We start from the raw sequence: 72,089 nt of genomic DNA, 5'->3' as shown, positions 1-72,089 counted from the left end.
TTTTCTTTTCTTTAAGGAAGTTGTAAGAATTCATGGTTTGCCATCCAGTATTGTATCTGATAGGGATGCTAAGTTTTTGGGTCATTTTCGGAAAACTTTATGGAAGAAATTCGGTACTAACATGTCTTTTGGCTCAGCTTATCATCCACAGACAGATGGCCAAACAAAAGTGGTGAACAGAACATTGGGTAATCTACTCAGATGTCTTACCAAAGAATATGGGCAAAGTTGGGATCAACTCATCCATCAAGTAGAGTTTGCATACAATGACAATGTAAACAGATCCACTGGTAAGAGTCCATTTCAGATTGTTTATGGAATGCATCCTAGAGGTGTTTTGGAGTTAAATGATGTAACTAATTTGCAACATGTGAGTGGTACAGCAAAAGATATGGCACAGTCTATGAAAGAAATTAATGAGCAGGTACAGAAGTCTTTACAGGAAACTACTCAAAAAGTTAAGGAGAGAGTTGATGCTTCAAAAAGAGATGTTCAATTTTCAGTGGGTGATTATGTGATGGTCCATCTCAACAAGTCACAGTTACAGAAAGGAGTGCCTACTAAGTTGCAAATGAGAAGAGTAGGACCATGCAAAATCTTGGCTAAATATGGCCATAATGCTTACAAAGTTGATTTGCCTAATGAAGTTTCTATGTCTCCTATTTTCAATGTTGTAGATTTGGTGCCATTCAAAGGGGAGCTACCATCAGATTCATAAAGAGTTTAAGATCTTTCTCATTCCCTTTTTGATCTTTCTCTCCCCTCTTCTTCTACTCCCATTCCTCAGCAGGTACTAGATTCAAGAATCATCAAAAAGACCAGACACCATACCTATATGGAGCATCTTGTCAGGTGGAAGGATAAACCAGTTTCTGAAGCCACTTGGATACCTGAAAGTGACTTTCTCAAAGCTGGAATTCCTTTTTCTTTACTACCCAAAGGAGTCACATGACTTCTTTGTCCTTAGGGGAGTATGGTGCAGGAGCACCTGAGCACCTGAATGCTCAAATCCTAGCAGGTATAGCATTTTGTTGCAAATTAAGCATGTGTGTTTATTTTATGCTTCTAATAAGTTTAATAGGTTTTTTTAATGGTGTAATAAGGTTTGGAACTCATTGTTGTTTAAGAGTTTCCAAGATTTTTGTTTTCTTGCTCAGTGGGCCAAAAATTGTCAATTTTGGGTCCAAATGAGCATTTTTGAATTTTTTATGTTGTAAAGCCTTGAAAGGAATTGGAGCATGTTTATTTAGTGTTTCTAATGATTTTGAGTCATTGGTTTGAGTGCCAAGTCACCGGGAGTCAAAATGCAACTTTTTGAGCAACAAAAGTTGTCAAAAAGTGCAAAAAAGTGACTTTTGGTGGTTTTGGTTAGTTCCAGCCTGTACCTGTCCATACAAAGGCTTCAATAAGTTGGCACATGTATAAAAACCATGTTCCCATCATTGTGTACATAGTTCATGTTGGAAAAGTAAGAAGAATACTTGTTTTGCTCTTGTTTTTGTGTGTTTTAACTAGTTTTCCTGCACTTTTGAGTGTACAGTCCGTACCATGTCTCCATGAGTCCGTACTTCTCTTGTTTTTGATTGATTTGATCTCCTTTGATGTTTTAGTGGTGATTGGAACAAGTTTTGTTTGAAGTGTTCTTAAGAAAGGCACTGTTTTGTGGTTCCAATGGAAGATCATTCATGGTCCAACTAATTGCTTCAAAGTCTATTCATCCATGGCTTTGAGGAAATCTGTTGGACCCTCTATACATACTGTATTATACATCTATTTTCCTTTTCTAACAATGCACAGGTGTTTGTAAACCCATGGCAAGTATGTGGAGTGAGCAACTTGGCTTGGGTATTCTTAAATTTGTTTGAATGGTACTTTGCTGTTCATAGCACTGTACTTTGGAAATGTTGAAGAAGAATCAAGTTGGCAAGAGTCATCATTGTACTTTACCATCCTTGTCTCTCTCATGACTTGGTTGGATGCAAGAAGTAAAGGTGTAAAACAGACTGCAAAACAGTGAGTCACTGTTTCATTGTTAGATCCTCATTGCCAACCTCTAAAAATGGATAGTATGGAATGATGTATTCCTGTTTCATGCATCATGGAATGTATTTATAGATGTTTTTAATGCTAAGAAGATAAGATACACCATTTGATTGTAAAGGACCTAAATAAGGATCCTAGAAAAGTGTATTCTTTGTCACAGTCATATAATGTTGTCATGATTTGTGTCATCCTTTAAGTGTTCAAACCTTCAAGATCTTTGAAGACGTTATATGCACTATTCTATCATGCCATTAACACCTTCTTGCAGGCCAGGGACAGAGTGAAGAATTAGGTCAAAATAGAGAAAGAAAGTTGTCACAGTTTTAAGACTGTAAAAGTGCAGTAAGGCGGGTAAATGACCAACAGTCATGAAAAAAATTCTTTCCTACTTGTTTGCATGTTGCTCCAATTACTGTCAAGACATTGTTTCATCCATATGTGATATACTTTCATTGTACTTTCTTTATTAATGTTAATAAAGTATGCAAAACCTTGAAAACATCGTTGTCCCAGTCTTTAGACTGTTATTTTTGAGTAAATGCAGTAGTATAGTATCTATTTGATAAAATGACAGTTTGCTCAAAAGAGTTTTGAGTCCTTGGAAGTGTTGGACATATGTTGTATAAAATTTTGAACCATTTAATTTGGGTCTAGCACCATGGAGGAGACCTTTAAATTGCAAACCCTCTCTAAAACCCTTAAAAACACTTGAAAATGGCATATTTTGTGGGGTAGTCCTCAAACAGTCCGTATAGTACTTGCCATAGCAAAAATCCTTGAGCTTTCATCATCAAATGACCACATCTCCAGGGATTTTTCATGAAGTTTAGCAGGTTGAGCAGGGTGAACAAATTTCATTAAAAACTAGGGCTAATTCTAGTAGCCTTTTTGGAGCAAATTTGACAATTTCATGAAATCGGTAAGGAAGGAGGAGTAAGTGATGGTTTCAAATCATCAAAACTAATAAGTTAAGCCCTAAGACACCCTACTACAAACTCCATAGCATTGCATTAAGTCATTTGATCAAAATGACTGTCATGCCCAAAATTTAGGGCAAAAACGGAACAATTTTTTTTTAAAAAGATACTAATTTAATTTAAAAGCACACTCTTGCGACAAGCGCTCGAGAAAATTCCATTAATAAATTCGAGCTCATTCTGAAATGAACGAAGCATCGACAATCAGTTATATTCTAATTGCGGAATAACCTACTGATTTAAATTTTATCTCCGAAAGATATTTAATTAATAGTTTTATTAAATTAATCATACTAAAAGTATTAGGAGAGATATTTTAATTTATCCTCCCTTAAGACTATATAGTCTTTTTAATTCTTTTATATTTCTCTTTATAATTTAACCAAAATTAAAATCAGGATTAAATAAATATATACATATATACATAATTGATTATGCATATATTTATATATTTAAATTTTAATTACTTATACAAAAATGCTCAAATTCATACATTTATATACATATATATATAATTTCCATATGTATTTATGGAAACATATATATATGTAAATTTAACCAAACTGGTAAATATTTTAATTATTATTTTAATTAACATTAACCTGCCCTAACCTCCACTCGGTTAGGGTTTTAAACCCTATATATTATTATATTTTTTTTACTGTTAAACTTCATGGCCGGGCCGAAGCCCTTGGCGACCATGAATTCCATCTATCTTTTAATGCAGGTCACGGAGGAGCAAAACAGGTCCGGCCGCGTGCGCGCCACTGTGTGAGTGCACAATGGGCGCCGCGGCTCCACTGTGTGCCCACATAGTGGGCGCCGCTGGTGGCACCACTGTGTGGCCATACAGTGGCGGCCGCGGCCGTCCACTGTGTGCCCACACAGTGGGAGCCGCAAGCGGCTCCACTGTGCGTGCACACAGTGGGCGTCGCGCGGTCGTCCACTGTGCGTACGCACAGAGGAGCCCGTGGGGACCCCTAAACTTCGTTTTAATTTTTTTTTTAAATTAATTTTTTTTTATAATTAAAATACATAATAATATTTATATGTATATATATATATAAATATATATATATTTATATATATATATATATTTATAAATAACTTAAATAAGCATAGTAAAAATAAAAATGAAATTTATTTCAATATAAATTTATATAAGGTTTTTTTTTGAAGAGAATTTTACATACAAAATTCTAAACTAATATAATAAAGAAAAAGATAACATTAAGTTTAATCCAAAAATAGAAATATATATATATATATATATATATAAATTCATTTATAAAACTAGCTTTTAAATCAATGTTAACAAAAATGCAATTCAAAGTATTTTATAAAGATACATTATACTTTTTTCTGGAAATAAAGAAATCCATTTATATATATATTTTTTTAAAATAGAATATTCACTTAAAACAACTTTTTTTTATATAAAAAAAATACATAGAAATCTTTCAACAACAATAATCTTTTATTTGCCACAAGTGAAATTTAATTAAAGTCAAATGAAAAACAAATCTTTTATTTCTTTCCATAATACAAGAAGCTTTTTTTTGCATGCAAGACAATTTAAACCCCTTTTTTTTTATAAACCAGAAGTAGAAATAACAAGCTTTTCTTTCTTTAAAACATCTCTAAAATATTCTACCAAATTTACAGAATGATTTCTCTGAACAGTCACAACATTAAGACTTCAAGTCTACTATTACAAATTTCAACTTGCTTCTCCTTTCTCTTGAATTTGAGGCATTTATTTACAACAACTTTAAACATACATCTGCAACTGAATTCAAATATCTTCAAATACAATCTTCTGAATATCTTTCATGAATCCTATCCTCTTTCTTCTGAATTTCCTGCATAATAGAAAACACAAAATTGACCACGGAGTGCTCACCTCCCAGCCTAGGCTAACTGGTAGCCACCCCCGAGCTCGGAGAACCAATTCCTAGACGGGTACAAACAGGCAAACATAAAGAAACACAAAGCATACAAATATTCCAGACACATTCCCAACCTGGCTTTCACAGCACCACACTCTGGTGGTGAACATTTTCAAAGGGTGGTAGTGGACTAAATACCCTGAGGAGAATCTGCAAGTATGTAATAACAAGAAGCCACCTCATGGCACAAATAACATATCAAAATCTCAACCCCATAAATTCCTTATGCCCCCCAAAGGCATTCTAGCCTTATAACCCTCCTTATGACCCCCATTGCACAAACAGGCCATGCAGCAAGGGTCACACAAAGATCCCTTGTGATCGCTCTCTAAAGAGAGTCTCTCACTCGAGGGCTGTCACTGCTACCACCCTCAAGATCCTCTTCTCTCCCAAGAGAAAGAGAGATCTTGAGAAAACTCCCAAAACACATTCATTTATAAAACAAAACCAAAAGATTTTCAAACATTCGTTTTCAAGAATACAGATTTTCTTATTCAACAACTTTCAGAAATAAACAAAAACAAGTCATTAAAAGTAAAAATGAAACCAACCTTAATCTGCCCAAAGGTTATAATGATATCTGAAGAAGAGCTGCCCAATCCACAATTCTTTATTTTCCTTTAATAAATTTCTTTATCCCATAACATTATTTTTTTTTTCTTTCAAATTTTTCTTCTGTCTCCAAAAATGGAGAGTGGGTGATTAACCAGCTATTCCCAAAAATCTTCCTTAAGAAGCTCACTCTCTGAGTTCTCACAGGATTCTAAAAAAAAATCAACAAAAAGAAGGAAGAAAGCAAAAATGCAAAAAGACTTTCCTTCCAAGAGGGAAAATCTTGATTTGATTTTCACTTCAATTTTCAATTTTCGCTCAACTCAAAAAAGCCAATTTTTAAAGCGTTAAAAAGATCATAATAAAGTAGAAACTTGCCTAAAATTACCCCTAACCCCTAGGTATACCTTATGGGCTTCAGGAAACCCTAATAAACTACCCCTAGGTGTTCATTTAACCCATTTTAAACCCCTCTGAAGTTTATTTTCGGGTCAAACATAAGTTGACCTCTCTAAATATTATATTCTCCAAATATCTTTTTGACAACACATTATTTTATTTAAAATTAATAATAATTAACACTTTCCCATCAAGAGACAAGATAAAAATATTTAAATTTACATCCACACATGTGTCAAGTGACACTAATAAAATACTTTTACAAAAATAAACATGAAATTGTCTCTTGAGGTTTTTTTTACACAATAAATTTAAATAACACATAACACACATGCAGCATATACTGATACGAATAAAATACAACACAAACGGGGTGTTGTCTCTCCAAATAGACAAACCCTGGCTTTACGAACATACATAAGTCTAGGTTTGATTCTCCGTAATTTTCCATGGTCACATGGTAAATTTCCTGCGCATCTCAATTTACACATTAGTACTCCCAAATATTCATATAAAATATAATTCAATAATACAACAATGCACATCATTACTTGCATACAATTTTCATCTGCACAGATTGAATACATCTTTTGTCAAACAAATTCACATAAACAATTTTCATCCCAATTCACATAAACTAAACATACATCATAGTTCTATATTCAAAGTAAAGTCCTGCAAATTCAATAACGACATCTATCATTGCAATATCATTCTTTCTAATAATCATGTAGTGTTCTATCTCATAAAGCATGTAAGTAAAACATCAATTCATAGCAATGTTATCCAATATCCTGAAATCATAAAAGTTCTAAATCTCAAAATGCATCAAAACAAAGTATCCATAGTAGTCTAAAATATAAAATCCACTAAATGTCAAACTGAGTCGAGGTGAGGCTTCACATCCTCCCCCTCTAGGCATGAACTTCCTCCTGGAGTTCATCAAAGAGGTGAGGGTACTCTGATCTCATACGTGCTGCGTCCTCCCATGAAGCCGTAACCTCATCATAACAATCCCACTGGACCCTAACCTGGTCCAGCTCTCGACCTCGAAGGGCCAATGTCTGGCGTGCCAAAATGCGAATGGGCTCCAAAGCTAGATGCCCGTCCGACTACACCTGCAAGGCATCCCAATCTAAAATGTGAGACTCATCATAGATATATTTTCTCAAAACTGAAACATGAAACACGTCGTGGATGCGTGAAAGGCTAGGTGGCAAAGCTAAACAGTAGGCAACTGGGCCTATCCTCTCCAGAATCTCAAAAGGTCCTACAAAGTGAGGTGCGAGCTTAGAACCCTTTCCGTAACGGATCGGACTCTTATGCGGTCGCACTCTCAAGAAAACTCTGTCTCCAACCAAGTAACTACGGTCAATCCTCTTTGCATCGGCATACTTCTTCTGTCTATCCTGAGCCTCTCTGAGCCGCTGTCTAATCAAATCCACCTGCTATTCCATATCTCGAACTAACTCAGAACCAATAGCAACTCTATCCTCTATGTGATCCCAACTCAAAGGTGTCCTACAAGGCCTGCTATATAATGCCTGGTAGGGTGGCATTCCCAAAGAAGTGTGATGCCCATTGTTATAGGCAAACTCCACTAAGGGAAGATACTCCTCCCACTGGGTCTGATGATCCATGATGTACATACGAAGCATATCCTCTAACACCTGATTGACTCTCTCTGTCTGACCATCTGTCTCCGGGTGATAAGCTGTACTGAAATTGAGCTTTGTGCCCATAGCTGCCTGTAATGACTTCCAAAAGGTAGAAGTGAAAAGAGAATCCCTGTCAGAAATAATCTTGCAGGGTACGCCATGTAGTCTAACAATGTCTCGCAAGAACACCTGTGCTACTGCAGGTGCTGTGAATGTAGTACGAACTGGTGAAAAGTGAGCTACTTTGGTCAGCTTGTCAACTGTCACCAAGATAGCATCATGGCGACGAGAAGACATAGGGAGACCAATGATGAAATCCATGGATATAGTATCCCACTTCCACTCTGGTATAGCATGAGACTGAAGCAACCCACCTGGATGGCGGTGCTCCGCCTTTACCCTCTGACACTCGAGACACCGAGCTACTATCTCAGCAATGAGCTGCCGCATTCCCGGCCAATGATACAACTGCCTCAAGTCTGCATGCAACTTCTTAACCCCGGGATGCGCAGCATAAGGAGCTCTATGAGCTTCCGAGACAATGAACTCTCGCAACCCTCCGGAGGAAGGTACATAAATGCGCCCTTTGTGGCGTAATAGTCCATCGGACTCCAAGGAATAATCCACATATTTCCCTTCTAGAGTGACCTGAGAACGTAACACCTGACAAACCTCTGCATACCATCCATCCTCAGATAAGTGCCGAAGTATATGGTCCCTCAAGTCTGTGCCCATGGATATGGTGCAAACCTCATGACGTCTCCTACTCAAGGCATCTGCAACTACATTTTCCTTTCCCTTGATGTAGTGAACGTCAAAATCATATTCGCACAAAAACTCCATCCATCTCCTCTGACGTGCATTAAGGTTTGGCTGAGTGAAGATATACTGAAGACTCTGATGATCTGAATGCAACTCAAAGTGATGTCCTAAAAGGAAGTGTCTCCACCTCACAAGTGCATGCACTACTGCTGCGAGCTCAAGGTCGTGAGTGGGATAATTAAGTTCATGAGTCTTAAGTTTCCTAGACTCGAAAGCTATGGCCTTACCACCTTGCATAAGAACTGCCCCTAAACCCTCTAAGGAAGCATCGGTACAAACCATGAAATCAGCTGAAGGATCTGGTACAACAAGGATAGGAGCGCTAGTAAGTGCCTTCTTGAGTTCCTGAAAGGCCTTCTCGCACTTCTCTGTCCACTCAAACTTCTTCCCTTTACGCTGAAGAGAGGTAATAGGGTGTGCGACTCTGGAGAAACCTTTGACAAAATGTCGGTAATATCCTGCTAGACCCATGAAACTCCTGACCTCTGTCACACTGGTAGGCGCTGGCCAATCCATAATAGCCCTAATCTTTGATGGGTCCACTGAGATCCCATCACCGGTAATAACGTGTCCAAGGTACTTGACCTCAGATCGAAAGAAAGCACACTTCGATAGGCTGCCAAACAACTGGTTATCTCGCAAACACTGCAATACCTGTTTCAGGTGCTCCTCATGCTCCTTCTCATTCCGAGAATATATCAATATATCATCGAGGAACACAATAACAAAACGGTCCAGAAAGGTACGGAATACCCCATTCATGAGACTCATAAAAACTGCTGGGGCATTCGTAAGTCCAAAGGGGACTACGGTAAACTCATAGTGACCATATCTAGTGCGAAATGCGGTCTTGTGGATATCGCTTTCCACTATTCTCAACTGATGGTATCCTGACTTCAGATCTATTTTGGAAAAGACTTTGGCACCCTGAAGCTGGTCAAATAAATCATCAATTCTGGGCAAGGGATATCGGTTCTTGATGGTTACTTTATTTAGCTGTCGGTAATCCATACACAATCGGAGAGATCCATCCTTCTTCTTAACGAAGATAACTGGTGCACCCCATGGGGATACGCTAGGATGGATATGACCCTTCTCAAGAAGTTCCTCAAGCTGAATTTTAAGTTCATTAAGCTCATTCGTGGTCATTCTATAAGGTGCTCTGGAAACTGGCTCGGCTCCTGGTACTAGGTCTATATGAAAATCAATCTCTCTGTGGGGAGGCATTCCCGGTAACTCTGAAGGAAATACATCTAAATATCCCTGAAGGATAGGATGGTCATCGAGCGATGCTTCTTTTTCCTCCTCTTCTCCTCTGTCATTGATAGTGATAGCAAAAAGCTGACATCCCTTCCGCATGCTCCGCTTGAGCTGCATTGCAGAGATCATACGAAGAGACACGGGCCTCTGAATCCCGGTGATAACTATGGGCGAACCATGATCATCCTCACACTCGATCTTTTTCAGGCGGCAATCCATCTTGGCTCTGTGGGCATAAAGCCAATCCATGCCAAGTACGATTCCATAAGATCCAAGTGGAGTCACTCTAAGGTCTACTACAGTGGTGGTCTTGCCAATCTGCAACTGACATGCCCTAACTTCTGATTCCACTGACACTCTAGCCCCTGAAGCTAATTCCACTTCCCAACTGACACCCTGCCTAGTTGCCACTAACCCGCAACGCTCCACAACCAACGGAGATATAAAGGAGTCAGTAGCTCCTGAATCAAACAAAATAGATACATTGTTACCTCTGATTATACCTGAAGATTCGATAACCGTGGCTTGATGATCGGCCTGGCGGTTGTCAACCGCTGCAAATACTCTATGGGACCTGCCCATATCACCAACTGTCGGCTCTGAAGCGGCCATCCGCTGACTCCCTGCTACCTGTCCCTAAGGGCAATCCCTCGCCAAGTGCCCCATGGCTCCGCAAGTAAAGCAAGCACCCCGTGCCTGGAACTGGGCACCCTGAGGCCTAGAAAATCCCTGACCTCCTGTCCTACTGGATCCACTGTACCCACCCCTGGAGGACTGCTGAGTCCCCGCCGGCTGTGTGTACTGCCCTTGTGCTCTCTGATCACGTTTCTGTCCCTGAGTCTGCCACTGCTTGGGCTTGGAGCCCTGCTGATACTGTGGAGGCTTCTGTTTCTGGTTCTGTGGTGTCTGTTGTGGAGGAGGGGGTTTGGAGAACCCCTGAGAATTTCGGTTGTTCCCCTTCCAATGTGGTTTTCTGGAATCCATAAGTCTGTGGTGCGGGATTTCAATTCTGATACCGATCCCTATTGTCCTGTGGTCTAACCTGAATTTCCTCAGCAATCAGTGCCTTCTCTATAGCAACCCGAAGGCTCTCTGGAGCGGACATCCTAACAGGCCCGGCTATACCGGCATTCAATCCCCTGATGAAGCGGTTTACAAGAAGTTTCTCATCCTTTAGATAATTTACATATGGCAACAACTCAAAGAATTTACTCTCATACTGGGTTACTGACAAGCCTTTTTGTTGGAGATCATGAAATTCGTCTATACGACGCTGCCTGAAGTGCTCTGATAGGTACCTCTCCCGGAACCTCTCGGTGAATATCTCCCAAGTGAGTGTATCAGGTACAAGTCCGCATTTGTACTCTTCCTGTCTCCACCAGGTGGAGGCTGTTCCTCTCAGAAGATGAACTGCAACACGTGCTTTCAAGTTGCTCTCATAAGAACGCAACGCAAAGCACCTCTCAAGACTCAGAAGCCATGCCTCGGCCTCTACTCCATCTGTAGAACCTCCAAAGGATGGTGGTTGGAGGCGCATGACCTCCCTGATGAGATCCCCTGGATCTCGACGACCTCTCTCAAAATAGACTGGTTCCACCGCAGGAGGTGGTCCTGGCATATGCACTGACTCTGGCTCATTACCACCCTGGCTCTCTACAGGAATCGGAGCTGGGCTCCTACTCCGTTCTCTATCAACAGATCTATGACTCCCAGAGTCATGACTCCTAACCGGAGGGTTCTCTGCTGGAATCCTTTCCTGAACAACGCCAATAAGATTCTGAATGGCTGCTAGAAGGTCACGGTTAGGTTCATTTGGCTGTTCGGGAGGTGCTCCTGGGTTCTCCTCTGGAACCGATGCCTCCCTCTCTTCCTCATCGCGAGCTAGGCGCTCACGTCTAGGACCCCGTCCGTGCTTGCGAGCTTGTCGCGTCAACGGAGGCATCCTAAGAGGAAAATAATACAAAACAATTAATTTATTTCTTTTAGAATTCAATTTATTTAAATTCAAAATTCCATTAACAAAATAATTTAAAATATTCTAAGGCGAAACGTAAGTGAGTAAGGCTCCTAGTGTGGAAACCTTGCTCTGATACCAAAATGTCATGCCCAAAATTTAGGGCAAAAACGGAACAATTTTTTTTTAAAAAGATACTAATTTAATTTAAAAGCACACTCTTGCGACAAGCGCTAGAGAAAATTCCATTAATAAATTCGAGCTCATTCTGAAACGAACGAAGCATCGACAATCAGTTATATTCTAATCGCGGAATAACCTACTGATTTAAATTTTATCTCCGAAAGATATTTAATTAATAGTTTTATTAAATTAATCATACTAAAAGTATTAGGAGAGATATTTTAATTTATCCTCCCTTAAGACTATATAGTCTTTTTAATTCTTTTATATTTCTCTTTATAATTTAACCAAAATTAAAATCAGGATTAAATAAATATATACATATATACATAATTGATTATGCATATATTTATATATTTAAATTTTAATTACTTATACAAAAATGCTCAAATTCATACATTTATAGACATATATATATAATTTCCATATGTATTTATGGAAACATATATATATGTAAATTTAACCAAACTGGTAAATATTTTAATTATTATTTTAATTAACATTAACCTACCCTAACCTCCACTCGGTTAGGGTTTTAAACCCTATATATTATTATATTTTTTTACTGTTAAACTTCATGGCCGGGCCGAAGCCCTTGGCGACCATGAATTCCATCTATCTTTTAATGCAGGTCACGGAGGAGCAAAACAGGTCCGGCCGCGTGCGCGCCACTGTGTGAGCGCACAGTGGGCGCCGCGGCTCCACTGTGTGCCCACACAGTGGGCGCCGCTGGCGGCACCACTGTGTGGCCACACAGTGGCGGCCGTGGCCGTCCACTGTGTGCCCGCACAGTGGGAGCTGCAAGCGGCTCCACTGTGCGTGCACACAGTGGGCGCCGCGCGGTCGTCCACTGTGCGTACGCACAGAGGAGCCCGCGGGGACCCCTAAACTTCGTTTTAATTTTTTTTTTAAATTAATTTTTTTTTTAATTAAAATACATAATAATATTTATATGTATATATATATATATAAATATATATATATTTATATATATATATATATTTATAAATTACTTAAATAAGCATAGTAAAAATAAAAATGAAATTTATTTCAATATAAATTTATATAAGGTTTTTTTTTTAAGAGAATTTTACATACAAAATTCTAAACTAATATAATAAAGAAAAAGATAACATTAAGTTTAATCCAAAAATAGATATATATATATATATATATATATATATATATATATATATATATATATATATATAAATTCATTTATAAAACTAGCTTTTAAATCAATGTTAACAAAAATGCAATTCAAAGTATTTTATAAAGATACATTATACTTTTTTCTGGAAATAAAGAAATCCATTTATATATATATTTTTTTTAAATAGAATATTCACTTAAAACAACTTTTTTTTATATAAAAAAAATACATAGAAATCTTTCAACAACAATAATCTTTTATTTGCCACAAGTGAAATTTAATTAAAGTCAAATGAAAAACAAATCTTTTATTTCTTTCCATAATACAAGAAGCTTTTTTTTGCATGCAACACAATTTAAACCCCTTTTTTTTTATAAACCAGAAGTAGAAATAACAAGCTTTTCTTTCTTTAAAACATCTCTAAAATATTCTACCAAATTTACAGAATGATTTCTCTGAACAGTCACAACATTAAGACTTCAAGTCTACTATTACAAATTTCAACTTGCTTCTCCTTTCTCTTGAATTTGAGGCATTTATTTACAACAACTTTAAACATACATCTACAACTGAATTCAAATATCTTCAAATACAATCTTCTGAATATCTTTCATGAATCCTATCCTCTTTCTTCTGAATTTCCTGCATAATAGAAAACACAAAATTGACCACGGAGTGCTCACCTCCCAGCCTAGGCTAACTGGTAGCCACCCCCGAGCTCGGAGAACCAATTCTTAGACGGGTACAAACAGGCAAACACAAAGAAACACAAAGCATACAAATATTCCAGACACATTCCCAACCTGGCTTTCACAACACCACACTCTGGTGGTGAACATTTTCAAAGGGTGGTAGTGGACCAAATACCCTGAGGAGAATCTGCAAGTATGTAATAACAAGAAGCCACCTCATGGCACAAATAACATATCAAAATCTCAACCCCATAAATTCCTTATGCCCCCCAAAGGCATTCTAGCCTTATAACCCTCCTTATGACCCCCATTGCACAAACAGGCCATGCAGCAAGGGTCACACAAAGATCCCTTGTGATCGCTCTCTAAAGAGAGTCTCTCACTCGAGGGTTGTCACTGCTACCACCCTCAAGATCCTCTTCTCTCCCAAGAGAAAGAGAGATCTTGAGAAAACTCCCAAAACACATTCATTCATAAAACAAAACCAAAAGATTTTCAAAAATTCATTTTCAAGAATACAGATTTTCTTATTCAACAACTTTCAGAAATAAACAAAAACAAGTCATTAAAAGTAAAACTGAAACCAACCTTAATCTGCCCAAAGGTTATAATGATATCTGAAGAAGAGCTGCCCAATCCACAATTCTTTATTTTCCTTAATAAATTTCTTTATCCCATAACATTATTTTTTTTTTCTTTCAAATTTTTCTTCTGTCTCCAAAAATGGAGAGTGGGTGATTAACCAGCTATTCCCAAAAATCTTCCTTAAGAAGCTCACTCTCTGAGTTCTCACAGGATTCTAAAAAAAAATTAACAAAAAGAAGGAAGAAAGCAAAAATGCAAAAAGACTTTCCTTCCAAGAGGGAAAATCTTGATTTGATTTTCACTTCAATTTTCAATTTTCGCTCAACCCAAAAAAGCCAATTTTTAAAGCGTTAAAAAGATCATAATAAAGTAGAAACTTGCCTAAAATTACCCCTAACCCCTAGGTATACCTTATGGGCTTCAGGAAACCCTAATAAACTACCCCTAGGTGTTCATTTAACCCATTTTAAACCCCTCTAAAGTTTATTTTCGAGTCAAACATAAGTTGACCTCTCCAAATATTATATTCTCAAAATATCTTTTTGACAACACATTATTTTATTTAAAATTAATAATAATTAACACTTTCCCATCAAGAGACAAGATAAAAATATTTAAATTTACATCCACACATGTGTCAAGTGACACTAATAAAATACTTTTACAAAAATAAACATGAAATTGTCTCTTGAGGTTTTTTTTACACAATAAATTTAAATAACACATAACACACATGCAGCATATACTGATACGAATAAAATACAACACAAACGGGGTGTTGTCTCTCCAAATAGACAAACCCTGGCTTTACGAACATACATAAGTCTAGGTTTGATTCTCCGTAATTTTCCATGGTCACATGGTAAATTTCCTGCGCATCTCAATTTACACATTAGTACTCCCAAATATTCATATAAAATATAATTCAATAATACAACAATGCACATCATTACTTGCATACAATTTTCATCTGCACAGATTGAATACATCTTTTGTCAAGCAAATTCACATAAACAATTTTCATCCCAATTCACATAAACTAAACATACATCATAGTTCTATATTCAAAGTAAAGTCCTGCAAATTCAATAACGACATCTATCATTGCAATATCATTCTTTCTAATAATCATGTAGTGTTCTATCTCATAAAGCATGTAAGTAAAACATCAATTCATAGCAATGTTATCCAATATCCTGAAATCATAAAAGTTCTAAATCTCAAAATGCATCAAAACAAAGTATCCATAGTAGTCTAAAATATAAAATCCACTAAATGTCAAACTGAGTCGAGGTGAGGCCTCACAATGACCATTTGAACCTAGAAGTTGCCTTGATTAACCCAACGTTCTTTGCATCCAATTTAGAAATTTTCATTCTTGAAAGGTGAAGGATAGTCCTCATACTTTGCAGACCTGTCCAGATGCTCAATCAGAAGATTAATATGATTGAAATCCTTAAAGGTACAATTAAGATTAGGTAAACCATGGTTCTCCAACAGTTGCCCATTCCTGGAAGAGAGGAGATTCAGCCAGTTGGACAACCAAACTTGTTCATTTTTGGTGACACACAAGAGGATCTCATTTCAGACTTGAATGCCTTAGCATGGAAGGTAAGGAGGATTGATGTCCAATACAGTAGGGTGCAAGCAGTGTTGAATAGAGAGGAGGAAATAGGAGAAAGGTTTAGAAGAATCCCATTTGTGCCTAGGGATTGATTTGGGAAGTACATTCAGAACAAAAGTGCACCAACCTCAAAGAAGACCAACTTCCTTTCTACCTCCTCATCACTATGTTTGGTCTACTATGAACAACATGTTGTAGCTTTCCAATCATGGATCAGTAAAGTGTCTCATCAATAGATGCAGATTCATCATTCTTTGATAATTTACAGTTGGTAGTCATAGGAGTACTTACTGGTTTTGAGTCCTCCATTCCAAATTTCTTCAAGATTTCCTATATGTACTTGGATTGAGTAATGGAAATATCATCTTTCATTTGCAGTATCTATAGACCTATAAAATACTTTATCTCACTAATTAATGACATCTCAAATTCTTTGCACATGTCATTACCAAAGTTTTTGCATAGAGAATCATTCACACGAAATATAATGTCATCAACAAATATGGCTAAGATCAGTATTCCATTTTCATCATTCTTCATGTACATATTGTTGTTTTCACTTGTTCTTATAAGACCAATCTTGATAAAATAAGAGTGCAATCTCTCATAACATGCTCTAGGTGCTTTTTTCAAACCATATAATGCTTTGTTCAATTTACATACCTGATCTATATTCTTGTCTTCAACGAATCCTTCAGGTTGTTCAATATAAACTTCTTCTTCTAATATACAATTCAGAAATGCAGATTTGACATCCATTTGATATACTTTGAAATTTTTGAAAGTAGCATATGCCAACAATGTTCTTACTCCTTCAGGTCTTGCCATAGGTGCAAAAGTCTCACCATAATCAATTCCCTCTTCTTGAGCATATCCTTTTTAAGCTAGTCTTGCTTTATTTCTAATGACCTCACCTTTTTTATTCATCCTATTTCTGAAAATCCACTTTGTACCGATTACATTTTTGTCCTTCAGTCTTGGGACTAGTGTCTAGATGTCATTCTTCTTGATTTGATCAATCTCTTATGTCGCAGCATTTACCCAATCTTCACTATTAAATGCCTCTTTCACTATTCTCGGTTCAAATTCAGATATCAGACACATGTTCTGTCTCAGTTTGTTCCTTGTCATCACTGGATCATCCTTATCTCCTATAATCTGACTTGATGCATGATTCCTTCTGACATACTTGGCTAATACAGGCTCGGTAGGCTCTATATGATCTTCTTCATCACTCAGTAATTGGACATTCTCTTCATTTCCTTAAGCAATTTTCTCAGTAGGACTTCTCAGTTGAACATATACAAATCCTTCATAATCTTCTAGTTCTTTAGAATTTCCTTCATCATTTCTTTCTGCAAATTCATTAATTTTCACATTTGCACTTTCTACTATTTTGTTAGATGATTTGACCAGACATTTAAATGGTTTACTTCTAGAAGAATAACCAAGAAATGTTCCTTCTTCACTTTTCTGATCAAACTTTCCATTTCTATCATCTTTGTGTACATAGCATCTACTTCCAAAGATTTTGAAATAACTTACATTAGTTTTCTTGTCATACTAGATTTCATATGGTGTCTTCAAGGTTCCTTTCTTCAGTTGTACTCAGTTCAGATTGTAAACTGTTGTGCTTATTGCTTCTCTCCAAAATATTTGTGGCACTTTCTTTTCAATCATCAGGGTTCTAGCACAATCCATAATATATTTGTTTCTTCTCTCAACTATCCCATTTTGTTGTGAAGTTCTCAGTGCAGAGACTTGTCTTTTTATACCATGATCATTGTAGAATAAGTTAAACTCATCAGAGGTAAACTCTCCTCCTCTATCTGATCTAAGACATTTCAGTTGTCTTCCTGTTTCATTTTCAACTCTGGCCTTGTACCATTTGAACATTTGAAAAGCTTCTAATTTTTCTTTTAAAAACAATACTGACATCATCCTTGAGTAATCATCCACAAATAATATGAAGTACCTATCACCATAATAACTTTGAACTTTCATAGGACCACAAAGATCAGTGTGCACAAGATCTAAAATTCCCTTAGAAGTGTAGGACTTACTTGTAAAGCTTGATCTTGTCATCTTACCCATTTGGCATCCTCGACACATAGCATTCTCAGGTTTTTCCAAACTCGGTAGATCTCTTACTTCGTGCTTCTTACTTATTTTGATTAGATTATCAAAATTTACATGACAAAATCTTTTATGCCATAACTAGGTATGATCTATCTTTGCATAAAGACACTTATTCTGAGTTGAGTCAAGGTGAAATGTGTTACCTTTTGTTTGAGTCCTGGTAGTAGCTAACTTTCCATGCTTCTCATGAACTTTGACAATTCCTTTCTGAAATTCTATTCGGTAGCTTGTGTTGTTTAGCTGTGCTACACTCAACAAATTATATTTCAAACCTTCAACCCAATAAACATCATTACATTTAGCATTGTCAAGAAGTATTATGAATCCTTTACCTTTTACTAGACATGGTGTATGATTACCAAATCTTACATAACCTCCATCATAATCTTCTAACATAACAAACTTGTGTTTATCACCTATCATGTGATGTGAGCATCCACTATCTATGAGCCAAGATTCATTAGTACTTATGTGAGATATTAGGACTTTTTCTTCATACCTTTCTTCATCTGATCCATCTTTCATAGCCACATAAACAACTTCCTTTGTATCAGTTTCATCTGATTTATCATTATTAGATTCCTCATCAGCTATTATGCATGACTTTTTTCTCTTCTTCTGAAGTCTCGGTGTCCTCTGTAATGATTATTTTTCTTTTTGTCATCTCAGTAATCTCTCTTTTCAGTAGAATCTTTGTTAGGACAGTTAGAAGCCATATGTCCTATCTTATCACAATTGAAACATTTTAAAGGCAACTTTCCTTTGTACTTACCTTTTCCTCTCAGTAGCTTTCTGGCTAATATTGCTTCAAACTCTTTTTGCTTTTTGATTTCTTCATAAAGTTTGTGTACCTCCTCCATGTTTTTGCAAAATCTTTCACTTGCTCCACTGTGATTCCCTTTAGAGTACTTATACTTTCTATCATTGTAGTCATCAGATTCATCAAGATGAAAGGAACTAAATGCAGACTCAATTTTATTTACTGAGGAGCCACTGTTATCAAAGTTACTTAACTGAAATAAATGTAGCTTACCAATAGTAGCATCCAAAGAAACTGGCATATTGGGTACATACCTCAATTCATTGATTGCAGAGACTCTGATTGCATAAGCTGGTAGAAGGGTTCTTAATAACTTACTTGTGACATCCTTATCTTCAATGGTTCCTCCTGCTCCTTTGATTTGATTGACAATCTCTTTTAATCTTGTATTGTACTGGGTTATGTTCTCACCTTCATTCATTCTCATGGATTCAAGTTGTCCTCTTAGACTATCCACTTTTTCTCTTTGAACATGTTCATCACCACCATACACAGATATGAGCTTGTCCCACATTGCCTTGGCATCATTGTAGCCTTCTAGATCATTACACTCTGAGTCGGTTAATGCAGATGTTATTTCAATCATTGCTTGAATATGTTCTTGCTTTGCCTTTATATCTTCCATTGTCAATGGATAGGTGCTCGGTGTAAGGAAATCATTCTCTAGATAATATAAAGCATATTCTCCAACTCCTAATAGGTGTATCTTCATCCTTTTCTACCATGTAGAGAAGCTTGACTTGTTCAGCTTCGGTGAATCCCTCTTATACATCTTTGGATCTTTTCCTCAAGTACCTTTAAACTTTTTCTTCCTAAGTCCAAAGCTCTGATACCAATCGATAGTTCTGATACTAATTGTTAAGTACATATGCCAAGCTAACAATATGAGAGGAGGGGTGAATCATACAAACTTAATCTTCAATATATTCAACAGATTCAACCTCGATAGCTTAAACAGATATATGTAATCAAAACTGTAAAACATGCAACCTTAAGAACATATAATCATAACAACACTCATAACACCAGTTTTAACATGGAAACCCAAATAGGGAAAAGCCACTATGGGATTTCGGACCCACTAAGAAATATACTCTTCTATAGTATGCTCAGTTAAAAGCAAATCCTGCTAAAGATTACAAACACATTGCTAGATGTGACCCGGTTAAGGGATTTCCCTTAGATCTGTTAGGATCTTCACCTTGTTAGAGGTGACCTTGTTAAAGGGTTTCAAACACTCAATCAGAATGTCACTTTGCTAGAGGGTTTTACAAATAAGGCTGTTAAGTTCACTCGATTAAGAGATTTTCTGTCACTTCATAGAATAACAGTAATAAAAATATATCTGCAACTTTGCATCTAAAATGCTAAAGAAGATTCTTATTTACTCAATACAATCTAGTCATAAAACTTATCTTGTCCCTCTGCTGGGCTCTATACTCTGTTAATCAAACAAGTCTTCAAGCTTCTGTGCTCGGTAATCACTATGTAGCATCCCTATGCTTACACTTGCCCGCATGTATTGTTTATCAACAATTCCTTATTTATAAACAATTTGCTAACTGTTGAATCTCCTTGATCACATATGCCATGATCAATCATAGCCATCAGATCTTCAAACTTGACCAGGTTCAATCTATCCTATGATCTAAAAATGCTTTACCTCACCTTGGAACTTGCATGCATTTCTTGGAACTTGTGCTAAGGTATTGCAGTTCAATCTGAGTTGTAGATCTTTCTGCCAATCTTCCATTTCCATAGATTCTTTAACAAACTTCATGCATGACATACCAATCATTTCATCAATTCCAGCTCATCAGCTTCCTTCATTAAATATCACTTTTAATCATTTAATGCATTCTGTTACAGCTTGGTTGCAACTCGATAAATATTAAACTTCACTTGGTAGACATTCCTCCTTCATTAACTGATAGTGATAACCTTAGGGTTTATCGACTAGGTTCCTTAGGGTTTACCGACTAGGTTCCTTAGGGTTTACCGACTAGGTTCTTTTCTAGGTAACATAGTATAGTATTAACCTTACAATCAATAACATATGTAGGATATCAAAACAATCTAAACATCATGATCTCATCATTGTCTAACTCGGTAATAGTTGCCCATTGAATAACTTATTTCTCCCCTTATTCATCACAATCTTTCTGTGTCTTTACCGACATCTTTATCATCAAATCATACTTCTTAAGATATGGCAACATCATACTGAATTAGAAAATCAATTTCTTGACATCAATGACAAAATAATAATATTAAGACAGTAAACATCCTTAATCAGTTATATCCATAAGCATCAATAACCTTCTCAATATCCTTATTGAAATGCCAACAATCTCCCCTTGTCTTTTATAATGCCAACAAAGTCTGGTTTGTCTTGCCAAGCCACTAAGTACTCAATGTACTCCTTGTTCCTTGTCTTCTTTGTGACTCTAGTGTCTAACACTTTTCTCAACTTAGGTGATTCATGCCTTGGAATGTCATTGTCTGCTGCAACCTGCATTGGTTCCTCCCCTTCATTGTCACTACCTTTGAAAAGTGTAAGATGACACATTAAAAATGGGTGATAATCCAAGATCAAGAGGAATTTTGTGAGGCCCTACCCCAAGCCGTCATAGGATTTCAGTTATTTTTATGTTGGACCTATTATTGATACTATTTTTTGATGCATTATGGACATAGATTTAATATGATCCAGTGTTTGGATAACATTGATATGATTATGTCATTTACTTTGATTTGCAATACTTTATTTTGATGCTAGAAATTGTGGATGCTTGCTCTATAAATGATTTAATTCCATGATTATGATGATGATGCCATTTAGTAGATTATTTATGTGGATGTTATCAGATAATTGGATACTTGATTTTTATAATTGAAATTGTATGCGATGCCTAAATTGTATTCTTTTTTGATAATATTATATGTGAGTTTTGGAATTACTAATGTACAAGTGAGATGTGCAGGAAAATTATTCCATGTGACCATGGAAACTATTCAGAGAATGAAGCCTAGACCTATGTGCGATTGTGAAACCAAGGGTTGTCTATTTGGAGAGACAACACCTCATTTGTAAATGTGTTTTAATTTGTAAATGTTATGCTTGGATATATTTTTAATTTGGAAATTGTTTAATTTATAAATTCCAAAAAGAAAAGGCATTTGCCATGTGTATTTTAGTGATGTGTAATTATTTTTGTGGTGTCACTTGACACATGTGTTGTAAGATGAGTTGGCAATGACATGTCCCTTTTGAAGGAAATTTGTTTTACCAATGTATATTATTTTTCAATTATCCTAGAATGGTCCCAAGAAAGTCTTGGATAGGGAGCCATTAGAAAGGTCAACTTAGGGTTGACCCGTTGGTAAACTTTGGGTGGGTTTCCAAGGGGTTAAAATAACTCCTAAGGTCAATTTAGGGGCATTTTTAGTGGGCCATATAATGTACTTATGGATGAAGGCCAAATTTAGCCATGTGTCCACTCCCTAGGGCTTGTTTAGCCTCACCAAAAATTGAGTTTCCCAAGTTGCCCGAATTTCATCTTTAGAAGAGCCTTCCTAGGTTAGATAACCCTCCTCATGGGTGACATTGCTTTTCCCCATTCTTTTTACTTTTTTTGAGGTGTCTTGGCTAGAGAGTTTGTAAGGTTTTGGAAAGACCAACCATTGAAGATCCTTCACCCTTCCCAAGTGGGTTGGAAAGAGTGAGGAGTGTCTTCATAGGGAATAGTTTGGGAGGGAGAAGTTTGATCACCCACTCTCTATTTTGGAGACTTAAATTTTTGGAGCATTTTTTGTAAGTTTTTGGGAAGATTTTGGTTAATTCTTGAAAGAAAAAAGTTATGGATTTGGGCAAATCTCCTACAACTTCTTTTTACCTTTTTTGCAGATTTAAGGTTGGTTGAACTCCTATCTCATGTATGATGTTGTTTTTGAAAAGATTGTTGTTGTATTTGTTTTCCATTGTTTATTTTTTTATGTGTAGGAAGATGTTGAGTTCTTCCTTATGTGTTTTTGGTTGAGTTTTTATGTTATTGTTTTGGGAGTTTTTAAGGCCAAACTTACCCTTGGGAGGGTAGAGTGGCCTTGGGGTGAAGGGTTGTTTGATAACCTATGAGTGAGAGGCTCTTTTTGGAAGAGAGTGATTCACAAGGGATTTTGTGACCCTTACTGCATAGTGATTTTTTTATGCAATGGGGGTCATAAGGGAAGTTTTGTTGGCTTGTATGCCTTGGGGGACATAAGGGATTATAGGGACAAGTTTGGAACTTGTGGATGTGTTTATTTGTAGCCTTGCTATGGCATTATGTTCTCTACATGTAGAATTATCCTCAAGGTACTTAGTCCACCTTCACCCCACTTGAAAAGTCACATAAGTGACATTGTTTAATCCTTGGGTTGGGAGTGTCTTTTGTTGTTATGAGTTTTCTTCTTGTATGTGTTTGAATGTGTGTTTCTTGTCTAGCCTTGATTCTTGTAGCTCGGGGGTGGTTTCTTGTAAGCCTAAGTTGGGAGGTGAGCTTCCATGGTCACAACCTTCAAGTTTTTTGTAGGTTTTGCTTGGGAAAAGATTAAAGGAAAAAGCTTGAGATGATCCTACGTCTTTATGTATTTAGTTGCAAAAAAGAAAATGTAACTATTGGAATAGTTTTTACAAAAAGAGATGTATTTTAAATTTGAAGTATTAAATGTTTTTATATACTAAGTTTCACCATGAAACAAGATGTATATTTTTATTTAAAGTATATATCCTTACAAGTGTATTGTTGAAGTTATCTTTTAATGATATGTTTATAGAAAAAAGAAAGACTTAGAATGATAATATATTATGTTTTTTAAGTGTTTAAAAAAAAAATGCAGAGTTATATGTTAGAAAAGTAGTCACTTTAAATGAACTAATTGCTTAAGTCTATAGTTCAAATTCAAAGGAAAATTAATAGGCAACTTAGAAATGGTTTTCTAATCTTACATTATTTCTTGTTGTTATTAAACCAATGGGTTTTAGAAAGATTTATATGGCAGCTGTAAATAAATTAGTTTATGCTAATCTCCTTCTATTCTGTAAATGCATATTAAGTAGAAAAATAACCAAACCTAGATAATGATGATACATTAGATATTGCAGTTTATTGTATTAAATGTCTTTTTGAAAATGATAGTTGCAGTTGTAAATAGAAAGATTCAGTCGTATTTTACATTCTGTAATAGCATGTTAGTGAAAAGAATATAAATCTAGTTATAGTATTAGTAAATCAAAACAAAAAAATTAACTATATGTTATTGATAGAAAAAGAAAGTGGGGGGGGGGAAACAGATCTACTCTATTCTATTATTTAACATATTCTATTATTATTCATCTATTTAATATTCTGGTTTAAAAAAAAAAAATAGTTTATCAAGTCTGTACAAATGTTTTGTAACAATTATACATTTAGGTTAAATATATAAGAGTATTCAGAACAGAATAAACCTATTGTGCACGAGATAGTTATATATATATATTCAAAATTTATATACTCAGAAATGCACATTTTCCCTTAACTATGCTCCTATATATATATACATATATATATATATATAGATATATATATATATATCTATATATACGTATATATATGTATATATACATATGTATATATGTGTATGTATATATGCATATATATATATATATGTATGTATACATACACATATATATACATATATATATACATATGTATATATATACATATATATATATATATATATATTTTTATTTAAAATTAAATAAAAAAATTATTAAAAAAAAAATACGTGTTTCGGCCTAGCCGAGCCACTATGGTAAACCACGGTGGGCGGCTACCACCACTGGGGTTAACCATAGTGGACGACATGGGGCCGCCACTATGGGTAACCACAGTGGACGGCTCATGACCACCACTATGGGTATCCACAATGAGCATCTCACGGCCGCCATTGTGGTATCCATAGTGGGCGGCTTGGACGACATGGGGCCGCCACTATGGGTAACCACAGTGGACGGCTCATGACCACCACTATGGGTATCCACAATGAGCATCTCACGGCCGCCATTGTGGTATCCATAGTGGGCGGCAAGCCGCCCACTATGGATACCACAATGGCGGCCGTGAGATGCTCATTGTGGATACCCATAGTGGTGGTCATGAGCCGTCCACTGTGGTTACCCATAGTGGCGGCCCCATGTCGTCCACTATGGTTAACCCCAGTGGTGGTAGCCGCCCACCATGGTTTACCATAGTGGCTCGGCTAGGCCGCCACTATGGGTATCTACAGTGGTGCCCAAGAGCCTCATGCACCCTGCGCCTTTGGCCTCCCTCCTTCGCCGCCATGAAACCCTGCAAATACACACACACACACACACCAAAAGCAAGGAAAAATAAGAAGATGTGTTAAGATAAGCAACCCTAACTCATTTTCAGGTTAGGGTTGGCATTTGGAAAGAAAGAAAAGAATAGGTTAAGTTATAAGAAATAATCCAACCCTAGTTAGGGTTCGAAATTTTCATATGATTAAAATTGAAAAGAGGGGGGGAAACTCTTTTCAATTTGAGATGGGTAAAGCCCATTTACATTTTAATTAATTAAATAGGAAAGTTATTTTAAAACCCATTTTCATTTTAATTAATTAATTAGAGAAGTTATTCCTACATTAGTTTTTGAGGGATTAATTTTTATATGGTAATATTTTTCACATAATTAATTTAATTTTATTAACAAGGGTTATTAATGAGAAATTTTATATAGTTAGTTTTCATATTTAAATAAATATGGATGTTTGGGTTAAAATTCCTTTAGGGATTTTAATAATGAAATTTATTAATTAATGTAAAATTTTAGCGTATGAGGTCATTATTGGCCGAATATTTAAATAGTTGAAATTTAAATGTCTAAGGGGTCTTAAAATTTGACTTTAGCATACAATAAATTTATTTGACAAATATAATAATTGATCTGGTTAACTTTAATAGTTATATTTAAAAGTGTATTTCGCGTATGTTCAATTAATTATTTTAATATGAGTTAACATTATTTTATTTAGCCTTGAGTATTTTAAATACTATTGAGATAGTTAATATCTCTTGATTTATTATTGGTGAAATTTTTAATTAGAGAAAATTAATTAATTTAGTTTAATTAATTAATTAAGTTGTGATGACCCCTTTTAGGGAATAATTAGTCTTCTCTAATTATTGTCACCATATTGATTTAGTTAATTAAATCAACTTTAGTAAACAATTCTTTAATCTTGAGTTAACCCTTAGTTAAGACAAAACTTATTTATTCCATTTTAAATGTAGATTATTTAATGTAATTATGTTGATTTTAAAATAAAAATAAAAAATAAAAATTTGTTATTCCGTTTTTGCCCAAAAGTTTGGGCATGCCAAAATTGGATTTCATAAGCATTTTGTCCACATTTCTTCAAAATCTGACATGGTCTAATCTTCCTCTGCATGAGCTTGGTGTATTTGCCTTTTGGGAGTCTCCTTCTTCAAATGTACCCATACTAAATCCCCAACACTAAATTGTACATCTCTCTTTTTCTTATCAGCATGAGCCTTGTACTTTTTTGCAAATTTTTGGAGATGAGACCTTACTTGATCATGTACCTCCTTTATGGTTGATGCAAAAACTTTACCATCTGCACTAATGGGCTCTTCCTTAGGTAACTCCCTCAACTCCAATACACCTCTTGGGCGGATGCCATACACAATTTGGAAAGGAGACTTCCCAGTAATCCTATTTATGGTGTCATTGTATGAGAATTCTGCCTGTGACAAAATGTTGTCACATTTCTCTCCATGTTGCCTTGTCAAACATCTTAATAGGCTCCCCAAGGACCTATTGACAACTTCAATTTGCTCATCTAGTTGGGGATGGTAGGTTGATTAGAAAGCTAAGTTAGTTCCCAACTTCTTCCAAAGAGTCCTCCAAAAGTGACCTATGAACCTCACATCTCTGTCTAAAACTATGTTTAGTGGTAATCCATGTATCCAGACTATTTCTATGGAGAACAACTTTACAACATATGAAGCATCACAAGAGGTTTTACATGGCAAGAAATGAGCCATTTTGATAAATCTGTCCATTGCTACAAAAACACTGTCAAAACCTCTCCTTGTCCTAGGTAGACCCAATACAAAATCCATGCTTATTCTCTCCCATGACCTAGAAGGAATGGGTAAGGGTTGGTACAATCCTACATTGGTGGATTTCCCCTTGGATTTTTGATAGATTACACATGTCTCCACAAACTTCCTTACATCTGTCTGCAACTTAGGCCAGTAGTAATGTCTTTTCACAAGGTCAAGGGTCTTGTCAAGACCAAAATGACCTGCCATTGCTCCATAATGTTTCTCCCTAATGATATTCAGTATCATTGAACACTTAGGTATACATAACTGTCCACCTTTGAATAGAAATCCATCTTGTATCAGAAATTCAAAAAATTCAACATGATATCGGTCACCAAAAGTTTCACATACCTTGTAGATCTCTCCAAAGTCTTCATCGGCATCACACATGTTCTTCAAGGATTCAATGCCAACACTTTCCATCTTGATTTGGTTGATAGTTAAGACCCTTCTTCTAAAAGCATCTGCAACTTTGTTCTTGACCCCCTTCTTGTGTTTGAGGGTGAAGGTGAAGGCTTGTAGGGTCTCTAACCACTTCATGTGCCGATGGTTCAGCTTCTATTGGCAATTTATGAAACTAAGTGCCTAATTATCAGTAAAACCTATGAACTCCTTAGGCAATAAATAGTGCCTCCACTTCTTCAAGGACTGAACCAAAGCATACATCTCCAAGTCATAGGATGAGTATATCTTCTTGGCATCATTTAGTTTTTCACTGAAAAAAGAAATAGGCCTTCCTTGCTAACTAAGCACTACCCCAATAGCCATGTGGATTGCATCACACTCCACTTGAAATATTTTGTTGAAGTCTGGCAGGGCAAGGACTGGTTGTTTTCCAACTTTCTTCTTCAAAGTTTCAAATGAGTCAGCTACCTCCTTGGTCCAACTGAACTTGCACTTTTGTCCTCCCTTTATGGTGTCAAGAATAGGTGCACAAACATGACTAAATCCTCTTATGAACTTCCTATAAAAATTTTCGAAACCATGGAAGCTCCGGACATTATTCATAGTCTTAGGTGTTGGCCAAGATAGTACAACACTTACCTTCTCTTGGTCCATTTTCAACTCACCTTGTGATATTACAAAGCCCAAGTAGATGATCTCTTCCTACATGAACAAACACTTATCCAAATTTATCATTAGCTACTCTTCATGTAACCTTTTGAGAAGCATATCTATGTATTTGAGGTGCTCTTCCCTTTAGTGGCTAAAGATCAAAATATCATCAAGGTATACTTATGAAAAACTGGTGCAGGAGCACCTAAGACTTAGGCTTATAGTCTTTACTCAATTTTGGCTTGTACTAACCTTAGCTCAATTAGATGCTCAATAAGGACTCAAGGAGGGTCCAAGAGTGAGTGTGATGAGTAAAATGTAGGTTTGCATTTTGTGCATAAGCAGTGGTTTGAATAAGAAATTGACCTTACTGATGGTCAAAAGTGGTAAAAATTGGTATGAGCATGAGTGAGGTGTATATTAGTCTTAGGAATGATTTAAAATTCATGATTAATGAATTAGAAAGGGTTTCATAGGTTAGAAAAGAAAAAAGTGCAAAATTGCAAAAGTTGTCATGACAATTTTTGTCCTAAAATGCTTAGCGATGGAGTTAGGGATAGAAAAACTCCATAGAATGCCTCCACACATGGGGAAGACTATAAAAACCCCCTCTTTCATGGTTACCAAGGTTATAGTTTTGTTTTTGTATAATCAACAATCTGAAACTACTCATTTTCAGACCATTTGTCACTATTTTGGCTTATTTTGCTCATAACGTGAATACAAATGGATTGAATCCATTGATCCAATAATGGATTTATTTTCCTTTGTGTGTTTTAGAGTCATTTAATTAATTTTAATCTTTTTAGTTAGTTTATGTTGGTGTTTTCTAAGTTTTGTTCTCAAACAACCAGTTTTGGCTTGTACATAGCAATTTTGTGTAAAAAGGTTGCCCCATGAAATCCCTCCATGATACCATCATGGCCTATTGGGAAATGGAAGGAAACCACTTATAAAGTGTACATATGTAGGGAGAATTTCTGGAGATGAATATTGATATGATTGTCACCTTGTTCTAGGCGGGTCCAACAACAACCAAGCTAGAGAAGACAGAGTGAAATTGGAGTGTAAAGTGTAGGGGTGAGCATAAAACCACAAGAAAAACTTTTGGAGGGGTCCATGAAGTTCATACAGATTTTCCAATGCAAGGAGAAGCCTTGAAAAGACCATTTGATTCCCATTTCACAAACTTGACCAGTCACTGCCGGTTACAAGGCCTAGAAACCCTTTAAACACCTCATTTTTGGGTTAGGGCATTGTACGATGGGTTGAGCAACCAAAACCACTAAAATAACTTGAGGTTAGGTGTATCATTGAAGAAAATAAAACCTTTTTGTAGGGTCTTTTGGACCATTTTCTACCAAGCCCTAGAAAACTAGATTATGGAGGCCTAATAGAGTTCATTTCCTTCTAGCCCTTTTCTAGGCAAAATGGTGAAATCAGTAAGAAAGCTAATGGGTGCAAACCTCAAATGGACCCAAATGGTATTCAAATCCTTTTATAAGCCACCTCCACACCTCTGCAACAATTCACAATAGTAGGAGGTAAAATTGACAAATTGGAGTCAAGACAACGATGATGAGCATGTGGGAAGAACTTTGAATTGGCAGGGTTCTTAGTTAAACACTTAAAGAAAAACACCTTGAGATTGACAAGAAGCAAGCCCTAGAAGAGATTGAGAAGGACTTGGAGGTCTTTGAGAATAGCTAGACCTGGGGAGTTGGTGGAATTGAGCAACACCAACTAGGTGAAGTGTGAGCAAGCTAGGTGAACCCCATCAAATTGGTATCAGAGCCTATAAGATTTGGGCTAGGTGAGTAGATGTCCTTAGTGGAATCTATAGGAGACAATAACATGGTGACCAATGTAGAGTTGGGAAAGAATGTGGATGATCAAGAGGAAGAAAATAGACTCCTAAAGGAGAAGTTGATTGAATTGGATAGTAAGCTTGGTGAAATTGAAACCAAGGCAGATGAAGTGTTGGTAAAGGTTGAAGGAGCAGAAGGGAAGGGTAAAGAAGTGTCAGAGATTGACAAAGTACCTAAACCTGACCCTGTCCTAGAACAAGAACCTTTCCTAAAGGCATTGAAGGCCTTAAGTGGCAAATCACTAGAAGGATTCCAATTGTTCAATGGTAAGATGGAAGTAGAAGTGGTCCTAGAAAGGATAGAAGGCACCGAGAACCATTTTGAATGTGAAGGCATAATTGAAGCCCAAAGAGTCAAAGTAGCCAAGTCAAGGATGAGAGGAGATTCTCTCACATGGTGGAAATTTTTGCAATATGAGAGAAAGAAAATGGGCAAAGCACCCATCTCTTCTTGGAAAGGGATGTTAGTCAAAATCAAAGAAGTTTATCTCCCTGACGACTATGAAGTGCAAATTCATAGGAAAAGACAAAAATTAAGACAAAAAGACCTTGATGTTAGTAGTTATACAGAGGAGTTCCATAAACTTAGCCTTATATCTCATGCAGTGGAAGAAGAGAGTTGCAAAGTTTCTAGGTACCTAAATGGTCTATGGTGGAACATCTAAGAAAAAATCAATCTAATGAGCCCAAAGATAGTTCATCAAACATATCAACTTGCCCTTAAAGTGGAAGAAAAACTAAAAAGAAGACATGATTCAAGTAGCAATAGGGGTAGAGGTAGAGGAAAAGACAATAGAGGCCACTAGGGAGGCTTTGGAGGAACAAGATCTGAACAAAGAACACAAGGTGAGTCTAAACTCATTGAGCAGCAAGAGAGTGACACTAGTAAAGGAGGATTCAATAGAGGAAGGGGGTCAAACAGTGGTTTTAGAGGAAGATCTAGTGGACAAGGTAGAGGTTCCTCATATTTTGCAACAATGAAGTGTTACCATTGCAACCAACTTGGTCATCTAGCATATAGGTGTCCAGAGACGGGATCATCATCACAAGGTAGTGAAAGGAGAGTGAACTATCTTCAAGAAAAGTCTTCAAGCAACAAGACCTCAGAGGTTGCCTTAGAATCAGAGGTAGGTGACAACTTGATGATAAAGAGAACTTTGATAAAAGAACCAGTCAGAGAAGAGCCTAGCCAAAGGAGGTCATTATTAAGGATTAAATGCAAGATAATGGACAAAGTTTGCAAAGCGATCATTGATTCAGGGTCAACAGACAACATTGTGTCAAAAGAGGCAATGAGTAAGCTCAAATTGCAAAGGATACCTCACAACAACCCATATAGAGTCACTTGGTTGAACAAAGGCCAACATGTCCTAGTTAATGAGCAAGCATGGGTGGATTTTACCATTGGGAGGTATAAGGACAAAGTGTTATGTGATGTCCTAGCTATGGATGCATGCCATCTTCTATTAGGAAGACCATGGAAATTTGATAGACAATATATTCATGATGGAGCCAAGAATGCATACTCATTCAAGAAAGATGGAGTCACATTCAAGATTGAATCTATCCTTGAGGAAGGTGAAAAGAGGGCAACAGGTCCTAATGTTCTTTTGGTGAGTGAAAAACAATTCTTGAAGACACTTGAGGAAGGTGAAGGTATAGGATTTGCATTAGTAATGAAGCCTAAAGGGGAAGACAAGAAAGAGCAGCCAGATTTTCCAATAGAGGTTCAAGACCTATTGAAGAAGTTCAAAGGCATAGTGAGCGATGGATAGCCAACCACCTTACCTCCTAAAAGAACCATAAGACATCAAATAGACTTCATTCCCAGAGCATCCTTACCTAACAAGGTAGCTTAAAAAATGACTCCCCAACAAAATGTTGAGATTGCCAAGCAAATCCAAGAGCTTTTAGACCAAGGCCTAATTAGGAAAAGCATTAGCCCTTGTGTTCTCCCTACTGTGTTAGCTCCAAAGAAAGGTGGTACTTGGAGATTGTGTACTAATTCTAGAACTATAAATAGGATCACTATCAGATATAGGTTTCCAATTCCTAGAATAGAAGACCTAATGGATTGTTTAGGGGAATCCAAGTACTTTACCAAGATTAACCTTAAAAGTGGATACCACCAAATTAGGATTAAGGAGGGTGATGAATGGAAAATTGCATTTAAGAATATAGAAGGTCTTTATGAATGGCTTGTAATGCCATTTGGCTTATCCAATGCTCCAAGAACCTTCATGAGACTCATGAATGAAGTGATGAAGGAATTCATAGGTAAATTTGTGGTGGTATATCTAGAAGATATTCTCATTTTCAGTAAGGATAGGGCAGATCATATTAATCATTTGAAAGATGTGCTACAAATATTGTATGATGAAAAGCTAACCATGATCTTGGACAAGTCTAAATTTGTTAAGCAGGAGTTGGTTTACCATGGGTTTGTTTTGTCTCAAGAAAAACTCAAGATGGATCCTAGCAAGGTTGAAGCCATAGTAAATTTCCCTACTCCTAAGTCAGCAACAGATGTGAGAAGCTTCCATGGACTAGCTCAGTACTACTGGAAGTTCATTAGGCAATTCAGTGTTATATGTGCACCAATGTTAGACACCATTAGAGGTGGAATGAAGGAAAAGTTTCAGTAGAATGAACTAGCAAATAGAGGTTTTGAAACCTTGAAGGAGAAGATAGCTACTCAACTAGTGCTAGTGTTGCCTAGTTTTGAGAAACTCTTCACAATGGAATTTGATGCAAGAAATGTTGCAGTAGGTGTTGTCCTAAGACAAGAAGTAAGACCAATAGCTTTCCATAGTGAGAAGCTAAGTGATGCAAAGAGGAAGTACTCCTCTTATGACTTGGAACTATATTCTTTAGTGTAGGCTTTGAGGAAGTGGAGACACTATCTCCTTCCTAAGGAATTTGTAGTCTATACGGACAACCAATCATTGAGATTTCTAAACTCAAAAGACAAACTCAGTCATAAACACATGAAATGGGTGGAGTACATGCAAGGCTACACATTCACAATCAAGCACAAAAAGGGACAGTTGAACCAAGTTGTTGATGCATTGAGCAGAAGACTCTTGACAGTCCAAGAAATCCAATTAAGGAGCATAGGTGTTGACAGTTCTAGAGACCTATACCTAGACAATGAAGACTTCTCAAATGCCAACAAGGTGTGTAAGGAGTATCAAAATCATTTCCATAGTGAGTATTATGATTTTACTTTGCAAAATGGACTATTGTTTAGAGGTGGACAACTTTGTATGCCTAGAGGCTCAATGAGAGAAAATATCATACAAGAGAAGCATAATGGAAGCCTTAGTGGTCATTTTGGAGTCAATAAGACTCAAGAGTTGGTTTAGAGGTATTACTATTGGCCAAGGATGAATCAAGATGTGAATAAGTATGTGGAGACTTGTATAGTTTTCCAAAAGGCCAAGGGTACTTCTTTAAATGCCAGTTTATACCAACCTTTTCCCATACCAAATAGACCTTGAGAGTGCATTAGTACGGAATTTGTAGTAGGTTTACCAAATACAAAGCAGGGATTTGACAACATTTATGTCATTGTGGATAGATTTAGTAAGATGGATCACTTTGTACCTTGCAAGACTACTCATGATGCATGCCAAATAGCTCATTTGTTCTTCAAAGAAGTAGTAAGGATACATGGTTTACCCATGAGAAATGTTTCAGATAGAGACTCAAAGTTCATGAGTCATTTTTGGAAGACACTTTGGCAAAAGCTTGGCACCAACCTATCTTTTGGATCAGCCTACTATCCACAAATAGATGGGAAGACTGAAGTGGTGAATAGAAGCTTAGGGAACTTATTTAGGTGCCTTACCAAAGAGTATGGTTAGACATGGGATCAAGTGCTTTCACAAGCTGAATATGCTTACAATGACACAATAAATAGGACCACCAACAAGAGCCCTTTTGAAGTGGTTTATGGTGTTCACCCAAGGGGTATTTTGGAGTTGAGAGACTTAGGTAGTGCAGCAACAAGAAGTGGATATGTAGAAGACTTTGCTAAGTCAATGAAGGAAGTCTATGAATCAGTCAAGCAAGCATTGATGGAGAACACAAGGAAAATACAGCAAAAAGTTGATGAAAGAAGGAAGAACCTACAATTCCAAGTAGGAGATCTTGTCATGGTGCACCTAAACAAAGCAAGGCTATAGCAAGGAGTTCCTAACAAGTTGCAAATGAGAAGGTTGGGTCCATGTGCCATTCTAGCTAAGTATGGAGAAAATGCCTACAAGGTAGACCTACCTAGTGACATAGGATTGTCATCGATTTTCAACATAGAAAACTTATTTGCCTACAAATGAATAATCTAAGGTTCAGGTTGTAGTCACTTAGAGGTATCAGATGATGCTAGTAACCTTCAACTACCAGCAAAAACAAATCCAAAGGCTGAGAAGGTGTTGAGTTGAAGGATTGCCAAGAAGACAAGGCATCAAACCTATTGGGAGCACCTACTCAAGTGGCAGGGTATGGATGATACTAAAGCTACATGGATTCTTGAGATAGAGTTTAAAAAGCTAGGCATAGATCAGAATCTGATTCCCAAGGAGGTGACTTAGTTTTCTTTTGTTTGGGAGAATGGTGCAGGAGCACCTAGGACTTAGGCTTATAGTCTTTTCTCAATTTTGGCTTGTACTGACCTTATCCAGCTCATATTCTCAATAAGGACTCAAGGAGGGCCCAAGAGTGAGTGTGATGAGTAAAATGCAGGTCTAGATTGAGTTAGTTCTTCTTAGGTTTGCATTTTGTGCATTAGTGGTTTGAGTAGGAAATTGACCTTCTTGATGGTCAAAAGTGGTAAAACTTGGTATGATAATGAGTGAGGTGTAGATTAATCTTAGTAATGCTTTACAATTCATGAGTAATGAATTATAATGGGTTTTATAGGTTAGAAAAGAAAAAAGTGCAAAATTGCAAAAGTTGTCATGACAACTTTTGAAAGTTGTCATGACAATTTTTGTCCTAAAATGCTTAGAGATGGAGTTAGGGATAGAAAAAAACCCTAGAATTCCTCCACACATGGGGAAGACTATAAAAATCTCCTCTTTCATGGTTACCAAGGTTAGAGTTTTGTTTTTGTATGATCAACAATCTGAAACTACTCATTTTCGGACTGTTTGTCACTATTTTGGCTTATTTTGCTCATAATGTGAATATAAATGGATTGAATCCATTTATCTAGTAATGGATTGATTTTCCTTGGTTTTTTTAAGAGTCATTTAATTTATTTTAATCTTTTTAGTTAGTTTGTGTTGGTGTTTTCCAAGTTTTGTTTTCAAACAACTAGTTTTGGCTTGTACATAGCAATTTTGTGTAAAATGATTGCCCCATGAAATCCCTCCATGCTACCATCATGGCCTATTGGGAAATGGAAAGAAACCACTTTTATAGTGTACATATGAATGGATAAGTTATGGAGATGAATATTGATATGACTATCACCTTGTTCTAGGCGACTCCAGCAGCAACTTGGCTAGAGAAGACAGGGTGAAATTGGAGTGTAAAGTGCAGGGGTGAGCATAAAACCACAAAAAAACCTTTTGGAGGGGTCCATGAAGTTCATATAGAGTTTCCAATGCAAGGAGAATATTTGACAAGACCATTTGATGCCCATTTCACAAACTTGACCAATCTCTACCGGTTAGAAGGTCTAGAAACCCTTCAAAACCCTCATTTTTGGGTTAGGGAATTGTATGGTGGGTTGAGAAACTAAAACCACTAAAATAACTTGGATTTAGGTGTATCATTGAAAAAAATCAAACTTTTTTGTAGGGTCTTTTGTACCATTTTCTTCCAAGCCCTAGAAAACCGGATTTTGGAGGCCTAATAGGACTCATTTCCTTATAGCCCTTTTCTAGGCAAAATGGTGAAATTAGTAAGAAAGCTAATGGGTGAAAACCTCAAATGGACCCAAATGATATTCAAATCATGTTAGAATCCACCTCCACACCTTTGCAACAACTCATAATATTAGGAGGTAAAATTGATAAATTGGAGTCAAGACAACAATGGTGAGCATGTGGGAAGCACTTTGAACTGGTAAGGTTTCTAGTTAAATACTTAAAGAAAAACACCTTAAGATTGAGAAGAAGCAAGCCCTAGATGAGATTTAGAAGGACTTGGAGGTATTTGAACATAGCTAGACTTGGAGAGTTGGTGGAATTGAGCAACACTAACTAGGTGAAGTGTGAGCAAGCTAGGTGAATCTCATCACAAACTTTCCTATGAACTCCACCAAGACCTCATTCATCAACCTCATAAAGGTACTAGGGGAATTGGACAACCCAAATGGCATGACTTTCAATTCATACAACCCTTCATTGGTTTTAAAATCTATTTTCCATTCATCCCCCGACCTTATTGGAATTTGATGGTATCCAATTTTTAGATCCATTTTTTGTGAAATATTTAGCACTCCCCAAGCAATCAAGTAAATCCTCTATCCTAGGGATTGGGAACCTATACCTTATAGTTATCTTGTTGATGGCCCTTGAGTCTGTACATAGCCTCCAATTTCCTTCTTTCTTGGGTGCAAGGACTACCGGTACTGCACTTGGGCTTAGACTTTTGCCAATTAGTCCTTATTCTAGCAAATCCTCAATTTATCTTGCCATCTCTACATTATGATCTAGGGTAAGCTTGTATGTTGCCTTATTTGGTAGGGTATATCTAGGGATCAGATCTATGCAATGACTTATGTCTCTTACTAGTGACAGGGATCTTGGTATTTCATCCAAGATGATGCCTTTGTACTTGTCAATGAATTGTCTGACTACATGGTCTATGTGCTTTTGTCCTCCTTCATTCTCTTTTGCAAACTGCTCCTTCTTTTTCATCTTGGACTTAGGAATGAGGGCATAGCAAACTGCATCCTTCTTTGCAATCTCCTTCATGAACTTCTTGTCTTCTACCAACAACACTTTGGCATCCTTTCCCTTTTGTTCTATCTCACTCTCCATTAGGGGTAAAAGCTCTATCACCTTACTATCCTTGGTGATTGAATAGGTGATTCTAACCCCATCATGGTGAGACTTCAAATCAAATTTCCATTGTCTCCCAAATAAGAGATGACATGCATCCATCTTGGCTATATCAAATAGCAACCTATCCTTGTATGATCCAATATGAAACTCTACCCATGCTTTCTCTTCTACCACTGCTTGTTGACCTTGGGTGAGCCATGAGACCTTATAGGGGTAAGGATGTGGCAACCTTCTCAACTTAATATTCTCCACCATTTCAAGTGACACAAAATTTTTCAGTAGACCTGGAGTCTATCAAGACCTTGCATACTTTTCCTCCTACCCTACAGGTAGTTTTGAAAAGAGAATTTGTTTGTGGGGGCTTCTTATCAACTACCTTCATGGTGGTTACTTCTCTCCTCACCATTAGAGCCTCTCCTCTTTCAGGGTAGCCATAGCTATGAGGATCATTAACACTTTGATAGGTGTTTGCACTTGCCACACTTTGGCAATCAGATTCCTACACCAAGTTTCTCCTCCTTTCTCCCATGGAGCTTGTGGCCTTCTACAGACACCTATTGGCCATGTGCCCTTCTTGGTTGCAATTGTAGCATCTAGGAGGTCCTCTACCTTGGGATCTTCCTCTAGAGAATGGTCTTTTGTCCCTAAAGTTTCATCTTTGATTGTAGCCTCCTCCTTGGTTGTAACTGCTCTCTCCTCTGGTGCCTTCCTAATTAGACTCACCTTGGTATCCAAAACCATTTCATTTACCTCTGAAAGGGCCTCTTCTCCCTCTTTTATGTCTCCCTTTTCCTCTGCTATTTTTATCCCACCTTCTCTTTTGCTTCTCCTCCACCTTAAGTGCTAACTGAAAACATTTTTAGACTGTCTCTGGGGTGTGGAGGTTCAAATATTCTTGGATGGAAAATCTCAGTCCATTGAGATATCTCGCCACCTTCTCATCTTCACTCTCCTTTACCTTGGTCTTCACACACAACTTCATGAACTCCTCTATATAGGAACTCACGTCCATCTCCTACTTCAAATTATGTTTTCTCCTATGCAATTTGACATTATAGTCCACTGGGACATAGGCTTCCTTCACCAAAGCCATCATCTTCTTCCAAGTAGCAGCTTTTATTTTCCCCTCTTTCACCCTCTCATCTTGGATGAAATTCCACCAAGTCAGTGCAACCCCTTTCATTTTAGATTGGGCCATCTTCACCCATTGGTGCTTTGGTATGTCTTCACTCTCAAAGAAATTGTCTAAGGAGTCTATCCACTCCATCACTGTATCCGTTTCTATCTTACTGGTAAACACTGGCAGATCCAATTTCACATCCATTTTTCTTCTTTCCATGGACTTGAGGACACTCATCAGGGGTGTCTAGTCTATAGGAACCTCTAGTTCTTCTTGCTTAGGGATCTCCTCTTCATCCTCTTCTTCAACACTTCCAGAGTCTCTCTTTCCCCTTTCCACTTTTTCCTTCAACTGGTCCATTTCACTCAAGGTTTGATTCTCAACCTTGACTACTTTTCTCTCTATCATCTACTTCTTTACCAAGACAACCAACTCAACACTGGTCATCCTTGATGGGATTTCTTGGCATCCCTCTTCCTCTGACATCTTGTACACTCTTAAGCTCTTATACCACTTGATGCACAAGTCTCCTTACACCTAAGGACAAGTCCAAAAGGTTAGGGTCTGACCCTTCAAATGTCAAAAATGACCCTACAAGGAAGGACTCCATATCTTAAAGTTTAGAACTACTCTCCACTACTAAAGCCTAACACCTACTCAAGATGAGTAAAAGGCTTCAACTTCTCTAACATGCCTTACCGGTGACTCCTTCTCTTAGGGATTTTGAATTTGGCCTATACATGACATCTAAAAAATATTCCAAGCATTGGTTTTGGACTTAGGCATCAATTCCTTATACCTCCTTTGGAAACCTACCTCTTAGGCTAGTAGCCCTCCTATACCGGTATTTTGCCTTTAACTCCAAAATATTCCACTCACTTTGATAAACTACTCACCATTCCAAATACCCTTTTGGGAGTTACATTCATCCCCATAATGGATTGGCAAGATCTACACCCTAAAGGTCTAATCCGCTTAGAAGCCTACAAACCTAATTAGGGCAATTAGGCCTGATTTACAAAGAAACCCCCTTTAGCAGTATCCCAATTAAGAAACAAAATTTATGAGAATGTGGGGGATTGTGAATAATTGCTAATTCCAAGGTTACACACCTAGAATCCACCACTATCAGATTTTAGGATGATTGTCCTAATTTTAATTAAGGTAGTCACATGGAGATGCCTACCTAGATTCACTCCAAGTGCCTCACAACCAAGTCTTCATTGCAAAAACCCAAGAAAACCTTAATTTACACTAACCAATATTGCATTCCACTAAATGAAATAATTTATAGAAGTAGGAGATGCAAGATATGGCCATTATTTGGCAAAACCCTAGTCAAACCCTGGTTTCTCGAGTTACAGTCAGAAAAATAAGGGTTTCTCACTACACATAAACAATCAAAGCCTCATACTACCACCAAATAAAATCTAGTTCATTTCTCCATCTTCTCCAAGAATGGTGTTGTCAGATTCAATCCGGTCAAGGACGTACAATGTCTACAAACTCATAATTTCTGGGAAAACTTTAGTATTTTAGTGTTTTATTGCTTCATCACTTCAAACCACAATAACAAAAAAAACCTTGGGAATTGTTTCCATAAGTTTTATACAACTCTCCAATAGTTTCCAACTGAATTTGAAGGAGGTTGGAGCCATTGAAAGGCTTCCCCAACCGCATTTCAAAAAGTTGCACTTTTGCACTCAAAAGTTGCAATTTTGCACAAATGTTGTCAAACTCTGTAAGGTTGGGATCCACACACTTGGATCAATCAAACACTCCTAAAACATCCTAAAAGCCTATCAAACACAAAAAAAAAATATCCTACTACCCCTATTGACCACATTGTCCTAATTGGCTTATCAAATTGCCTAATTAGTGACATTGGTTTACATGGTGGGGTCTTTATTAAGTACATGAAAATGCACCAAAAAAAGACTTGAAAAATGATCCTAAGATCGTAATCTTCATCATCAGTTGCATGATTAGCTTGTTGATGAGGTGCTCCTACACCAGTTTGTTTGACAAAAGAGCATTAGAAAAAAGTTCAATATTGATGACCTGGTTTTGGTATGGAATGCACGAGGCTAGGACAAAGGTAAGCATCAGAAGTTTGAGGCCTTATGGTTGGCTCCATGTTCAATCATAGAAAAAAAAGCTAAGGACTCATATTTATTGAAGGACATGAATAGTGAAATGTAGGAACTACTTGTTCATGAATAGTTCCCGAAGCATTTCTTTGCATAAATTTGTTTTCTATGCACAATAGGCTAGTGTACATTTGTATATATCCCTTGTGTTTATCGATGGTTTGTCTGCTTCCCTAAAGATTCTAGATTCTCACTCTAATCCAGGAAATTAGGAATCCCTAACTAGAGCCGCTATTAGGAGTGTAAATTTTCACTACTTCTACTTGCATTTTTGTCTCCTAGGTTCCCCCTAGGATTATGGTATTTTGAAAATTTATGAGTAGGGTTTAATCCCTTATGTTATTGTAGAGAAGAATTGCCCTAAGTTCTATTTTTTTGTTGACCTGCTTGGGTAGATTACCATTTTAAAAATTATGTCTTGAAGGGTTTAAGTTTGTTGTTTGACTGGCCCCATGTGCTAGGAGTTTTCTATTTTACTGATAAATCACTTCGTGGGAGGGTCATGATTATTTTCCTAAAGTCTATGTTTTCCTTGTTGGCACAACTGGTTCATCAATTAGTATTGTCATTGATGACCAACACTTACCTATGAATAAGGCCAAGCTCATAGGCAAGAATATGTGGTAAACCTCAATGGTTTACTCATGGTTACAAATAGTATGGAGGATTTAGTGCTTTCCTAATATGCATCATTGACACACTCAAGTAGTGTGTTGGTCAAAGACTAATCGATTGAAGGATAAACAAAGTAGTTGATCAATTAGTCAAGCATTCGATGGGTCTTGAGAATAGTTTCTTAAAACTAGCAGATGAAATGATGATGCGGTCACAAGAGGTGACTTAGATTGTAGTTTAGTGGTCTTATGCATGACTGAAACACTCTGGACAGACAGGTGATCAGTATGATTGATGATCAGTGACCGGTGACAAAAGATGAAGAGTTACACCAATGAACCAGTAAAACAGGTTGAAGAATTCTATCCATTGAGAATCTTGGAGTAGTGACCGGTAAGCTGCATGCGATGACCAAAGGTGAGTTAGTAATAGTGAGATATCATCAAACAAATAGATAGTGAAGTCTACAATAGTTAACAACTAGTTAAGGTGGGATTTGTGTGGATTTTCCGGTTCACATGAAAAAGGTAGAACATGACCTAGAGGTTGGTGAAATTATGAGTTGCAGAGGTAGTTAAGGATGGGTTGCTAGCAAGATTGATGGAGAGCATGCAGAGAGAGTGCAGGAAGATTTGAATTTCAAATCTACTGAGTGTTAGGTGTAAAATGATTGAGGAATCAACGAGTATGTGTTGGCAAAATATGGTATAAAGGTTTTTGGCAAAAACCAAAATGATTGATCATAAAAATTGCAAAGTGCAATTTTGAAGAGATGTGATTCAGTAAGGTGAGAAGAGGGCATAACTGCTAAGTGAATAGCAAAGTGGTGAAGACAGTGTGCAGAGATCAGATAGTGTGAAGAGTAGAGCAAGTGTAATGCAGAGCACCAGTAAAGTGCAGAGCAAGTGTAACCGGTGGTCAAATCGGAGAGCTTCATTTGGATCTGATTAAGCTAAGAGTAGCCATTATAGTAGATCATTGTCTCTATTGTTTTCTAATAACTACAATAGAAAAATCCCTTAACCGGGTGGACTTTAATAGGTCCCTTTGTAAAATCCCTTAACTAGGTGACATCATAAATGATGATCCTAAGTTCTTTAACAAGGCTACCTCTAACAAGGTAAAGGTTCTATCAGGCCTTAAAGAAAATACCTTAACTGGGTGGTACCTAATAGTGTCTTTGTAATCTCCTAACATGGATGGCTCCTCACCAAGTGTACTCTAGAAGAGTGCATATTTTGTGAGTTTCTACTCACACCATGGTTTTCCCCCATTTGGGTTTCCATGTGATAAATCTTGGTAGTCATGTGTGTTTGATTTTATGTTTGTATGCTTCTTATTAATGCTACTTATTCTGATAAGTGTTAAGTTTGAATAGAAACTTTGATTAAGGTTAAATCTAGTAAAACTGGTATAGTGTTGATTCACCCCTCCCCTCTCAGCACTGGTTGGGACTAACAATTGGTATTAGAGCCTTGGTCCTTAGATTCAGAAGAGCTTAACAAGTTAAGGAAATATCCAAGATGATGCGAAAGGAAGGCCCCAAGTTCTCTAAAGAGAATTACACATTATGGTGTCGTAGAATGAAGCTCTACCTAAGAACCCTAGGAGATCAATATTGGAATCATGTAAGCATAGAGTACAATGAACCTACAAGGGTTCTCACTATAGATCAGATCAAAGAGAGGCAAGATAACATTGCAACTATGGATATGATTGCTAGTACTCTATCTGATAACGACTGTGCTAGGGTTCAAGATCTCAAAATAGCCTATGAGATGTCGAATAAGCTAAAGACTATTTATGGAGGAGATCCTCATGTACAAAAGGCTAAGGTGGATAGTTTAAGAGGCAAATTTAATGAGATGAGGATGCAAGAAGGAGAAAATATAGAACAGTAGAACAAAAGAATAAAGGATGTGGTAAATTCCATCAGAAGTGCTGGAGGAAATCTTGAAGAAGATGATGTGGTCAACAAAATCTTGAGAACCTTGCTACCACAATATGCCATAAGGATTTCTGCAATTCAGGAAATCAGATCTTTGGGAACAGTTAATGTTACACTTGACTCCCTGATCAGTAAGTTGACTACCTTTGAACTGAGCAACTATGATAGCAATATGCCTAAGATTGATGTTGCCTTCAAATCTTTCATGACACTTGCAACAACAATAAGAAGAAAAGAAACCAGGAGTAGTTCTACTACAAGAACCAATCATTCACATGAACATGACAACTTGTTATCTAAAGAACATGAAAAAGATGAGCTTGAAGCTCTAATAACAAGAAAGCTACCAAGAGGAAAAGGGAAGTACATAGGTAAACTACCCTTGAAGTGTTTCTCATGCAATAAAATATGTCATATTGCATCCAGATATCCTGAAAATGATAGGAAGGATAAATTTAGAAGATACAAAGAGAAGAACAAGAAGGAGTTACCAATGAAGAATCAGAAGGATCTGATGGAGATGGGATTGCATTTGTAGTGGTAAAGGAAGATAGCACAGAGGAAAGTGAAATGGAACTAATTTCTAGTTCAAACCAGTGTGGATATTGGGTAATTGAAAGTGGTTGCATTCACTACATGACTGGTGATAGGAACAAATTCCTCAGCATGGAGGACTGTGATGGAGGACTGGTGAGATTCGGCAATGATGCTCCCTGTGTAGTAAAAGGTAAGGGATCTATTGCCCTAAATGATAAAACCAATTGTGAATATGTTTAGTGGGTAGAAGGGGTAAAGTATAGTCTACTAAGTGTTGCACAACTTAATAATAAGGGTTACCGATTGGAGTTTAATGAAGGAATATGCAAAATAAGTGATAAATCAGGAGGTCTGATTGCTATCGGTAAATAAACTAAATGTAATCTATTCTACCTAAACACCACTATAAGAAGTTGCCTAATGGAAAAGGTAGAAGATAGTTGGTTGTGGCACAAAAGATTGTGTCATGTTAATTTTGATAGCATAGAAAAGATAAGTAAAATGAAGTTTGCTAGAGGTATGTCTGACATTATGAAACCTAAGAATGCTATATGTAAAGATTGTCAGCTAGGAAAGTTGACTAGATCTAGTTTCAGTAGCAAATCTTGTTCATCTGAGAAAATGTTGGACTTAGTGCATGCAAATTTTTGTGGTCCTATGAGGACTAAGAGTTTCCATGGGGAACGGTACTTCATGTTGTTTGTAAATGATTTTTCAAGAATGGTGTGGGCAGTATTATTGAAAGAAAAATCTGAAGCCTTTCACATGTTCAAGGTATTCAAGGCTCAAGTGGAGAAGGGAACCGGTAAGAGTCTGAAATGTTTGAGATCGGATAGAGGAGGAGATTTCACCTCTCAAGAGTTCATAAATTACTATGAAGAACATGGGATTATGAGGCAGATGTCTGCACCTAGAACACCTCAGTAGAATGTAGTTCTTGAAAGAAGAACCAAAACTCTAATTGATTATGCAAGGAATTTGATGATACAAAATGATATTACACATGTCTTCTGGAGAGAAGTAGTGAGTACTGTTGTGTATACCTTGAACCAGATACAGGTGAAGAAGGGGACAAATAAGACTCCCTATGAATTATGGTGTGGATACTCACCCAATGTGAGTTGCTTCAAGGTATTTGGAAGCAGGTGCTACATCAAGAGGGATGAGTACTCTAGAAATTTTGGTCCTAAGAGTGATGAACGAACCTTCCCAGGTTACTCCATAAAGAGTAAATCATATAAATGTTTGAAGAAAAGTATCGGTAAGATTGTGGAGAGTGCAAATGTCCGAATAGATGAGTTCTCTAAGAAAAATGAACAGGACAACAAGAGTGAATCAAAGGACTATCAAGGACTCGATTACATATACCGGTTAAACCTACTGCAAAGAATCCTAATGTAGATGCAAATGAGGAAACATGTGAAGTAAAACTTGCACAACTGATAGAAGAATCTCCAAGAAAGGAACCAGTACAACCAAGGTATGTCAAAAACAATCATCCCACTGACAATATTATTGGTGACAAAAATGCAAGAGTATTGACTAGAAGAAAAGCAAGAGAGGGTACCTATCTGCTCTCTAAAATTGAGCCCAAAACAATAAAGGAGGCTCAAAAATATAAAGACTGGATCAAAGCTATGGAGGAAGAACTGGAGCAGATTGAGAAAAATGAAACTTGGATCCTTGTGCCTAGACCAGAGAACAAAAATGTAATAGGCACCAAGTGGGTGTTTAGAAACAAAATGGATGAAATTGGTCAAGTAGTAAGAAACAAAGCAAGGCTATTCTATAGAGGGTATGCAAAGGAAGAAGGTTTGGACTATGGAGAGACCTTTGCACCAGTGGCAAAACTAGAAGGAGTCAGAATCTTGCTTGCTTATGCTGCCTACAAGAAGTTCAAGGTCTACCAAATGGTGCCAAATCAACATTCTTGAATGGTGTTCTAGAGGAAGAAGTGTACATTGAGCAACTAGAAGGTTTTACTTTAGAAGATGGATGAGACATAGTATGTAAGCTGAAAAAGGCTATGTATGGGCTAAAACAAGCACCAAGAGTTTGGTATGAGAGGTTGCACTCATACCTAATAAGTATAGGGTTCATGAGAACCAATGACAACATTAATTTGTAGATGACATCATCTTTGGAGGAGATGATGAAATGAGTAGAGGATTTGCAAAAGAAATGAAGAAAGAATTTAAAATATCCATGATTAGTGAAATAAAATTATTCATCAGTCTTCAAGTATCTCAACTAAAGAATAGTATATTCATTAGCGCAACCAAATATATAAGGGAAAGACCTTTTGAATGGAGAGTTCCAAACCTATTGGAACTCCAATGGTTATAGGTTTCAAGCTCCTTAAAGATGATGAGGCTAATAAAGTGAATGAGACACTATATCGATCCATGATTGGTAAGTTGTAGTATGCAGTGCACAATAGACCAGATATAGCACAAGTAGTTGGCTTGGTTGCTAGATTTGCTGCAAATCCAAAATAGACTCATTTGGTAGTGGTTAAGAGGATATTTAGATATTTTAAGGGGATTGATGAGTATGGTCTCTAGTATCCACACAAGGGAGATTTCAACCTAAGTGTCTTCACTGATGCAGACTGGGCATGGAACATTGATGACAAAAAGAGCACTAGTGGAGGTGCATTATTTCTTGGAGACATGACTGTGTCATGGACAAGCAAAAAACAAAATTGCATCTCTCAATCCACAGGTGAGGCAGAGTATGTGGTTGTTGCAATCAACTATACATAGGTAGTATGGATTAAGAAGATCTTGGAAGGTATCCAAGAAAAGGTGACATAACTTGTGGTGATATACTGTGACAATACAAGTGCCATCAACATATCAATAAACTCGGTAATGCACTCTAAAACCAAGCATATGGCAATAAAATATCATTATATTAGGGAACAGGTGTAGGACAAAGAAACTAGACTAGAATATGTGCCAACCAAGGAACAGGTTGTAGACATATTCACTAAGCCGCAAAAAAAGGATACTTTTGAGTATCTCAGAGGTAAGCTAGAGGTAATTCCCCTACATACTCTAAGCTGAGTGAAGATCAGAACAAAATCAATCCGGTATGATTTTCCTGAAAATTCTATGTATTTGGATTGATGATTATGGACTACTCTTGTTAGGGGAAGTAGTCATTGCAGTATGTGAAATAGGATGTCTAGACTAAACCTTTGGCATTCTTGTCAAAGGGGGAGTGAAGTCATATGGAACATGAAGGGAGATGAACTCAGATGTGACATGAATGGATGCCAATGAGAAAGGGAGATTCAAACAAAGCAGCTAATTGGTACTACAGAAGCAAAAGTGACTGGTTGCTAAAAGAGAAGTTTGAAGTGTTGCCATCAATGCCAAAGAGGGAGATTGTTAGCTCAACTAATGGTGTTGGCATAACCAGTTCATCAGTTAGTATTGTCATTGATGACCAACACTTACTGGTGAATAAGGCCAAGCTCATAGGAAAGAAGATGCAATAAAATTCAATGGTTTACTCATGGTTGCAATCAATATGGAGGATTCAGTGCTTCCCTAATATGCGTCATTGACACACTTAAGTAGTGTGTTGGTCGAAGACTAATCAGTTGAAGGATAAACAAAGTAGCTGACCGATCAGTCAAGCATCCGATGGGTGTTGAGATCACTTTCTTAAAATTGGCAGATGAAATGATGATGCGGTCACAAGAGGTGACTCTAATTGCAGTTTAGTAGTCTTATGCACGACCAAAACACTCTGGATAGATAGGTGATCAGTTTGATTGATAATCAGTGACTGGTGGCAAAAGATGAAGAGTTACACCGGTGAACTAGTGATACAGGTTGAAGAATGCTATCCACCAAGAATCTTGGAGAAGTGACCAGTAAGTTGGATGCAATGACAAAAGGTGAGTCAGTCATCGAGAGATATCATCAAACAAACAGATAGTGAAGTCTATAGTAGTTAACAACCAATTAAGGTGAGATTTGTGCAGATTTTTTGGTTCGCATTAAAAAGATAGAACATGACCCAAAGGTTGGTGAAATTATGAGTTGTAGAGGAAGTTAAGGATGAGTTGCTGAAAATATTGATGGAGAGCACATAGAAAGAGTGCATGAAGATTTGGAAAGATTTGAATTTCAAATCTACCTATTGTTAGGTGTAAACTTATTGAGGAATAACGGGTATGTGTTGGAAAAATATGGTATAAAGGTTTTTGCCAAAAGCCAAAATGATTGATCGTAAAAATTGAAAAGTGCAATTTTGAAGAGAGGTGATCCAACAAGGTGAGAAGAGGGCAGAACTGCGAAGTGAATAGTAGAATGGTGAAGAGAGTGTGCAAAGATTAGATAGTGTGAAGAGAAGAGCAAGTGTAATGCAAAGCACCAGTAGAGTGCAGAGCAAGTGTAACCGGTGGTCAAACTGAAGAGCTTCATCTAGATCTAATTAAGCTAATAGTAGCTATTACAACAAATCATTCTCTTTGTTGTTTTCTAATAACTACAAAAGTAAAAATCCCTTAACCGGGTGGACTTTAACAGGTCCCTTTGTAAAATCCCTTAACCAGGTGACATCTTAAATGATGATACTAAGTTCTTTAACAAGGCTACCTCTAGCAGGGTAAAGGTTCTAATAGGCCTTAAAGAAAATCCCTTAATCGGGTGGCACCTAATAGTGTCTTTGTAATCTCCTAATAGGGATGGCTCGTCACTAGGCGTACTCGAGAAGAGTGCATATTTTGTGAGTTTCTACTCACACCGTATTTTCCTCCCATTTTGGTTTCCACATGATAAATCTTGGTAGTCATGTGTGTTTGATTTTATGTGTGCATGCTTCTTATTAATGCTACTTATTCTGATAAGTGTTAAGTTTGAATAGAAACTTTGATTAAGGTTAAATCTGGTAAAACTAGTATAGTGTTGATTCACCCCTCCCCTCTCAACACCGATTGGGACTAACATTCCTAGTACCTTCACTTCCCATGACCCCCTCACCCTCAAGTTATAAGTTTCCTCTATAGGACCATTATCAACAAACAAAATATGAAGCAGGGTGGTAGGGAATCACTTTTAGGATGCATTTTATGTTTCTCCCATGACCCTGCATGATTATCTCAAAAGGAAAATCTATTCCATGGGGTAGTAGGATTAGGATATCATACAAGGAAATGTTACCCCACAACCCCATGTGGTTAAATCAAAAGTAAATATGAAGAAAGAATGTGGTTTCCCTCAAAGCCTTGCAACAAGGAAATAAAAGGCTAATCAATAGCACAAGTAGGTGGGGTAAAGGAAAAATACAAAAGGATCTTCCCCCCACCCCCACACAAGTTTTAGTATGAAATTATAACCACACGGGATGGTGGGATATAAAAAACAGTGAAGGGAAAGTTCTTTCCCCACTATCCCATAGTGAAAATTTAATCAGTAAAAGCATTATGTGGGCTAGCGGGGTAAAACAACAAAAGATGAAGTGTTGCCCGCTACCCCGAAAGGTTAAAAAGAGATGATAAAGGAAACACTAACAAGAAGGATAGAGAAGAAACAAAGGAAAAGCATTGCCCACTATCCTACAAGATGAACTAAAAAAGAAAAAAAGGTGGCAAGGGATAGTAGGGATATATTAAGAAAAAATGAAGAAAATCAAAGGGCGATGGTGACAAAATTAGAAGGCACCACATCAATAGTCAAAGGGGCTCAAGACATGATCATGACCATCCATTTCTAAATCAATGGTGGAGTTCAAATTTTAAGGCCACCATCTCATAGCACTTGCACAAAGGAAATTAATGGTGAAGTCCTACAAGAAATAAAACCAAATTTTGATGTTCATTTGTACACCCTGCTTCAAGAGATCGATTGAAGAGCATCCCAAGTGATCCAAAGCAATTTCCAAAATTTCAATTGTGCCCAAAATATTTTAGAGACCGAGTAAGTAATACAAAAAACCTGCAACTATGTGATTTTGTTAAAAGCTTATAGAGTAGTTGTAGGGTTTGTGGGTAGGGAAGGAATGAAATCCAGAGCCCTAAGAATTAGTCATGGCACCAAAAAGAAAGAATACCACTAACCCTACCATTGTGAAGATCCCCTAGAAGGGAAAGACCTCAAAACCAAAGAAAAAGAGTTCCACCACCCCCAAAATTACCCATGCAACCCCAATTGCACTAATTCTTTCCCCTCCATTGATTTTAGGTGAACTAGTCATTGAGAAAAACCTACCTACTAAAGTAGAAACCACTAAGCCAAAAAGGAGTGCTCCTTCTGCTAAAAAGGCCATACCCTCACCCCCAACTCAAATCCAACCAACTATCAAGAACCCTCCACCCGCTAAAAATGAACCACCTGTGAAAACCCCCATTGCGTCTGACCATGACCACTGAGGCCTTAAATGAACAAAATGAGAAACAACATGAGGGAAAAAAGAAGAATGAAAAAGAGGTTAGGGGCCTCCATCAAGACCCGTTGGAGCTATTTAAGGGATCAAAAATGTAGGATTCATTCAATAATATTTTCTTTGACAAGAGTTCAAGGTGCCGAGATGCCATTACCACTAAAAAAGGGTGGGACATTTAATCGAGATGCCATTACCACTAACAAAGGGTGGGACATTTAATATTACTTTAATGGGAACAAAGACAAGCTTGCACCTGTTTCAAATGAGTTGACTTTGGACTTGGAAATACTAGTTGTTCCCAATGTTTTTTTGGAGCTTTTTGTGATAAGACATTTAGGGAGACAATATCATCTAGCGAGCATGACTATATGACCATCGAAGGAATAATTTTGGTGGATGTGGCTAGTGGTGGAATAATTTCCTACTTTGATTTGAGTAAGAATTGTTTAAAACAAATTGACCTAAAAAGTTTGGAATTAGAATACAACATGAAAAAGGCAGTAATGAGGGATGAAGAAGTGCCACACTTTAGAAAGAGATTGTATCTAGGGGGAAAGAACAATATATTAGAGATTGAAAAGGAACCTTTTAATTAATAACATTTGAGAATTATTTTGTGAATACATACTATGCTTTGTGCTAGGTCCTAGGGATTTATTGTGGGAAAACCAAAATGCTAGTGGAATTTATAATGATGGAAATGAAGATTCAACACCCATATCCAATGAACTATATGATTTTGCTACCTACATACATGATAAGTTGCATGAGGGATTAATAAGTGCAAAATATGATAAAACCCCAATTGAATTTAGATTTTATTCCCTCTTCTACCATTTAATTATTTTTCAAAAAAGAATAGATTGGGATGCATCGCTAGATATAAACATGTTTGACCCCAATGGAGGTGGGAGATGCCTAGTTCAAAGGTGGACCCATGTTTGGGACAAAGAGTCTCGATGGTCAAAAATTATATTGCATTATTTGATCAATTTTATATTAACATAGTGGGATGGTGTGGATTCCAAACCACAAGGATTCCTAGAGACATCATAAAGGTGTTGAAAATAAAAGATGTAAAGCCAAAGAATGTACAATTTCTAGAGGGTGTAATCACCCATAATATTTGCAACTTCTTATTATATTCATATTGCATAGTCATTGGGGTATATGGATGCCCATAGACTCCTCATAGATTGCCACTTTTTGTTTCCTCAAGATTGCCATTCATTGAATTAATGTGGCAATTCATGTGAATGAAGAGGCAATGGATTAAGGCGAAGAAAAAGGAACTCATTTGGCTAGATACACCATATATGGAGAATTTTCCATTGGGTGTGATACTATTGAGAAGGTTCAGGATTTTTTGAGGGACACATATCACATCCAAAGTGGAAAGGCTTAAGATTATGACTTAGAAGGTTATATTAATGAGTCAAGGATACATAAAATGAAATTTAAGGGGATCTATCATGAGCATGATGAATATGAAGATATGATTTAAAATTTCCTTTCCAAAGATGCTATACAAAGAAGAAAAATGTGGGACATCCTCAACCAGATGGAAAAGGAAAGAAGACAAAGAGACCCCAAATTCAAGGTTTTTTTCTCCAATATATAGAATTATTTTGCATGAATTTTGTGCAAATTGAGAGGTTTTGAACCAATAGTTATTGAGGTAGAAGTAGGGCAACCATTAGGCTATAAAATTGAAGAAATGCCAACGTGTGAGCCTCCAACAGTTGCACCAATTGATAGGAAAGGGAAGCAGATTTTAATAGGAGAATCCTCAAAATCAACCCTTCCCCAGTAAGATCCATAGGTTGGCCAAACCCCTTAAGATCAAGTGAGGAGAATAGAGAAGGTTGAGGCAGTTTTGTCTGATTTCATTAAGATTCTTGATGATGATGAGGATGATGCAGGAGTTTTTCCACCTCCACCTCCCTAGGAAACATTTAAGGATTTTGATTTTGTAGAAGAGCCCATGGATGCTAACAAGACAATTTTCCCTAACATAATTCCTAAAGAGGAAGCCAATGATAAGAGAATTCTTGTTGCAACATAGTTTTTATCTGATGATGAATTCATCAGGTTCCCTGAGTTGAAAATTTTCTAGCTTTAGGCCAAGTAAAAATTATGTTAGAGAAAGAGATGGTCAATTTTGACACGGAGAATGTAGATTGTACTCCCGATGAGGCCAAGCAAATAATCAAAGTAAGTAGCATGATGTTGGTCCTAGGATGGGATATGTAGAATTTTTTTTATATTAGATTAGGTCATGAAGTAAGATGATGTTATTTATGCCAAATAATTTGGCACTCATGGTATAGGATTCAACCCAAGCATAAAGGCATTAGCATGGTGGGAAAAGGCCCCTAATACAAAGAAGCCTAGATTGTTGTTTGGGGTGGAGGCAAAGAAGGTGATGCAATAGTTAGAACATTAAAAGATATATTTGTTACAATTGTGATGTTGATGATTGTGTTGGTTATCGTTGATGTCAACATATGGTTTTGGTATTGGTGATCTGTAAGTTGTGTACCCAAAATATTTGGTGCTCTAGAAGATGTCTTTTAGTTAAAATTTAGTGCAAATTGATTGAGTTGATTGTGATCCAGATTTCTTTATTTATCAGATATCATGTTAATCATTTGTATTCATGAGTATATTGGTTCCACTCTTATTTTTGTTGTATTGGGTAGTGCTATTTTGGATCAAGATTAGGTTCAGAATTCAAGGATGAGCAATGACATTTATGTAGTGTGTGAGTCATGATTTGGGTCTAGAATATGTCATGGATATAATTGTTGATTTGACCAATTATGTGTATTATGGTATGTTCTACTTATCATTCCTTCCCACCACCAAGATGTTTAGTGTTGACCTATTTTAGATCTAAATCTTGGTGAACTTAGAAGATTATATTTCTCGAAGATAGTATAAATTTGAGGATGATCTAAATTAGTTAGTGTGGCAATTCGTATGGAAGATATATGAAATTGAAAAGGAAATATCATATTTTTTGTTGATATGCAAAGTGTGTTGTTGCTAAGGCACCATAAGCAATTTTGGTATTGCAGATTGTGTTATAGTAGTGGATTATCTTTATTTCTTTCTTTCTTTCTTTCTTCCTTCAGCAGTGAGCCTTTTTTTGGGCAGTGTACATTCTAGCAATTAGCCACCCTTTGTAAACAACACCTTAACTGGTGTTATATATTGAGAAATAACATTCTCTATGGTTTTTACCTTCTTGGATTTCTCACGTCATATCTAGTGTTCATTATGTGATCTATTTTGTGTATGTGCTTTAATCTTATATCTGTTTTAATTATTTATGTTGTCTATTCTGGATGTCTGAATGTATTGAAGAAAAAAAATTAAGTTGTCAATTGATTCACCCCCCCTCTCAGTTTCCCAGATATTTAACATTTGGCATCAAAGCTTTGAATCCTTGGAAAAGAGCTTAACTTATTGAGGTAGATCCTAATCCAATGGCACATAAACTAACCATTCCTATGTTTGAAGGATTCAACTATAACTTCTAGAAAGTGAAGATGGCAGGTTACATGATCTCCTTGGGATACAACACTTCTAAATCAGTGGAAAATAAGTATGTACAATTGGAAAATGGTCCTACCACTCCATATGAGATTCAAGCCTATGAAGAGAATGAAAAGGCAAGGTATTCTATCTTTAGTGCTTTATCAAAGACTTAATCAACAAATATTATTTCATTGAATACTGGTTATGAGGTTTGAGAAAATTTGAGAGATATATATCAAAGAAATGAAAAAGTTATATTATCAAAGAAATTAATAGCTAAGCATTGATATGAGAACTTGAAAATGGAAGAACGAGAAGATATAAAAAGCTATTTTTAGAAGGTTGATAGTGTAGTACATGAAATCAAAGAACAAGGCAACACCTTGATAGATGAAGACATAATTAAGAATATTTTGATGTCCCTACTGGAAAGCTACAGTGATAAGATCTCTTCTATGGAAGAAACTAATGGTCTAAAGAAGTTTACAAGGGTACAACTGTATGGCACCTTGTTTGCATTTAAGATAAGGAAGTTTGTAAAAGACAAAGATAAATCCAAGTCTACCTTTAAGTCTTTGAGGAAGATCCAGAAGATGAAAGCTTAGATGAGATGGAAGCAAATTTTGTAAGGAAAATGAAGAAAGGCACCAACAAATATAAAGGTATGTTACCCCTTAAATGCTTTAGATTTGGAAAAATTGGTCATATAGATACTATATGTCTGGAAAAAGGATCAAGATAAAATTTTAGAGAAGGTAAAGGGAAGATTAATAAGAGAGCTTACTATGTTAAATATGATGTTGCTATTTTAGATGATGAATTAGACTACGAAGATGGTGATTGTTTGTTTTTGGTAGTAAAATATGTACCTAAGATTGATATTCTTAAGACTGTTGCCATTAACTTACATGATAGGAGAGATATAAATGAATGGTTGATTGATAGTGGATGCTCAAATCATATGACTGGAGATAAAAGTAAATTTGTAAAACTTGAAAAGTATGATGGTGGATCTGTTAGATTCAGAGATGATCAGACAACACAAATTGTGGGAATTGGTTCAATTTCTTTTGATGGAAAATATAATACTAATAATGTTCACTATGTGAAGGGTTTGCATCATAATCTTTTGAGTGTTGGATATATGTGCAAAAATGGTTAGAATGTTGTTTTTCAGGATGGTGGTTGTGAGATCCATAAGGGATATAGAATTGTTATTGCAATAGGAAAAAGGACTAGTGGAAACATGTACTTGCTAGAAGAAGCTACAAGATATTGTTTGTTATCTCAGATCAATGATAGCTGGCTTTGGAACCAGAGGATGTGTCATATCAACTTTGACAATATGGTAAAGATTAGTTCATCAAATGCAGTAAGAGACTTAGTGAGGTTGACTAAACTAGATAACAATATTTGCAAAGAATGTCAAGTTGGAAAACATATGAAAGGAGCATATATAGGAAAGGAGCAGTCATCCACTAGATTATTGGACTTAGTGCACACAAACTTATGCAGTCCTACCAGAACAAGGAGTATACAAGGTAACAAGCATTTCATGTTGTTGATTGATGATTATTTTAGAATATAATGGGTTGTATTTTTTAGAGAGAAGTCAGAAGAATTAGAAAAAAACAAGATATTTAAAGCTATAGTTGAAAATGAGTTGACAAAAAGATTAAGTGTTTGAGGTTTGACAGAGAAGGATAATTCACTTCTGATGAGTAACAATTTTTGTGAGAGACATGGTATTAGAAGGGAATTGTCTACCCCCAGGACACTACAACAAAATGGTGTAGTGGAAAGGATGAACTAAACTATACAAGAGGCAACCAAAATAATGATCAAAGAAGAAGAATTACCAGAAGTCTACTAGAGAGAAGCAATTCACATAGCTGTCTATACTCTTAATAGAATTCTATACCAGAAAAAACATGGAAAGACATCATATGAGCTATGGCATGGTAGAACTCTAACAATGAAATATTTTAAGGTATTTGGAAGAAAGTGTTATATCCAAAGAGATGAAGATAATCTTGTAAAATTTGACAGCATAGTAGATGAAGGCATATTTCAGGAAATTCATCAAGAAGCAAAGCATACCTATGTTACAACAAAAGACTAAACAAGATTGTTGGAATTGCAAATGTCAAGGTTGACGAAGGAATTTCTAAAGACTTTGACAAATTGGTGGGTTATGAATCTAATGATTCAACTAATAGAAAAAGGGAAGAGAAAACTAGAGAAGAAGAGGAAGAAAAGGAAACTCGGGATGCTCTAGTATCTACATCTAAGACCCCAAGATATGTTTAGAAGAATCAATAATCAGACTAGATTATTGGAGATAAGAACAAAGGAATTATCACAAGAAGTAAAGAAGCTCAAGAACAAGTTCTCTTATGTTTACTATTTGAAATTGAATAAAAAATAGTAGAAGAAGCTATTAGAAAGTTCAAATAACTGGAAGATAACTGAGAGGGGGTGGGGGGGTGAATCAGTTGTCATAGATTATTAGAACCATTAGCAATTAAAACTTTAATACCAGAATAGTAGTTAAACCAATTAAGCATAAACAATAATCACAGAATAAATACAATCCACATGACACCAAGATTTATACGTGGAAAACCTAGTAAAGGGAGAAAACACCGTGGGAAGCCTACCCACAATCAGATAATACTTTTGTAGTAAGTATGTGAATTAAAATTGAGGGGCTTGCACTTGCAGGAAGGCCAACAGCCTAGAGTGCAATGCTCATCACCAAAGGAGCCTCACTGACTAAATAGAAATCCCGACTACAATCCAAAGAAGTGTTGAACTACAAAAGATAGCATCTCCTATGCCTGAGTACAATTTCGGTTAAGCTCAATACCAAAGGACTAAATCCTCTTACATAAACCCAATTTGATCTCCAATGATCAACCAAATCCTTTGCATGAATGATATTACATTATTTGCACATTACATTCCTTGACCATGACCTCTAACATAACCATGATGATTTACAATGAGATCTTACATCTATAAATACAAACCCTCAACCATAAACAATTAGGTTAGTCACCAGACAATAAACCAATTACATAATTATAAACCATATAATCCTTAGACCAAACAAATAATATCCAACACATAAGACATCCCGAAAACACATCGAAAGATCTAATCCACATGTTACATTAAACTCGGTCCATAACCTAGATCAATTGGGACCTAGTATAGGTCCACATGCTACAAAAATTCTCTCCATCTGCCAAGTCTCGAACATGATCATCAACAACATCCTGAAACTCCACCAAAAGCTGCACCAACACCACTTATGTAATTCATCAAAGATCTTCATAAAAAGATCTATCAGTCAAACCCTCATCGGAACCAGAAACCAAGCTTCTAAGAAAACATGATAACATCTGTTCACCAAACCAAGATCAACTGACTGAATATGAGCATGAGTATTATGAACATGCCAATTCCATCACCAAACTATACCGGAGCCTACCAGATCATGCCAGATCCAAATCAACCAGAAACCACTCAACCTACCAGGACCAAAATGGTGTCGGTAAAGCATCCAAACAGCTAGTGTTGGCATCAATGACAAAAATTCATTTCAACACATAATCAATTCCACCAAATGGACAACAATCTCCCCCTTTGCAATTGATGGCAACACTATTTGTGAAAAATATCTAAGTACCAACAAATGCCAAAGAAGTCTCCCCTGATGGAAGACAACCAACAATCTCCCACATACATCTTAGAATATCTCTATCAATATCTCTCCCCCTTGATTTTCTTATGCATATCTCTCCCCCTTTAAATTTTTCTTTTTCTTTCTTTGTCTTTTTTCACATCAATATCTATCCCCTTTGACATCAATGCCAGAAATCTCAAAAAAATATCAAAGCAAAATCATAAACCACTAAATCACAAAGCTAACTACTCCCCCTGAGCAGTAGCATCCCACATTAGTGCCAAAATGAATAGTATCTCTGATAATGCATTCCAAACTGATGCCAATTCACATCAATCAAGTCTCTACCAGAGAGGCCAAAACTCCCAATCTATCTCTCAGGTACTCAAATGATTCCTTGGGAAAAGGTTTAGTGAAAATATCTACAATCTTCTCTTTAGTGATAACATAAACCAGTCTAACTTCATTTGCTTCCACCTTTTCTTTCAAAAAGTTGTACTTGATAGATATGTGCTTTGTCTTAGAATGAAATACCAGATTCTTTGATATATCAATAGAAGTAGAGTTATCACAATGAATAACTACCAGTGTATCACAATCCCCCTTTATATCCTTCAACATTTTCTTCATCCATAAAACTTGTGTATGGTTAGTAGCAGCAACAACATACTCAGCTTCAACAGTAGATAAAGAAGAACATGACTATTTCTTGATGATCTATGAAACCAACTTCTTTTAAAGAAAGAGAGCTCCACCGGAAGTACTTTTCTCGTCATCAACATCTCCAGCCCAATCAACATCTATATATGCACATAAATTAAATTTATTATCCTTAGGGTACCACAAACCATATTTTGATGTACCTTGCAAGTATATAAAAATCCTTTTCACCGCAATCTCATGACTTTCTCTAGGATCACTTTGAAATCTTGAAACAATACAAACATCATTCATTATGTCAGGCCTAGTTTGAGTCAAATAAAGAAGACCTCCAATCATAGATTTGTATCTTGTAGGATTTACTAGTGCAGAAACATCTTTTCTTTTCAATTTCTCACTTGTAACCATATGAGTACTTACCCGTTTATAATATCCCATACCAAATTTCTTCAACAATTCCTTAGCATATTTAGTTTGACAGATGAAAATACCTTTATCAATCTGAGTAATCTACAAACTTAAGAAAAATTTCATCTCACCAATCATAGACATCTTAAATTCTTTCTCTATATTCTTTGAAAATTCTATGCATAACTTATCTTCACCTCCAAAAATAATGTCATCAACAAATACATCAATAATCAGTATATCATCATCAGTGATCTTATAATATAAATTACTATCAGCACTACCCTTAGTAAAAATAAGCTTCAAAAGATATTTATCCAACCTTGCATACCAAGCTCTAGGTGCTTCTTTCAATCCATATAAAGCTTTCCTTAACCTACAAACCATATTTGTATCATTTGATAGTGAAAAACTATCAGGTTTCTCAATATAAACTTCCTCATAAAGATCCCAATTCAAAAATGCATATTTAACATCCATCTAATAAACCTTGTAGTTTTTATAAGAATCATAGGCAAGAAATAATCTTCCAGCTTCAATCCTAGCTACAGGTGCAAAAGTCTCTCCATAATCAATTCCTTCCTTTTGAGAATATCCTGTACAAACCAATCTAGCCTTATTCCTTATAACTTGACCATCCTCATTCAATTTATTCCTAAAAACCCATTTAGTTCCAACAACATTTTTGTTTTTAGGCGAGGGAACAAAAGTCCACGTGTTGTTTTTCTTAATTTGATCTAATTCTTCTTCCATAGCTTTCAACCAATATTAATCTTTACATGCCTCAATTAATGATACTGGTTCAACTTGTGAAATTAAACGTACCTCATTAGTTGCCAGTCTTCTTCTTGTCATCACTCTGTTGCTCTTATCCCCAATGATCTAATCTTCTAAATGATTCAATCCCACATACCTAGGAGTCCTCTAACTCTCCGTTCCTCTTCCTTGTTCTTCAATTACTATAGAATTCTTTGATACTACCAGAGTAGCTGGTTAAACACTCTGTTCTGGTAAATGTGCTACTGGTTCAGATATAATCATTTCCACTACCGCTTCCTTCTCATAAAATTTGATTTGACTTTTATTCAACTCATCTACTTTGACATTAGCACTCTCCACCATTCTCTGAAATCTCTTGTTATAACATCTATATGCTTTGCTTTCATTAGAATAACCAAGAAATATGCCTTCATTACATCTACGATCAAATTTTCCAATGATATTATCTCTTCTGATATAACATTTACTACCAAATATTATGAAATACTTAACTATAGGTGTATTGCCAAACCATAATTCATAAGGTGTCTGATAGGTTTCTCCTTTGATATGTACTCTACTGAATGTATAAACCGTTGTGCTCACTGCTTCTCTCCAGTAGATATCAGGTAGACTAGCTTCCATCATCATTTTTCTAGTAACATCCAAGATAGTTCTATTCTTCCTTTCCCCAACTCCATTTTGCTGAAGTATCCGGGGAGCAAAAAATTGTCTTCTTATCCGGTGCTTCTCACAAAAGTTATTAAACTCACCAGATGTGAATTCTTCACCACGATCTGACCTCAAACATTTAATCTTCAATCCTATCTTAGTTTCCACTTTATCCTTAAAATTTTTAAACTTTTCAAATGCTTCAAATTTTTCTTATAGAAAAGTAACCCACATCATTCTAGAATAATCATCAATGATTAGCATAAAATATCTATCACCTTAAAAAAATTTAACTCTAGCAGGGCCACACAAATTAGTATGAATAAGATCGAGAACACCATTGGATTTATCTTGTATACTCCTAAAAGAGGTTCTAACCTATTTACCCATTTGACATTCTTTACATACCGGATTATAGGGCTTCATAATCTTAGGTATATCCTTGACACAACCAAAATTCACATGAAACAACCTTTTATGCCATAGCCAACTCTCATCAATCTATGTAATCAAACATGTCTTCTCACCAGAGTTCAAATGAAATATATTACTTTTGTCTGTATACCGGTTGCAATCTCCAAGCCAGATCTATTAATGATTTTGCATTTTCCATCATTGAACTGTAATTGAAATCCCTTATCCACTAATTTTCCCACACTCAAAAGATTATGCCTTAAACCTTCAACATAATAAATATTTTCAGTATTGTTCTTACCATCCAATGATATAGTTTCTTTTTCTTTGATCATACAATCTTTGTCATCTCCAAATCTAACTAGATAGCCATTAGATTATTGCAAAGATAGAAACTTCCCTTTATCTCCATTCATATGATGTGAAAAACCACTATCAAGTACCCATTCATCCTTTTCTTCAATTTTAGTAGCAAGTGCCTTCTCTTCAGGTACATTCTCTTCCAGTGATAGATCATCTTTCTTGATAGCTAGAAACACCCATTCCTTCCCATTACCAGAACCACTAATAGAATCTTTTGGTGGTTCATCATTAGAATCTGTAATGCCTTCCTCATCTGCTATGTAGCATGATTTGTTTATGTTTTTCTTGTACTTGTACTTGTTCTAATATCCAGGGTTAGGCTTAAATGATCTTCTAACTCTTTCTTCAAAAGTTTAATTCCTTTCAAGACATCTAGATGCAAAATGACCAATCTTATTACATGCAAAACATTTAAAAGGTGCTTTTCCTTCATACTTGTTTCCTATCAGTCCTTTAGGTACTCTTCTAGCAAATAGTGCTTCAAGTTGCTCAAACTCATCATCTTCTCTCTTCATATCTTCCAATTACTTTGCATACAAATCTTTCCAATCTTGCTTACGGGTTGCAGATGTAGATGCATGAAAAGCAGGTTCAGTCTTCATAGCTCCAGAAGGTTCAAATTCTTAAAGCTCAAAAAAAGATAGTTTTCCAACCAAAGTATCTCTATTGATAGATGTATTATCCATTGTTCTCAATTCATTGATAGTAGTAGCCTTCATTTTGTAAGCCGATGGTAGGGCTCTCAGAACTTTACAAACAATTTCATCTTCGCTCAAAGTTCCACCACAACATTGAATTCCCATAACAATCTCATTTACCCTTTCCATGAATGCAGTAATCCTTTCATATTCTTCCATCTTCAGGTTTTCATATCTCACATAGTAACCATCAAGTTTAGCAATCTTCACTGTAGGATCACCTTCATTAAGAGTTTCCAACTTATCCCATATAGCCTTTCTAGATGTTTTTCGGTTAATCCCATTATTTGCTAATTAGAAAGTGCACACAAGAGGGCTTCTCTTTCTCTACAATCATTCTCAAGCTCCTTATCCAGGTTTTCCAAAGGAGGATTGTGAGATCCCAGGTTATAAGGCGTGACACCATTCTGTGTGATCTCCCAAATCTCCTTACCAAGAAATCTCAGATGAGTCTCCATTTGAATCTTCCATGTTGTGTAATTTGTTCCATCAAGCCTCAGAATATCCCTCTGAAAGATAGCTCCAGAAGAACTGGATGAACTTGAACTGTTAGTCGCCATAGGATCTTCCTCAAGTGGTTAAGCTTTCTACAAAGAGGAGAAAGGCTCTGATACCAATTGTTAGACAGTTCAAATAACTGGAAGACAACTGAGAGGGGGGGTTGAATCAGTTGTCACAAATTACCAGAATCATTAGCAATTAAAACTTTAATACTGGAAACAAAAATATTAATACCAGAATAACAGTTAAACCAATTAATCATAAATAATAATCACAGAATAAATACCATCCACATGACACCAAGATTTATATGTGGAAAACTCAGTAAAGGGAAAAACCAGGAAGGCCAACCTAGTAAGTATGTGAATTAAAATTGAGGGGCCTACACTTGTAGGAAGACCAACATCCTAGAGCACACTGCTAATCACAAAAGGAGCCTCACTTACTACATAGAAATCTAGACTACAATATGGGGAAATGTTGAACTACAAAAGATGGCATCTCCTATGCCTGAGTACAGTTCTAATTAAGCTCAATACCAAAGGACTAAATCCTCTTATATAAACCCAATTTGATCTCCAATGATTGACCAAATCCTCTACCTGAATGATATTACATTATTTGCACATTACATTCCTTGACCATGACCTCTAACATAACCATGATGATTTACAATGAGATCTTACATCTATAAATACAAACCCTCAACCATAAACAATTGGGTTGGCCACCAGATAATAAAAAAATTACATAATTATAAACCATGCTAGCCTTAGACCAAACAAATAATATCCAACATATAAGACATTGTGGAAATGCATCGAGAGGTCCAATCCAGACATCAAATTAAAGTTGGTCCATAACCTAGATCAACCGGGACCCAATATAGGTCCACATGCTACAACAATGGTCTCCATTCGCCAAGTCTTGAACATGATCATCAACAACATCATGAAACTCCACCAAAAGCTACACCAACTGTTGGCATATGCACACTCCAATGAGACATTGTATGTGATTGAAGGTTTTGTCATTGATGGAAACCTTGCAATCCCATGGCACCGACAAAGACATTATACCGGCATCAGCAGATCACTCTCTACACTGACACTCAGGACACCGACACTGGCACCAACACAGAAGAAAATAAGTATACCAGCACAAAGGCCGACAGGATTTTTGTTATACAATATTTTGTTTATTATTGTAAGCTGACTTGAAAATTGTAAAATGACTCTTATATATAAAGGAGATCATTATAGACATTTGTATGAGTGAGGTAGAAAAAAAAGGAAAATATTAGGGAGACCTAATGTGCGAAATATAGGTCAAAGGTATATGTAAAGATCAGAGCAAGAACCAGTACTTAATCTGGCATTGAAGATGCTATTGTAAAGCAATACAAGTTATTGGATTAGTATAATCCTTATTTGTAAGTTAGTGTGACTTCCCATTGAGCAGTGAGCTCTAGGCAGTTGGCCTTCCTGCATGTGGAGGCCCCTATTGTAAGTAATATTCTCTTATTGGCCATTGAGTGAATATTGTGGGTCACAAATCCCACCGAGGTTTTTCCCACACTGGGTTTCCTCATTAACATCTTGTGTTATGGTGTACTTTTCATGTGGATGTTCTTGATTCTATTTATTGCATTATTTATTGCATACCGGTACACTATTATATTATGTTCTGCATGTTTTAAGTTAAGAAATTCTAATTATCGGTTAGATACTGATTCACCCCCCCCCCTCTCTGTGGGACCCCTAACACCAACACCACTTGTGCAATTCATTAAAGATCTTCATAAAAAGCTCTACCAGTGAAACCCTCACTGGAACTAGATACCAAGCTTCTAAGCAAACAGGCTAGCATATGATTACCAGACCAAGACCAACTAACTATTAATCCCAACTGGTGCTGAGAGGGGAGGGGTGAATCAACACTTTACCTATTTTAATCAATTGAAACTTTTACTTTAAGTTTGAACTAATTTATCATTCATCAATGTAAACATTTACTACAGAAGATTAAGCATACATGAAAAGATACACAATGACACACAAATTTATCTCGTGGAAACCCAATAGGGAGAAAACCACGGTGTGAGTAGGAACTCACAAAATTTGTACTCTTCTGGAGTATGACTGGTTAAGAGCCATCCCGGTTAGGAGATTACAAAGACACTATTAGGTGCCACCCGGTTAAGGGATTTTGATCAAGGCTGGTTAGTGCCTTTACCTTGTTAAAGGTAGCCTGGTTAAAGGACTTAGAACATCAATCAAGATGACACCTGGTTAAGGGATTTTTACAATGGGACCTATTAAAGTCCACCCGGTTAAGGGATTTATGTTGCAATTGTTAGAAAGCAATAGATGAATGATCTGCTAAAACTACTACTCATTAGCCTGATCAGATCACACTAAAGAACCATATTAGATCTACATCAGTTCTGTTTGTTCTACACAACTTTGGGCAAGTGCAAGGTAATGAGTCACAAATTCGTGGAAGTCTACACATTGGAAAACATGCTCTTATAAACGGGGGCCCATTTTCAAAAAATGGGGGCCTGTTTATGCTTCGGGCTCTCGAGCTCAAAAGGTAACAGGGGGCTAAAGCAAAAATAAACAGGCCCTTGTTTTGTTCCAAAATGAGGGCCTGCTTTTAAACAAAATGAGGGCCCATCTTTTAAAAATAGGGGCCTCTTTTTTAAAAACGGGGCCCCATTTTTTAGAAACGGGCCCCCGTTTCTAAATCATATTTTTCCTTTTTCTTCCACAAGCCGCCCTTGTATGAAAACGGGGGCCCGTTCTGTGGAAGTTGATTCCACAACCTACCACTTGGCTCAGGATTAGGCCCAGGATAGGCCTGGGATGGCCACACCTAAGACATGAACCTGCAAATTCAAATCTCCATGAATGAAAGCACAAATATGATCTTCTAAAACAATTTACGTGTCTGTAATTAAAGAATTTTTATACGAAATTAAAACCCATTTTAGATTATATTGTCTAGATTCTAAATATGTAAATTTATTTAAAAATTGATTATTTTAACTATTTTCATTTAATTTAAACTAAATCGGGTTCATAAACTTGAAATATTAACTAATTTTGTTAATTTAATAACTTTTTTATTTTAATGAATTTTGAAAAAAAATTATATGTCATCAATCTACAAAAAAATCTTTTCTATTTTAAAATAAATAAATTTAAAAAATGTTAAGTTTACATCAAATTATGTGGGTCGTACACATCAAATTTTTAAAAACATAATTACGGTGATTAAAAAATTAATTAAAAATAAAATATTTTTTAAAAAAATACAGAAAAATATGCTCATCAATCTTCAGTGAGTTACAAACCATTTCCCAAAATGGTTTGAGAAAATAATTTTAATTGTGTCAAAAAGTGTGGGTCGTACACGTGCATGGTATGGTCTTGAAACAAGCATTTTTAAAACATAGTTTTTAGAACTCCATTCCAAAAGTTATTTTTTATTATGTGGGTATTAAAATAAATTACATATTTGGAAAGTACACTCAGAGGGATATCTTTTATAATGCTGACATTTTCCAAGATTAAATCTCCAAGTGTTTCAAAATTTAAGCTCAAATGAGACAAAATCTGAAAATTAGGGAAAACACTTCCACTTTTTGGCCAAAAAGTGGACTCAGCTTCTTGCACTGACCCCTCTAATTTCCTGAATGCACCATCAACTATGCCTTTTATCGATTTGTTGATCCTTGAATATCACACTATCGGTCCTCTGTCACTTGAGTCACCACTCTGTGAAACTCCACTCTACCGGTCTTTTGTCATTCAACTCTGCAGTCTCTTAAACTTCCCCTATGTCCACTTTCACATTATCTTCATTCACCTTGACAACAACCATCTCAAGAATGAGATATGTGTATTTATAGACTCTTTAGTATATTGCCAACTTTCCCTCCAAAACATACCTTTCAAAATTTTATTGTCAAACCTTAAATTATGCCTTTGAAATCATACAGGAATCTCTGTCAATATAGTTGAACATGCCGATAAGTCCGCCGATTAACTAGAGAAGACTCCCAATTTAGCTGGATGTAACTGAAGATTACTAGTCTGTTGGTGGGTGAACTCACAATAATGGTTCCCACTTTTTTGCCACTTTTGACACTGAGATGTACATTTTTAAAATAATCTTCAACTTCCGAGAACTATAACTTTTAAACTATTAAAAATTTGAAGATGATGTAAATTAGTGATTTCTAGCATTTTGTTTGTAGATTCTATATACATTTTTTTCAAATTTTTTTGAAAGATTTTTTAAAAAGTTTTCCATCTCCCTCGAAAAGTAGTTTTTTACAACAAACTACATTTTTTAAGAGTGATGTGCCTTCCGAAACGCATAACTTTTTTTCTATAAATGATAAAAACTCAATTCTTTCGAATTTTGGTTTGTAACATCAATATCCAGGGCATGCATTTGGTTTTATAGTGATATGTTCAATATTTTTCATTTTATAAAGTTTTGAAGTCCGACTAGTCATAATTCAAACATAGGTTTACGTTTGAACACATAACTTGTTCTATATAAATCAAAATTCAATTTATTTTTTTTTGTTAGAAAGAAGACATCAATACCAAGGGCATAGATATTTTTCAAATTTTTTTTGAACTAGTTTCTTATTTTTCCCAATGCGTTGAACAGAGAAGTTCATGTTCGGTGAAAAACCAACTTTTAATAAAATTAAAAAATCAAGAACATAATAAATTCAAAATATAACAAAATTATATCCGTTGGAAAGCTTGTTTCGAGTACTACCATCTAATATTTTTGGGTTATCAAGATTATTTCATTCGTGTACTGAACCAGAGCTCCGAAGTCATTAATTCTTCAGAACTCTGAAATTTTTTGGGAGAAACTTCTAATTTTGGGGTTTCGATCGAACACATGTTCGATCGGATTGGGTTCGCTCGAACCAAAATGGGTTCGAGCGAACCCCCATTCGCTCGACCCTGCGAGATAAATTTCGGCACGCATTTTTTTGTAACTACCATGTTCGAGCGAACCCAACAATTTTTAACTGTCGGCTTTCGTTCGAACATGGGCCGACGCATTTTTTGTTTTTTTTTTCATTTGTGGAATCGTATAAATATCCATAATTTTTTTTCGCTTTTTATCACTCAAATGATTAAAATAATTCGCACTTTTGGATGAGAGAAGATATTTGAAAATTATTTTGAAGGCGAATAATTTGAAGGTTTTTTGTAAAAGCATGGGGAACAAGAAGAGAAGGCAAAATAAGACTTCAAGGAATTATTCTCCCGAAACGGAAGAAAGATATCGAGAACAAAGAAGACAAAGATATCATGATGCAAGTATGTATTTTTAATTTTATTTCTATTTAATTTAATATGTATTACGTATCAATTAATTAGAATTCAATATTTTTTATCTAATATTTTTAATAGGATTAAAAATAATTTTGTTTTAATTGGAAAACATAATTAATTTGAGATAATACATGTGTATTTGCAAATTTCAATTTCCATCAACTTGCTTCTTGTGTAATTGCATTTTTCTCCTATATAATTAAGTTCATTTATAATAGATAAGACCTATTAAGTCATAAAATTAATAAGACCTATTATGTCATAATTTTTAGGTTCTAAATTATATATATTGAATATTTAATCTACATGTACAAGTAATTTCATGTGATAGGTCCTTTAATATCACATAATATATTTGTCTTAAGGGTAGTTAAGTATATTAATTTTGTGAAATGTTTTTTCAAATGTGGTCATATTGATTTTAATAATAAGGCCTAGATTAGGACTATTACATTGATTATAGTTCTTAAATGTGACATAAATTTATAACAAAGAAGATATTTAATTTAATATGTATTACATATCAATTAATTAGAATTCAATATTTTTTATCTAATATTTTTAATAGGATTAAAAATAATTTTGTTTTAATTGGAAAACATAATTAATTTGAGATAATACATGTGTATTTGCAAATTTCAATTTCCATCAACTTGCTTGTTGTGTAATTGCATTTTTCTCCTATATAATTAAGTTCATTTATAATAGATAAGACCTATTAAGTCATAAAATTAATAAGACCTATTATGTCATAATTTTTAGGTTCTAAATTATATATATTGAATATTTAATCTACATGTACAAGTAATTTCATGTGATAGGTCCTTTAATATCACATAATATATTTGTCTTAAGGGTAGTTAAGTATATTAATTTTTTGAAATGTTTTTTCAAATGTGGTCATATTGATTTTAATAATAAGGCCTATTAGGACTATTACATTGATTATAGTTCTTAAATGTGACATAAATTTATAACAAAGAAGATATTTAATTTAATATGTATTACGTATCAATTAATTAGAATTCAATATTTTTTATCTAATATTTTTAATAGGATTAAAAATAATTTTGTTTTAATTGGAAAACATAATTAATTTGAGATAATACATGTGTATTTGCAAATTTCAATTTCCATCAACTTGCTTGTTGTGTAATTGCATTTTTCTCCTATTAAACATGTTGAATAATTTAGGTGAACTAAATTTATATTCAACTTCACGTACATGCAAAAACATTTCAGATTAGGAGGTCTATTATGCAATAATAGGTCTTAAATATACTCACAAGTGACAAATTATAGTCCACTTACATTATGGTCCATAACAAATTAATATGAGGTCACCTAAGTTATCGTATGCATGCATCAAAATATTTGTACTTTTAATTTTCAAAATTGGAATTTCTAATTTATCAAAATTTTATTTTATGTGTTAAATTAGTGCTCAAAATTAGAGATTGAACTTTAATCCTAACCTGAGAACAAATTGAACTTTAAACCTAAACAAGTAATTTAATTAGAGTTATAACAATAAGGTCTTAAAAAAGTATTTAAATTTAATAAACCAAATTGAATGGGCTTTAATTTTAACATGTAAAGCTTTAAGCCAAATTGCCCCTATTCTTAATCCTAATTGAATAATCTCTGATTAATTCAAGAACCTTACACAAACTCTTAAATTATGTGCAGAATGGGCAAATGAACCTGTTGAAGAACACAATATAGTTGATGAACATAGGGAGGAGATTGTCCAAGTTGAACCAATGGAGACCTTTGAAGGAGAGGGGTCAGGCTCCTTACCTCCTACCATTGATATGGATGAGCATATTGTGGATCTAGCTAAACAGGTGAAGAGAAATATTTTTTATAAAAATTTAGATCATTTACTTGAAATGGATGTGGATGAGTTGAAATGTCTCAGTGAAGAACCTAGACATACTAAAAGGAGGTCAATGAATAAAAGTGCAAAAGAAATAATGTCGCATTTCAACAATCTTGATACTACACTAGAAAAAGCTCAATTGTTATCAATTGTACTTACTCATAAAGACTTAATAGATCCAATGAAATTGTTGGGTATAGATACAACAAATCAAAAGAGGAAATATTCTCAGCTACAAAAATCTATTGTTGATAATGTTAAGAAAGGTTTGGTGAACATTGGTAAAAAATCTCGAAAACTAGATAAGACCATTTCAAGAAGAGTGATGTTGACATCTTTAGTAAATGAAAGATTGCCTCAAAAAAGACAAATCTCTTCACTGTCATCTGAGTTTGGTTTTAGTAGAAGGACAATATCTAAATATGTTAAAAGGAGAAAGATTTTGGATGATACTACCTCAGAAGGGAATTGGGCAATTATGTGTAGAGCTCCTCATTCTGATAGAATTGAAGATGTTGTTAGGAACTTTGTGACAAGTTTTTGGAATGATAATACTCGCCCTTCATCAAATAGTAGAGATGTTATCAAGCAAAGGATTGGTCCTGATCATTATGATCTCCATGTAAAACATTGGCTAGACACAACAAAACATGAATTGTATGTATTGTTTACTAAAACAAACCCTCATATAAAGATTGGACAAACCATGTTTGAACGGTTAAGGCCATATTATGTGAAGTTAAACAAAGTTTTCGAAACTTGTTGTTGTCGTTATCACATCAAATTTGACTTGTACTATCAGGTGTTTCGAAAGATTAGAGAAGATAATGATGGTTATGAAAATGCTCCTCCTAAACGAACAAGTCAATTCATAGCATCCATCTTATGTTCAGATAAATCAGATGATAATGCAACTGGTCAAATAAATTGCATAAGAGGAATTTGTGGAACATGCGGGGACTTGGCTAAATTGCCTTTGAGAGATGAAGATACTGACATGAGGAAGATGGTAAATTGCAAGAGTTATAAGTACAAAAAAATTGAAACAAAATTTGGAAAGGAATCTACAAGAGTAGATTATGTAGAAGAAGAAATACCTATTGGAACATTTATGGAAAATTTTCGTAAGTTGATAAAACCATACATATGCCATGGTTTTTTTGCCAAGTGGAAAGCAGAACAATTTAAAAGATTAAGAGACACTTTCCCACTTGGAACTATTTTATCTGTAGTTGACTTCGCAGAGAATTACTCTTTTGTGCATCAAAAAGAGATTCAATCAGAGTATTATTTTTCAAAGCAAATCACTATTTTCGTGCATGTGTGTTATCGACATGCATAGATGAATTTAGATGGTGTTGATAGTACATTTGAAAATCATGTCATTAAGAAAGAGTACCACTTCTATATCAGTGATGATAAGGAGCATGACACACTTTTTGTACAACATTGCTTTAAGAAGTTTTTTGAATATTTGAAAGATAGAGGCATAACAATAGTTAAACATTTTGTTTGGTCTGATGGATGTGCAGCACAATTCAAATCTTCGAGGCCATTTTATGCACTATGTAGATATCATCGAAATGACAAAATACCACATGTTTGGAGTTTTTTTGAGAGTGGTCATGGAAAGGGTGAACATGATGGTGCAGGAGCTTGTATCAAACGTGCTATAAGAAAGCATCAAATAAAGTACACAGGAGAACGTATAGAAAATGCACATGATGTTGTTGAATGGTGTAAGAAACACTTTGAGCAACCTACTTATCCTGGGGAACTATCATCAAGAACATATAAGCCCATTCCATATAGAGTGTTTTGGGAGATAACCGGTACGTGTTCTCTTTTAGTATTTTATTCTATTTTTTTTTAATTTAACAACTTGATCTACATGTATGTATTCTTGTACACATGTACATTTTACAGATGTGGATAGAAAATCAATGCATGGATGCAAGAGTGTGGAGAGGACAAGATCTTTGCATTGTGTCATGAGTACAGATAATCACCCATGGACATTATACACTAGAGATTATTCATGTTTTTGTTCTAAATGCATTTTCGAAAAATATGTTGATTGCAAGAACCAAGAGCTTGGATATGTTAGTGAATGGAAAATGGTGCCACTAGATGTTTCTGACACATACGAGGATTCAAATGAGGATGAAAACTTTGAAGACATTCCTTTGATTTCTGGTGATTACGATCATATTTCAGGATTGATTAAAAAAGGTATGTATGTTCATGACGTACACATGTAAACATTTCCTTAAAAATGACATATAACTTAGAATTTATTTAACTTGTGTCAAATTGTAGGAGATATTTTTGCAGTCATAGCAGAAGATGGAAATATAGAAGGTGTTAGTTATTATTTATTGCGTTGCACAGAAGAGAGAAAGAAGTTATCAAAATCTGAGATGAGTGATGGAATGTCATTTCCCACAGGTTTGAGTTCTGATTTGAATATGTACATACATACAAATCGCTTGTGTGAATTTTTTTAATTTCTCATGTTTCTTATATACATGTACATGCAGGATCAGTTGTAGTGCAAGGGACATATTTCAAACAAGTTAAAATTGTTCAACATGGGATTCATTTCACTGAATACCAAATTGATAACAAGGTATATCAGTATAGTCACTTGGTCATTGCTGTTGGCCTAATTCTTCAAACAGTTCCACGTCGAGGGCGGACTCAAAAGTGGAGACTAGATAGTGAAGATCATGACAAAATATTAAGTGTTATTGAAGAGTGTTGTGAACCACTTGATGTGGTATGAACTATATATACATTTAGTAATCCACTTGAATTGAATTTTAATGTAAAAGTTCAAGATAAATTCTAGATCTCAAGTAACTTGTTTTGAAACTATTTAGGATAAATATTTTTTTAAGTTTATTTATACAAATGTTATATCAAATTAGGATGTATTTAAATGTGCACGTGTTTAATTGTATGTAATTGTATTTGTATTTAATTAAAAAATGCATATTTAAATTAGAATGTAATATGTACATTTGTAAAATTGATATATTTAATATGGAATTCGGACATGTACATGTTGTGAACTATTTAACTACAATATACATACCTAGAAGCTCACATACCTACAAATATACATACCTATGTAATATACATGTACTGGATGTGAACTATTCAACACATGACCTATCTTAGTTTAGTTTGTTCATTTCATACATACTCTTTTGTTTGAAAATCAAACATGTATAATTGAATACATAATCTTTTGTTTGAAAATCAAACATGTATTTAAATCTAATCTAATCAAACATGTATAAATCTAATATAATCAAACACATGTGTATAATAGATGATCAAACACTTGCCAGGTATACAGAATAATCTAGAGTCTAAACAAGTCGTTGTACATGCATGAAATATACAATCTAATCAAACATGAATTTAAAT

The sequence above is a fragment of the Cryptomeria japonica genome, chromosome 6 (genome assembly GCF_030272615.1).
Source record: "Cryptomeria japonica chromosome 6, Sugi_1.0, whole genome shotgun sequence".
NCBI lineage: Eukaryota > Viridiplantae > Streptophyta > Pinopsida > Cupressales > Cupressaceae > Cryptomeria > Cryptomeria japonica.
This window is presented reverse-complemented; position numbering follows the sequence as displayed.